Source organism: Falco rusticolus, chromosome 1, assembly GCF_015220075.1.
Source record: "Falco rusticolus isolate bFalRus1 chromosome 1, bFalRus1.pri, whole genome shotgun sequence".
Taxonomy (NCBI): Eukaryota; Metazoa; Chordata; class Aves; order Falconiformes; family Falconidae; genus Falco; species Falco rusticolus.
Window position 1 is genome coordinate 91143452 of NC_051187.1, and position 55844 is coordinate 91199295.

The 55844-nt window shown below is 43.0% G+C and overlaps 2 protein-coding genes and 1 long non-coding RNA gene across 4 annotated transcripts; 2 read left to right on the top strand and 1 right to left on the bottom strand.

Annotated features, from left to right (window-relative positions):
• Nucleotides 1-452: 452 nt before the first annotated feature.
• SAP30 (Sin3A associated protein 30) lies at nucleotides 453-7771 on the top strand. Of its 2 annotated transcripts, none has more exons than XM_037389802.1 (4): nucleotides 453-1115; nucleotides 2514-2636; nucleotides 5309-5407; nucleotides 7440-7771. In XM_037389802.1, exons 1-4 carry the CDS (start codon nucleotides 810-812, stop codon nucleotides 7560-7562), a joined length of 651 nt encoding a protein of 216 aa, XP_037245699.1. In that variant the 5' UTR covers nucleotides 453-809; the 3' UTR covers nucleotides 7563-7771. The 2 variants fall into 2 exon arrangements, with proteins under 2 accessions (XP_037245699.1, XP_037245693.1); XM_037389796.1 differs by lacking the exon at nucleotides 453-1115 and adding an exon at nucleotides 1140-2073.
• Nucleotides 7772-10576: 2805 nt separating this feature from the next.
• SCRG1 (stimulator of chondrogenesis 1) lies at nucleotides 10577-17699 on the bottom strand. The gene is made up of 3 exons (XM_037389813.1): nucleotides 17603-17699; nucleotides 12763-13025; nucleotides 10577-11196 (listed from the first exon to the last, which is right to left on the bottom strand). Exons 2-3 carry the CDS (start codon nucleotides 12996-12998, stop codon nucleotides 11142-11144), a joined length of 291 nt encoding a protein of 96 aa, XP_037245710.1. The 5' UTR covers nucleotides 12999-13025; nucleotides 17603-17699; the 3' UTR covers nucleotides 10577-11141.
• Nucleotides 12934-22446, top strand: LOC119149010. Its single transcript, XR_005104553.1, has 3 exons — nucleotides 12934-13040; nucleotides 15684-21465; nucleotides 22333-22446. It is a non-coding gene; the product is annotated as an uncharacterized LOC119149010 (long non-coding RNA).
• Nucleotides 22447-55844: the final 33398 nt, after the last annotated feature.

A 55844-nucleotide genomic window follows, 5' to 3' on the forward strand; every position in this document is an offset into this window, starting at 1 on the left:
ACCGCCCCGCCACAGCCAGGCCTGGCCGCCGCCGCACGGCCGCCTTTCAAATCCCAACGGCCGCGCCGCCGGGGAGGAGCGACCGGGGGCGGGGGGGAAGCAGGAGGGGGGGGGGGGGGGGGGTGCGTGTGTGTGTGTGTGAGAGAGAGAGAGAGAACGGCGCCTTTTAAAAGTAAGCTGAGCCGCTGCCGCCACTCCCGCACGGCGGGCCCGGCCTCCTGGCGGCGGGGGAAAGGGGAGCGGAGCGAAGCCCGCCGCGGAAAGGAGCAGCCGCCGCCACGGCGGGACGGCATCGCCTCAGCAGCGCAGAGAGGCGCGCCGAGCCCCCCGCCCGCGCTCCCGCCTCCGCGGTGCATCTCGGGAGCTGTAGTTCTCCCGCCGCGCCGGCCGCGGCCGGCGCGGCGGGAGAACTACAGCTCCCGAGATGCACCGCGGCGGGCCAGCCGGCATGCGCGGGCAGGCGGGGCGGGGCGGCGGGCAGGTTGCTGTTGTTACATAGGAAACAGCTGAAGAGTCTCCACATGACAGGGGGGGAAAGAGGAAGTGGGGCGACCCGCGGGGCGCCGCCGCCGCTCCGGTAGCCGCGGGGCTGAGGCTAGCGGACAGCCGGCGGGGAGAGTCGTTCCCGCGACGTGCGGGCTGGCCGCCCTTGAAGGGCGGGTTCGCGCCCCGGTGCCGCCGCTGAGGGGAGGCAGGGAGAGGGGGGGCGCCCCGCCGGGCCGCGGCGTTTCGCCGGGGAAGTTTGGCGCGGGGCGGGATCCCGCCGCCTTCCTCCGGGCTTCCCACCGGCCGCGGAGGTGGCGCCGGCTATGAACGGCTTCGCCCCCGAAGAGGTGACCCAGCGCGGGGCGGACCCCGCCACCGCCGCCGCGGCTGCGGGTAATGCGGGCTCTGCCGTAGAGGTGCCGCCGCCGCCGCCGCCGGGGCTGGCTCCGGCCGCTGCCGCCACGGGCTCGGTGGGCGCCGGGGTTGCGGGCGGCCCCGGGGCCGGGCAGCTGTGCTGCCTGCGGGAGGAGGGGGAGCGGTGCGGCCGCGCCGCCGGCAACGCCAGCTTCAGCAAGCGGATCCAGAAGAGCATCTCGCAGAAGAAGGTGAAGATCGAACTGGACAAAAGCGTAAGTCCGGGGAGGGGAGGGCACACCTGGGACTGCCGCATCCCCCCCCAGGCCCCCGCCGCCGGCGGGGCAGGCAGACAAAAGCGGCCGGCGGGTCCGGCTCCGGCCCCCAGCCCCGCTCCGCGCGGGCCGGTTGCTGCCGTGGGTTACTTGTTTTGGGGGCTTTTATTAAAAGTTCAGGGGTTGTGGGTTGGGGGTTTTTGGCGGTAGGGAAGTGGTGTTTCCCGCTTCCCTCCCCCCTCCCCTTTATCCCGTAGCACGGTGGAGTTTGGCTGGTGGTGCTGGAGCACGGCCTCAAAGTGCGCTCCCTCTGCGGGAAAGGGAGGGGGAACTCCCCTCCCCCCGTCCCTCCGCTTGTTTCAGGGGTCCCCTCCCACCCCGCAAGAACCGGGGGCATCGACTGCATGTGTGGCCCCCCCGCCGCCCGGTGCAGCCGGAGCGGGACGAAGCGTGGCCGGGAGGCGCCGCTCCCCCTCCCCGGCGCGGAGCCTGCATGGCTCCCGGCGCGCTAGTTTGTGCCTGTTCCTGGCGAGGGCAGCGCTCGGCTGCTCCGCCTCGTGTTGCGATGTTGCACGTCTCCCCTTGCCACTCAATCTTCCGCTCGGCAGCCATCAGGCGCCGCGCAGCGCGGCTCGGGCCGGCTGGGCGGGGGGGGGCACGGCACGGCCCCCCCGGCGGAGCTGCAGCCGCCGTTCTGCGGCGTGAAGCGCCCGGGCGGTGCGGAGTGGTGCCTGCCTTCGCCCGGTCCCTGGGAGCGGGGAGCTCCCGGTGCGGGGGGCAAAGCAGCTTAAAATGCGCGGCGGCCGGCCTGGCTGCTCCGTGCCCCCCGGGGGACCCCCGCAGCCCCCGGCCCCCAAACGCGGCTCCGTGCGGGCATTGCCAGGAAAGCACCCAGCTCGGAAATTCGGGGCCGGTGCGCGCCTGGGAGATACCCCAAAGCGTGCAGACCCCTGCAAAGGTAAACTTTTTAAAACACAGACAAAAAAACAGTGCGTTGCTTGACCTCGCCGAGGTAGTGGAAGTGAAAACACGGAGGGAAGGATATTGATGGGAAAGGAGAGCGGGCCTTTTGCCCTCTAAAGAACAAGTGAAAGCTTGTTTTTCGTTTTCCTTCCCGGTGCCCGAGTTGCAATGCGTCGTGGCTGGAGGGAGGGTTGTACTCGTGTGGCTCTGCAGCCTGTTACAGCTGCATCAGTCGATGGCAGCAGCACTTCGGCGTCCTCTGGGCCAAGCCGGTGGCGGTGAGCTGTAGCACAGCATGTTATTCATTTTGAAGAATCCGGTATAAAAACTTTCATGTGACTCTGGTTGCTGAGGGGTTGTCTCTGTACGTGCGTTTATATTGTAAGTCTGGGAGATAGGTGGATTTGATTGAAAGACGCCGTATTACTCTTCTAGGCAAGACATCTGTATATTTGTGACTTCCACAAAAACTTAATTCAGAGTGTGAGAAATAGAAGGAAGAGGAAAGGCAGCGATGATGATGGTGACTCACCGGTGCAAGACATCGACACTCCAGAGGTAGCTAAATAGCAGTGTCTTTTCTAATTGTTGTGTTAACCTTGTTCTTACTGACTACCTAGTCCACACAGGTACTGTTTTCCCACTCTTACAGCTCTTCTTATTTGGGGTGTGTGGAAAAGAGAAGACTCTTAATTAACTCAGTCTTAGTATAACAAAATCTAACTGAATTTTATGGTGTTTTTTCTGTATTAATTGTGCAGAGTGCAATGAACAAAAGTCCTTAGATTATTTTAAGTGTCTGCTGGTTCTCTCAAGAAAACTGCTGTTCTCAGCTTTCTCCATCTTAGTGCTTCCTCTCCAAAGTGGTGCTCTGCCACATACCAGCAACCTCTGTCTTCGGCAGGAGTTGACAACTTGAAGGGAATTGCACACAGGGCTTGGGATATAAATGCTTCAGTGCCTCATCCCTCTGATCCTTTCCTTCTGTGGTAAATGTGTTGCAGATGGCTTTTCCCTTAGTCGCGTTAAACACAAAGTTTAATGCCGGTAGCTCTTTCTTTTTACCTTGTTGGGGGGGAAGAGGCATTTGGGGAGCTGTGCTAGAAAGGAGTGGAGAAAGATGGTGGTTTTGCAACCTGTTAGCTCCACTGCAGACCAGTGAAACCTCACCCATTAAGAAAAGTGAACTACAGCTTTCAACCTTTTTTGTAGTACAGTGGGAAAGACTGCAGTTAAGGCTTGCTTTTCCTATATGTGCTCTGGATTACTTCTGCTGCAGACTGGCTTAGCAGGTGCTCTTCTGTGTGTTAATTTTGAACAGAGGCTGTCATGCCTACCTGGTTCCTTCTAAAAGGGATTTTATTTTTAAAGCATTCTCCAGAAATTGCTCTAAGTGTTAATTTAATGGCATCCTTATGGTCTGCATTTGTAGATATCAGCAGCATAAGTGATGAAACTTTGTACAAGAATCCATGCCTAAAGGCATGTGGCTGCAGTCTGAAGGCTCTGGCTAAGAGGATTTTAGGGGATTGGGAGTAGTTTGATGCTGGGCTGTGTTATTTGTCTCTTAAATATCTGGGATTGCTGCTTTAAAAGTTTTGTCTAAAGCTAATGCTCTGTGTGACTTCAGGTAGCTCTGGCACAGTGGCAATCGCAGCTCTCCTGCAAGCCTGTCTTGTTTTCTCATGCAAGAATTATAAAACATGTCACAAATGATGGATATCTCCAGAACAAGAAAGCAAGCTGCTTTGGTTTTAGGTTTTTTTTAATGGTCCTACTGCAGGAAATAAAACTGCCTGGGAAGTATTTTTGAGGATTTTCAACTGGCAATTTGGACAAGGTCAGTACGTTCATTCCACGTAATTACTGTATGCCTTAGATGCCAGTTGGCCCTTGATCTTTATTTTCAATTGCTATCCAGTTTATTAAGGAAAAAAACTTACCATTTTTCTGAAGACTTGTAAGGCCTTTCCATTTCAGTCTCAGTCATGGCCATCGTTACCTGTTAGAAGTGATTCCTGCAGGAGGGGAAGAGGCTTCTGCAGTGCTGGTAGCTTCTGGGAATTGGTGGAAAGCTGCTGCTGCTCCTCTATGTGATGCTCTGGGGTATGGGTTCCCCACTGTGACTTGGGAAGTGGAATTTGTGCTGTGTAAACTTCAAAATACCAAAGGATACTCATCCTTTATCATGCAAGGCAGCATGACATCAAGTCTGGCCAGGTTACCAAGCATGCAGTAGCACTGCTGTTGTTTGTATTCTGTAATAAGGCTGCTAAATGAGTTTAAAGCAAAAATGAATGCCTTAACCAATTTTTAATGCAGTGAGTTTGGAGAATGCTACTGTAACTGCAACTGATGTAGCAGAATTTCTCATTCGGCCTGCTTTCTCGGCTTGCTTTCCCACTCAGTCATCTGATTAAGCTCTCTTACATTGTCAGGGAGGGTGGGAGGGTAAGCTGTTGCTGGGAGAAGTGGCTGTTGATGAGAGTTCTTGGGATTCAAAACCGACAGAGTACTGGGTTAAGGTTGTGTATTTGTATCCCTAAGAGGACCTTGTGCAATTCTTTCAGCTGTCAGCTCGTGCTGAAAAATAGTTTTGGACAACGGTGCCCGTGCACATAACTCGTGCATTGTGCTTATGTAGCAGGGATGTGTTTGGAGAGCAAGAGCAGCTGTTTTCTTCTCTCACCTCAAGCCAAGAAAACTTTGTGCTGTAGACTTCCCTGATTCTAGTATGTGCTGTCTCATGGTGCAGATGTGCTATATCTTGCATGTGACTTGTGTAAAATTTGATGGCTGAAATTGCAGAGCAGGGGCCTCCTTTTGAAATGTCATCTTCATAGATGTTGTCTCAAAAGTTGTTACTGGGCTTTGTGTTATCATGCTTGAACTGGGGAACAAACAAAAAAACCCAGAACTGAGTAAAGTACAATAATGAGTTCCAAATATTGTCCACAGCTGAAGGGAGGCAGAGCCACGCTTGGGAACAATAAAATGCTCTTAAACTGAACTGGGCTGTTTTCCTTTCTGCTAAAAGGTGCAGGGTAGAGCTTGGTTTTTGTCAAAATGAGATCTGCTGAGCTGACTGTTTACACTTATGTATCTAAGATTCCAAAATGTTTTTGAGAGGTAAACTGTTAATGACTGAATCCTGTTCAGTTACATTAGATTATTTTTCCTCCTCCCCGCCCCCCCCACCACCACCACCCCCCCCCCGCCTTTTCTTCTAGGTTGATTTATATCAGTTACAAGTAAACACACTTCGAAGGTACAAAAGACACTTCAAGCTACAGACCAGACCAGGACTCAACAAAGCACAGCTCGTTGAAGTACGTATGAGTGTTTGTTCCATAATAGAAAATGTGACTTGTTATGGCATGTGGTTTTCTATACAGTGGGATCCTTGCATAAAGAGCATATGTAATCTGGATTTTAGAAGAACAAAAGGGAACTACTTATCTAGCTTCCTTCATTGGCTGCAGCTCCTGAGCCAAGTAAATCAAAAGTAAAAGCTCTTTCCAGAGGAAGAAACTTCCGAAAGGAGTGTGTGCCGCTCAAAAACAGTGTTGGAACAGTAAGATGAACTGGGTGTCGCTGAATACCATAGAATCACAGATTTATGGTCTGTGTATCAGTCACACCTTCACCCCAAGTGTCCTGCTGAAAAGAACTGGAAACTGGGAGGTGGCAGCAAACTTCTGGCAAGGTTCAGACTTCACAGTAACTGGCTGTTTGAAGCAAACATACGTGTTACTATGTATATAAAGTATAGAAAGCTGAAAACCAGGCTTCTATTGATAATTAATTACCAATAAATAACCAAAACCACTGGGATCTGCCATCAGAAAGATAGAACTTTATGAAATATTTCTAAAGGAGCTGAAGCTCTGTGTGAGTACAGCTGTATGTAAGCATCTTGACTGCGTGTGAGTGTAATTTTAAAGGGTTTGTCCTGCGCTGCAAGATCCAGTTAGAGCTTGCTGATGTAACTACATGGAAGAACTCATGATCTTCTCTAAACAGGGAGGTACAGCCACTGATTTTTCACTTCTGTGCAGCGATACACTCAATTGTACTTCCGTGCAGACATTTTGTTGTCCTCTCCCTTAATCTGTGCGGATTAACGGCAAGGTTCTTAAATGTGTGGGAGATCTCAAGGCTGAGAACAGTGCCGCGGCCGCTGCAGTCTTCTGTTTTTTTAATATGTGAGTTGAGGTACAGATAAGCTCTTGAATTAGCAGGACTGTGATTTGAAAAAGCACAAGGAGTTTTTGTCCTCCAAAAATGGTGTTTCTAAGGGTCTGCTTTAGGTACCTCTCACGAGGTATTTGCACTACTTGTTCTTACGCTGCATGGTGTGCATGGGCAAAGCTGCTTTGGTCATTGGCTTGGTTTGACTGACCTGCAGGTATTTGTGAGCCATAGCTGCGGATCTTCTTTAGTTTACAGTACATATGATTCCTTGTAACCTGTCCTAACATAAAATAGACACTCCTCTAGCTGTTACAAGTCCCCTTCAAAGGACTCTTGTCAAACTGTTTCTCTCTGAATTTTTTGGGGAGTTGGTTTTAGAAACCTTCCTAACTTGCTGATGAGGCTAAACATTTATATACTTGTATCCTGTGGTAATTAAATAACCAGTCCCAGGTTTCTCACTTGCCAACTTTAATCTACAAAAAAATCCTGCAAAAAGCCAGAGAATAGACGCAGGCAGGTATAATATTTTGTGTGCTTGCTTTTAAAGCTGGAGTTCATTTTGATGAAGGGGAAGACTTCTAGAATGACAAAAGTGATTTAAGGACTGTTTAGAGATTTTCATATTTTAGTAGTTACAGCATGGTCAGTTTTCATTAATAGCTCTGACTTGAAGAGCTGAATGTTCAGTTATAATTCTTGAAGATTCTTAGGTGTTTCTGTATGTGACTTGATACAGACACACACCACCCTCCCGAGTGCTGAGCAGTAGCCTCTCGTTTACCTGCTTGTTGCTCTGTTTGTATTCTATAGTCATTACTTGCTTTATAGTTGAGCTTTAACTATACAGCTGTAACAATACTCAAAACTGTTTGTTTTGAGAACTTTTTTTTTTGAGGTTGTTCTTGTTTTCTGAAAATTTTCTGAGTTTTTAAGTTTGGAAATTAAGGTACAATCTGCTATATTTAATTCATAGGTCTCAATATTAAAATGGTTCCTGTTTATCTTTTTTATGACTATTAAAGACTCTTGAAAAGAACTAGCTTTTTCTTTTGTAAGCTGCTCTATCAATCTTTTAAACTTCAATGAAGTTGATTTAAATCTGAATCTTCAGTTCTTCTGCATATAAAAGTGGTTATTTAATTTCCTTGCGTTCTTCCTTTTTAGATAATTGGCTGCCATTTTAGGACAATTCCAGTGAATGAAAAGGATACCTTAACATATTTCATCTACTCGGTGAAGAATGATAAGAACAAACCAGATCTAAAGATGGATAGTGGGGTTCACTAGACGGAAAAGGTTGGGACTGAGACTCAGGCTGCAAATCAAAAGACTGAGGTTTTGTGGATATGCAAAAGCTTTCTTTGTAACTTTTTCTCCCCGGAGAGTTTGTCTCTTATTTTTCATAACCTTGCTGATTTGTTTGAAAACAATCTCTTATGAAACAAATTGCCTCAGCAAAAGTATTTTAAATAAATATCACTGATATTGTTGCTCAAGTTGGGTGTGTCTGTAACTTATTTAGTGAGTTACTTGTACCTAATAGTTAAGCTTTGACTAATTATGTAATATTAAAATATTTTTCAATTTAAGTGTGCCAAGGATTTATTTATGAATGTACTTCAAGTTCTCATGATGCAACGCCTTTTAAAAAAAAAAAGCTGTAGCAGACTTGGCACTAGGTTTTTTTCCTAAGGTAAAAGGCTTTAAATGACAGTTCCAGTTGTTAACTGGGCAGAAATGGCTGAATAACACTTTCTTTTTCTCCCCTTTGGAAACAAGAATTGATGGGGGCTTTTCAGATTTGTTTATTCATCTTGTCATTGCTGGGATGTATGCTTCCAAGCACTGAGGCCTTCCTGCTGCTATATTAAAATGGAAAAAAAATGCAGCTCTCAAATTTCAAAGCTATAAGTACAGATGAAAAGACTGCTGCAGCTTACTGTGCTGAGAAATCCTTCCACTCAGTAAGAAATCCTGTAGCTGCTGACTTTTCCATTCATCTATACAGACTGCTGCTAAGATCTTAATTGGAGAAAGATAGAACCTGTGCTGGGTCAATGTGGTGTCTTCTAATAGACATACTGTTTCATTGCATGCATTAGCTCAGGCTTGTTTAAAGAAACCAAACAAACACAAAAAAAAAAACCACCAGAAGTTATGGTAACATATGAGAACAATACCCAGCAATACTTTCGCTTTTAATTGAGTATCGAAGTCTGATGTTGAAGACTGTATTATTAATGACTTCTTGTTTTGTCATGTAACTGTTGTGCTGATCTAAACATGTGGTGTATGGAATATGATTTCTTTCTGCTTTAAGCTGCGCACATAGGTTGAAGAAAAGGCAGAGGGAAGACTGTTTTCATCTTGAAGCTGTGTCCTCCACTGCTTTAACTTGTTTGTTTAGCATTTGATGGAACTATTAACCTTATCAGATGTTTAAAAGCTTTTTCTTCATTTGGGGAAAAATAAGAAAGCAGTATTTCTATGGTCTAATCTGCTCAATGTTAATCTTGTGAGTTTTTCAAAAACTACTACTTTGGGCATCACTGCAACTAAGTTGCTCTTCTTTGGTTTTTTTGACCTGTGACACTTGATAGAACTGAGTGATGATAAACCCTAACCTCAAACTGGCTGCATTCCCAGTAGCTCTCGGTGGCCTGATTTTTCACTTGCATTGTCATGTATTTCCACAATAAACTTATGCGGTGTTGGCCTAAGTTCAAGGCAGTTAGTGATATCTAGCTAGTGGCAGCTAAAATTGGTAATCCTCCAAAGAGGTGTTTTAGTGCCCATTTCACTACAGTGACTGTGGTTTGCTAAATACCCTTTGCACACATTCAGCTTGTTGGTTTCAAAGTACTTGTTGCGTGAACAGCCAGGGAACCTGGTCAGGGATGGGGCATCCGAAGGATAAAGGCTCTTGCTCTGAGTGCGTGGCCAATGTTCTCACCTAGGCCTGGCAGAGAAACAAAAGCAAGTTTTTACGGGAAACTATTATTAAAGTAGTAGCCTATGTGACACTGTCCTTCTGCGTGTGGAAAGTGGCGAAATTTTTGCTCCAGTGGATTATGGATTTTCCAGGAGCTGTGGAAGGAAAGTAACTGAAAAGCATTTTCCAACTTTACTACCCAGATTTGCATCTGCCTTAAATTTTTTTGCTACTGCTGCTTTGGAGAGTGTGAATGCCAGGCATATGCAACATGATTCATGTAGAAACTAGATGGTACAAGCAACAGAAGTTACGTGCCCTTATTATTGCTAGCAGCTTACAGAGGGCTTTGCACAAGAGCAGATACCATATGTTTCCTTAGCAGAGCACTGTCTTTGGATACTTTTGACTGTGGGTTGCCAGATTTATGGGGTGGTTTTTTACCCTTAATTGATGATTTGGTAGAAAGCCCAAATGACTCAGGAATAATTACTATATAAACCAAGCTTAAAAAGCCTGGTGTTAACAGTCAGTAGCCTAAAAAATTACTTGGCAAAAAAAGTACATGCAGATTTACTTGAAACATTTATTATTAGCTATGTATAATAAGTAACCAATGCTTGTTTACTAACAGAGGAAGAAAAACAGTCATTGTGATACTTCATACTGAATGTGAAATAAAACTGGTAAACCGGTGGTAGCAGTTTTCGTGGTATAGCGGTGTTAGATTATTAGATGAACAGTATACTTTCTGAGTGGAAAAGGCTCAATAGTTACATCAGTACTACACACTTTCCATGTGGCTGACTTGACAGCTACAGAGGTTTTTTTATATGTAAGACAATAAGCCTTAAGTTCAAGGGCTTTTGTTAAACTTAACGGCATAAATTTTTGGCTGTTTTTCTCTTGCACTGTGTTTGGTATTGGCAGGTGTTGAGGTGACCATGTATCTACAGTCTGGATTAAGATACCCCTTAAACATAAAGGCAATTACTTCTAACGTTTTGAGATACCTCTTTGTCCTCAGTTTCCTAGCTATTTCCTTACAGGGCTAGCCTAAAAATAAAAAGCCAGCATTTTAACTTAATTATGGGGTACTGTATTTCAAACAAGGCTTGATTAAAAAAAAGCTGCTTAAGTGTGGATTTTTACGTTGCTTTAACAGACCTTGCATCAGTCCCATCCTCTTTAGATGTCTTTTTGAATGAATGAAAAAAAAATCCTATTGTAACTGTTGTAGTATTTTAAATGTTCAAGGTTAAGATTAAGCAATTTCAGGTTTTACAGATTGCATAGTTAATGCAGGTCACCAGTCAGACATAATTAAGACCACAGTGTGCCTTAGTATTATTAATGTGAGTTTTACCTATTTTTTTTTCCCAGTGGAATTTTCAAATGCAAATAGTGAAAGTCTGTCTTTTTTATGTGCATGTTTTTTAAGATACCTCAATAGAACATGAGAGCTTGTCCCTGGTACTTCTGTCTGCAGAAGTGCCAGGGACAAGCAGCTTCAGCTTAAAACATTAGCTGTATGATGGCAGTAAAGTGATAGGAAGCAGCACTGCTCTAGGTTGCTACGACGTGAAGGCTTAGGCTTGGAGTTTCTTCATCCAGGCTAGCTGAGAATGTTGTGCTGAGTGACAGTTAGGCTTTTTGCTGGGGGATGCATATTAGGATGCATTAAGAGCTTGTACAGTAGTCTACACCGTGATGGAAATAGTCAGCTACTAAATTTGAAAGTAGAATTTCTTAAGTATTTGAGATTCCAAAAAGGTATAGAAAGGAAACTTTTTACGGTGTGAAAAGAGGTGTGGTCCTGTGATTAGAAAGGAAGTTTTTGTTGGTGGTGGTGGGTTTGTTTTTCCTCTTGGAAAGCATATACCATGTGATTGTAGAACGATGTCTGTTGTCTTCACTGGCAGACTTGATGTCCATCACTGACTGTTGCAGGGGATCACAAAAGATATCTTTGGTCCAAAGAAAATACCCCTGAAAGATATTATCAGATATTTAAATAATTAGATCATTTGTTCATCAGAGTTTTAACATAACATGCATTTTCAGTTGTGATTTTTTTTTTTTTTTTTTTTAGTTCACAGAGAGATGGGTATATGTAGGATTACTGTGTTTGTGGGATACCCTTCCAGCAATGTAAATGCAGCTGCAGCTCTGGGTGAAGATCCTGCTTTTCTGCCTCAGCTGGCCTGGATTGGAAGTGATGGCAAAACTTCAATTGACTCACCAGTGTGCCAGGACTCCACCCTGGTATTTTAGCTTTGAGAAAGTAAACTTAATAAATACTAATTATTACAAAAATAAAGAACTTTGGCATGTGCACACGCACTGTTCAGTGCAATTTGTCCTGAGAGCAGACCTGCAAAGTAGGTCTTCTGTGCCTTAGGACGGTTGAAGGAAGACCTCCTTATGTATTTTTATCAAAGAGGCTTTATTAGGCTGCTCCAAGCTCAGAGTTTGAAGCTGGAAACCCAAAATGTGCTTCAGGGTGAGGACACCATACCTGGTTTTAGGGAAAGTGAAAGATGAAAAACTTACTTAAACCCTGCTTTCAGTTTGAAAGTGAAGTTTCCAGATTTAGAAGTCATTCCCACTTGGTTCAAATCTAGTGTCCTATGGAAGTGATGCAAAGTTGCCTTTTATTGGATTTTAGAGGACTTGAGAAACTTGGGTGGTAAAAGATGCATATGTAAAAAGCCATTTTTGTTTGCCTATATAATGCATCACATAGTGTCCCTGAAGTATTAGTAAGTTTTGAAGTGTTGATATTTTTAATCTGAATTTCCTGGAAAAAGATGTTGCTGGAAAGCTGAATGACATAATACCTCTTAATACATTTTATTACTTCAAACCAGCGTGGGCTGATGGTGTTTACTAACTCAGTTTTGTTGGGATGTACATTCTTTTTGTAAAACAACAACAGAAACACGTGGTCAGTGAGACCTTCACTGCTCAGCGTTGTCAGCAGTTCCAGTGAGCCAGAGGAGCTGTTGTTCTTCAGCTAAATCTTGTTGTTCCCTTGTGGGCATTTGTTAACCCCTGTTCCCCCAGTTCACCTTCCTACTTTAAACAGCTGCCTCTATGGAATCTGATGTATGTGCATATGGCTTAGAATAGCAATACTGTTCTTCACTATGGAACAGAAATCAAACAGTTTTGTTTATAGTCCTGAAAACATCTTCATTGCTAAGTGTTGTGAATGAGGGTTTTATGTAGTTCTCGTTCTTGTTTTAGATAGAAGAGTCAAAGTTGGGTGATTTAAATGCTAGTCCCCTATAACAGGACATGCAGGTTTACAAAATATGCTAGGCAAGTCCTAGGTGAGCCCCTGAAAAATGAAACCTGAAAACTGGCAGTGTATCAGATAACTGGCTATCTCTTGATATCATTTCAAACCATCTGAAGCGATGAATTTCTTTGTAGTGATAGCTGATTCCAGCAGTGGGAACTGTAAAATGATGGAACTGTAATGGGAATGATGGAACTATAATGGGTGATCATACAGAACTGTACAGGTTTGTGAAATGAGTGTGATCTTACTTTGGGCAGCAGAGCAATTCATTCAAGTTGCAGTAGCAAATCACCTCACAGCCCTTCCCTTCCCAAAAGTGATCTTGCAGACCATCATCAATTTGTCGAAGATTCTCCGTGCCTTCAGGGATGTTGTGACAGCTGTGGTCTTTCAGGGCCCTCTTGTAACAAGAGGGACGCCGGGAAGGCACCGCCAGGGTACCCAGGAGGGTGCTCAGCAGAAGCAGCACCAAGACCATCTTCATTTTTGCGAAGCTTCCAGCAGCAGGGTGCTAAAGAGAAATGAGGTACGTGACACAGGTATAGCTGCCGAACAGATCTCTTTCCCCAATTCGCTTTCTGGCTTGCGTTTTTCTTTTCTTTCCTGTGAACTTTTGGAGGAGCCTGAGTGCTGGAGAGTGTTTTCTCCTAGGAGGTAAATAATATTGCAGCAGAATTGATATTCATTACTTTCTGTACAACCTTGGGAGTTCTTTCATTGGGAATTGAGGCTTCTGTTGCTGGCAATTTTGCTGTTTCTTTGGCCTCTCACCTTGAGAAAATTGCTTTGGGCTGGCCGTCTTCTCTCGGTGGTGTAAGCAAATGTATCAATTGCTACCAAACCAGGGGAAAATGTCCAGGTGTGTTTCTCTACCTTCCTGGCCATTTTGCTTGTCAAAACAAGAGTCACTCACATAAAATGAATAGTCTTTCCCCATCAAAGTTGCGGAAAAACTTTCTGCTGATTGAATCCTCCGTCACAGACCACTCACGAAACTGAAGCATTTTAACAGCAAAGGAGGTCTGGAGCTCTCTGCAGCGCTGCCAAGTGCCGCTGTCCTGGGCTGCAGGTTCCGCAATGATACAGCATTACTGAGAATTTCCTCTTTCTATTTTTTTCTTTTTTAAAATCTTTTTTTGGTACTGAAAGCTGCTTAATTGAGTCTTTGCACAGGAGGTCATTATGGTTTAATTGGCTTATTAAAAGACGGGATAAATTATCCCTTGCAAAGCTGTGTTAGCGACTAGGATTTCCATTGTCTGCGTGAGCTTGTTTAGTGCTGGCTGTGCTATTCTGTGCTGCTTTGCAGAGACTGACCATGGCACACGTTTGGGTCAGACCCTTGAACGTGCATTCACCTTTAAATTAGCATTTGGAACAATGCTTCAGCCTAGACTTTATCAATATTAGGAAAGAGAGTGGGGTTTTACCTTGCCTCGTGAAAGGGGTCTGATATCTTACTGAATTTAAATCGGAATTCTGCTCTGCAAACTAACCTAAAGCAATGGCCAGCTCTGCCCAGCAAGCTCTCCCCAGGTGTTCCTCGCTGTACTTGTGTTAGCCTCAGGCAAAACTTTGCCGCCCTTCATCCTGTTGGCACTTTGGAGTCAGTTATGGGCTGGCCCTGGTCTGTCTGGTGAGGCTGCAGAACAGAGTGCTCCAGAGACTGACGTACGCAAAAATAACTAGGCATGGGGCAGTGTCTGATCAAAGGCTATCAAAGGCCAAGTTAAGGTGGCAGAGCTATTATATAGATAATAGAAAAAAAAGGCGTGCCAGCTATAGAGGTCAATTAATAGAGTCCCACTTGGGTTACTTCATAAAACTCTTGAGATCACCCTTGAAAAACAAACAGTAAGCTATTAAATGTATAGATTTACTGTATTTTGTAATAATTTGTCCTGGGTAATTATATCACCACCATAGCTATCCTGCTGATGTTCCATGTCTTCAGTTAATGAATGACATGCCAGAGACTATAAGAAAACTGGGAATTTGGATTCATATTTGGGGTAAAATGCTATACCTTGATGCTCCCCAATTATATTTTTCCATAAGGTTTTGTGCAAACTTGTTTTTTGAACACCAGTAGCCAAATAAAATATTAAAAAGTGGCCAATATATTAAAGAACATGATTGAAGTGAAAATAAGCTCTTGTGCACATTTTCATTTCTGTTGTAGAAGCAAAATTCATTGAATGATTCCTTTTAGTTTCCATGAACTTGTATGTGAACTTTTGAGTAGGAGACTCCTATAAACTACTAGTAATGGAGCCGTGGGGATCTATTTTTTAATTACCTTAGAGTGCAGTATTGAATAACATACTGTCTTTATTAGTTTTAGACCTCAAAACTACTTCTCAAATAAAGTAAACATTGTTCTGACTTTGCATAATGTTGGTTTTTAGACTTGAGTAAAGAATCTGTATTATTATAATAATGGTTTTATTTTGTAGGGGTATAAACACTGCAGTTATGAGGGTTCTGCTCAGAGAAGTCTAATGCTTAAAGAGAGCAAGTTTGTTTCTACTATACCTTGATAAATGCCAATGTTGAGAAGTACAATTTAACATTCTTCTGTTCAAATAATTGAGCTTAATTATTCAAGTATTTAATGGAAGAAAATTTCTGTGAAAGAGGAATTGGGGGGGGGGGGGTGCCTTTGTTTCTTGTGATTGCATTATTTTGTGAGTTCTTCCCCTGAGGATGAGGCATTCCTAATATCTTGCTCTTCAGTATGTTTTTTATATTCCTAATAAGATGGGAGATCTTTCCCTACCTGGAGTTAAGCTGGAATGCTTCTTGAGCCTGTTGCCAGCTGCCTGCCTGCTCAAAATTTGTAGGAACTCATTCTGTCCTGAAAATGGGCAGATTTTCTATAGACTGTCAGATTGTTGGACTCAAAAATCATGACCTACAATTGAAGGTAACTCGGTACCTGCCTTGGAACATAACAGGATATTGCTGTAGTGCATCAAGAGGGTTTATATGGGTGACTGCCAAAATCATTTTTAGCAAAGTCAATATGCCAGTGAGCTGTGGATAGACAGCTTCACTAACAGGTCAGTTATGCACCTTACCAATGCTCAGCATTGTTATTATGAAGAAATAAATGTTTATTTTGTTATAATTTTATTTCTGCTTACATATTTTCTCTGTTTTTTTGCAGATCATAACCAAAAGGAAACTTTTTATCAAAAGGCCTTTCTTCAGAAGGTTGTTTCTTTCCTGTGAGAGAAAGAGCCCTATTTGCAGATGAAAGATTGCCAAGGGCCTCAAGCGTTTCATCAGCTCCCTGCACAGGATCGATGTGGATAAACTTGGCAGACCTTTCAGATGCAGCATCTCTTTCTGCAACTTCTTTTCCTGCATATGGTTGCACAGATGATGGAATGTCACTGATTGCCTAGGTAAAGAACAGAGCTAGCACGTGCATATTTCAAAATGCCTCATCTGCTTATTTCAAAGACTTTATCTGCTTTTGCATACCACAGAAACAGTCTTTTCTCATAAAACAGATCAGGGAAACATGATGAACAAATCCAGTCACTAAGGTGACTCAAAGTCTCGTTGCCAGCAAATGCCCTCTTATATCTCTTTATTTTATAAAACCTTCTGAAAAGGTAGCAACACCAATTGTGCTAAGCCTGACGAGGTTGCTCTGTTGAGATACATCATTTCATGTTCTAGCAGGAGTAAAGCCACCTAAAAATATTGAAAATGAGCTCCTTCCATTTGCATAAATTCTTGTCGGTTAATTACTTTGGTTGCTTTGACATGGTGTAAGTAAAGTTTGAGACCAAGCGCTGTTGAGAATACGAGTGCTTTGAAATAATTTGGAGTTTTGTGTAAAGGAAAATGGTTTGGGAATATGCATGGTGAGTTAGGAATCGGTGCTATCCCTGCTCGTTCAGCTGGGAGTATGTGAATCACCCTGCCAGGCAATTTGGCACCACATAGCTTTGGATCTGCTAGATGTGGAGGTAGTCAGAAAAGACCAAAGAGGAAACCCCAAGTTTCAGCCTCCTTGGCTGTGAACAAGAGGGTAATATTTCATGAGAAGTGATGTTCTTTAAAGGTCACATGGTATTAGTAGGAGCTCAGGTGTTAGGGGATAGAAACAGGGAAAACTGAGAAATGGCACAATAATGTGTATTTCAGCACCTCTAGAGGTTGGGAAAAGATAAATATTTACAGTTTGGTCTGTCAGCTGTTAGATATACCCTTCAGAGTTAAGCAGGCTGCATTTCCCATTGCCTGGTGTTGAAAATAAGAAACACATTAATTGATACGCTTTTGGTGTACTGTCTTTTCCAATCTGTCCATGTGCTGGGTTAACATGCTGCTTTTACAGTGAAACAAATTTAAGATCTATTTGTTTCTTAACATGCATTGAGCTCAAGAACCAAAAACATCTATTAAAAATAAAATATCTTTTATTATTTATTTGTTTGTCAGGTTTCCATTTCAGAAACTCCTGTAAAATGTTAAGCTATACATTTAATATTTAGGTGTGTTACTGTGTAAAAGGTTTATTAGTGCATTCCTAAGAAATCATTACACAAGAGCTGCATAACTGATAATATTATGAAGAGGGTTTTTCCATTTTAAAAAAATCCTTCAAATCTATTTTGCTTGAACAGTTGGTGCATTGTAAGGACAGCAGCTATTCCACTGAGGATGAATTCAATGAATTACCGCTTTGTAATTACCATAAATACCCTGATTCTTCCCAGAAATTGAGTTCTCACTGAAACCCATTTAGTTTTCTTAAAGACAGCAATTTGTTGTGAACACACCTCTCTCCATAGTCACGAATTTTGCAATTATACTGAGCACTTGAAAGTGATATGTTTAATGACTTCAGATATTAATATGTAGCATCTAACTTCGAAGAGCAAGATAGTAAAAGAATTATCTTTAGCTTGAACATATCCATGCATCTGGCTTGAATACTGTCTCTTACCTACAATTTATCTGTTTTCCCAAATCATCTTCCGCATGTTCCCATATATATTTCCAATTCTCTTCTGTAACTAGCATCAAGCAGAACAAGAGTACAAGGATGATTTCAGGAGCGAGACATACCTTTCTCTTCTGCTTCACCTCCACTTTCTTGGTAGCTGTATCTTTTTTAGATGTACCCAGAGAGAGCTAGAGCTGGCGGGGATGAAAAGAGGGAGGGAGGGAAGGAAGGCTGATGGGAGATGCTGTACAAACAGCCCTTTGTTTGTCCTAACTTCTGCCTGCCACTGACGGGCTCTCTTCTCCAGCGAGGGGCCAGAGGATGGGCTTCAAGAGCTACCTCTTTCAGTCAGTGCCAACCTGGAAAAAAACACAGAACGTATCCTTTCCAGTAGGAAATGATTAGTTCATTCAGGATCCAGTGAGAAGGTGTCTCCTCTGAGAGCAAAGCCACATATCCAGAGTGGGGGAAGAGGAAACACCTCATGGAGTAACAATGGAGTACGAGCAGGCTGGGGGCAGTGGGAAGGAGTGGGCCCCCAGGGTTGCACAGGCAGAACAATGTGGTTGCTGGACAGATGCCTTGTGTTGTGTTGGGTGGAGAAAAGCAGACCTAGCCAACAACCTCATGCAAGACTTTAATTCCTGGCTTTGGGATTCTTTCCGGTTTTTGCAACTGAAATAAAACCCCCCTGTAATTACTCTAACCGGGCTGCTAGTACAGCATACTCAATGCACTGAGTTCCTTGCTGACCAGACATTTAATCAAGAGGTTGATTGAACGGTATTTCAGAGGAAGTTACTTTAGACTACTATAGCTAATCAAATGATCCGGTACCATAAAAACACACAGCAAGGTTCTTAAATGGAATTGAAGTATTATGTATTAACGAGAAAATAGTCTTGAGGGTGAAGCATGTGTCCTCATATTTCTGTTGCAGTTTGGCCCTTGTTCTATTACGGCCATCCTGGATCTATTTTGTGATGTGGGTGAATAGAGATGGATGATTGCCCCTTAGCTGTTGAAGCCATAATTCTTACATTTTCCAGTCTGCCTAGTTTTGATTCTGATCTTGCTTTGTGAGAGTTCAGGGGGTTTTCTGCCTGTTGGGCTGCTTGCGGGACAGAGGTTTGTTAGGAGTGTGAAAAGGTGCCTCTGCTCAGCTGACTCTGTTCACAATTTGATGTCACGGTGCTTATTCAGTTTGATTTATCATATGCCAGAAGCGAACTAGGGCCTCTATAAGAAGTGCATGTCCCATCTGCTGCTGCCTCAGCAAGGAAAGTAGGCAAAGGGCACAGATGCTTTGAAGCAAACCTCTTGAAACTGAGCCTACCTACTCGTGGTGGTCCCATCCAACAGGGTGTTCCCCTTCTCTGCTGGGGATGGGCAGCCAGGACAGCTGAAAGCAGGGTGGATGGTTGTACCTCTGCCTCTAGTTCAGATTAGAAACATCAGGCAGGACATCCTTTGCTACTGTTATGGGCATGGCAATTTAAAAGGGGAGGGAGGAGATAGCTGCAGACAGCACGGGCAGAACAGGATATCCTTGCCTTTTCAGGGTGACAAAATGCCTGGCACTGCCTCTGCTTTTCTGCAGAAATTCTTTTCTGGTGCAGATCCTGGCCACAGCAGTCCATGCCTTAGATGAGATTATCCTAATGCCTCTGGGAGCGTGCAGCGTTCCAGGGCAGCGCTGTGCTGCGGGGGCAGGCTGTGAGCCTGGTGCCCATCTCCAAGGGGAAGCTGTAAGCAGGAATAAAACTCAGAGGAGGGAATGAGAGCATATTGTGCTGGTGCTGTGACTTTGGATGTCTTTTTAGTTAACTGCAAATAAATTTTGGTATGAGTAATTTGAAGTTTTTATCAGAAGATATAATGTAATAAAAGTGTATTAGTAGCATTCCCTTGCTGCCCAAGGGAAGTTCTCTTGTGTTTTCCAGGGAGTAGCTGCGTTTCCAGAACACGTTCAGAGAGCCGTGCTGGAACGTGGACTGATAGTTATGTTTACAAAGTGTGTGAGTGATAGTTTTCTTCAGGAAACGTCCCGCTGCATTTTGAGAAAGGACAGTTCTAACAAAGCTGGTGTTTTGCTGGTGTGATGATTTTAGGGATTTTTCCCCCCCCCCGCCCCTCTCCTTCCATAGCCCCACATATGATGTTTTCAGTCACTGAAAGCATTCAGGAACAGGAGGAAACTTTCTCCTTCATGATGCAGTTTCAGAGTAGAGACTGGGAAGCAGATTGGGATTTAGAGGAAACAAAAGTTTTAGGGAATTTCAGCAGGGAAATGCAACCTAAGAGGAGGCAAGAGAAGGAACAACTCTTCGAGGTGTGCAAAGCGAGGCAGTTTATAGGAAAATGCATTGAAGGGCAGGGCAGCCTGCAAAGGGAGAAAGCAAACTGCAAAGCAGTACTTCAGATCTTACCTCCTTTTCCCTTTCTCCACTGTTCCCCTAACCCGTTGCCCCGAATATCTGTTTCTGTACTGACTCTGTCTCCAGCCCTGGTGACCCTTTCTTTATTTTCAGTTTCCTCCTGCCTTTTTGCTCCGGCACCATGTCCCCAGCGGGCTCAGCAGCCGGTGTCTGGTGCAGGCTGGCAGGGTGCCAGCCATGACAGAGGGGTATTGAAAATCGCAGAGGCTTTTTGTTCCCCACCACGGCATCTGGGAGCTGCAGGAGAACCGTAAGGAAATCCTGCTCTTTCACCCTCCTTCATCGGTGCAGTAATCCCGAGTCATGTTCAACTCCTTATATTTAAATACCCTGTTTTAGATGTATACATATCTGCTCCTCTCTGAAGAGGTATGGCAATATTAGAGGTAAGATGCAAAGTAGAGCTGCTTTGGCTTTGTTTGTTTGTTTGTTTTCATTTTGTTTCCCAGGCTGGAGCTGTTGGAGCCAGCAAGAAGTGATGGCCCATGAGGAGGCAGTGGCAGATGGAGGCAGGAGGGGGTGGTGAAAAGGTAGCAGCAGCAATCCATAGGAGAGAAGTAGTTTTCAAAGGAGAACAGCCCCTGATAGGGTGAGAAGGAGGAAAGAAAAAGCAGCAATGAAATTCAGCCACAAAAGCGTGGCTGCCTCTGACATACAGCACTACTCTAGACTAAATCTGTGTAATGTGCCCTGGGAAAATAATCTTACTTTTTCATTTTATTTTTTGAAATATTCAGTATTCTAAATGTGCTTTGCATTTTGAACGTGAGCCACACAGGTTTAGGTTTTTTCTGTAAACAAAAATCACTTTGCATCTTATTGTATCCTTGATATCAACGCTCAGCTCTTCACAGGGTGACAGTGAGAAATACCGATGCTTCTCCACTCACATTAAATCTTCTTAAAAGATACCACTTAACCTATGAGTCAGCCAGCTCATTAATACACAGAGTTTATATGAAGAGATCTATAAGGAACCTCAGAACCTGATTTTGGCAGATGATGCAGTCTAAAACTTGTACTTGAAGATTATAAAGGAATGTAAGTATTGTACGGATGCATAAAGACCTGGGAGACTTAATGCCAGTGGTAATGACAGCGCCAGCACAGCTAAGGCATTAACTGCTGTCATTATTTGTTACAGGATCACAGTGGGTAGGGTGCCTTGGAGTCAGTCTTCAGCACAATGGATTTTTAAGCAGAGATAAAAATCTTACATGCTCATTTTGCAAATATTCACATGTAAAACGAATATAACTCGCATTGCACTCCTCATGCCATGCCTTCCATCACTCAGCATCTATAATGTCACTCAGAAAAAGTATTTGAAAATGGTTTTTTATGCTTTTAGCTTGTGTAATTTTAATTGTGTGCCCTTTGTTCTGTTGTTGATTGGTTTTAGAAAAATGTCTGTGCTGTTAAACACTCTACAATTGCCTCTGCAGTTCCTGCATCTGATAATTTGCTTTTTACCTTGTACATGCTTTACCCTGGGGGATTCATCTGAGTTTTCTGGAGCACTGTTCATTGCTCTGAAGAAACTGGGGGTACGGTAGTTCTTGCTCATGCCTTTATTGCTGGGTGCTGATTTACTTCCAGTGGCTGTTCTCTGTGGAGTCCCAGAGCCCCTCTGTTTCCCTTCTCTCTCTGATTTTTGGCTTCCTGGTTTAGCTGTTAGTTTTCTCAACTTTTTATGCAGGCTGCAATCTGTGCTTGGTTAAAATTTGCAACACGGAACACTGGGCTAATCAAAGGCATCTTTTAGTGTATTTCCTCAGATCAGCGGTCTATTGGCATGCTCAGGCTCTTGCTGCTTTTCTGTGAAGGCAGAGAGGATACAGATATTCAGAACCTGTTGATGCTATGAACTATAAAGTCCAGACAGGCCAAATGAGTTAATGTTGTAAGCATGTACATATAAAGTCTGGTGTCTCAGGCTGGCAAAGGAATCTGAATGTATTACAGAAAAAACACTCTAAAATGGGAAACTGTTCCCAGTTACCGGCCATCGCAGATACTGGTTGTCTGATACTTAGAAATCCATGTCTGGTCTGATTTGTTTGTTGATTCAGGATGTTATGGGGTTTTGTATGGCATTTTTTTACTGCTTTGCTAGGAATTAGCTATTTATACCTAAAGGCACGTGGCCTTGAGGATGTGGAGCATTCTGCAGCTGCTGAAGTTGGTTGGTGCCAGGAGTGTGATAGAAAACAGAGATACCTTTGTCTCTATCACCTGTGCTTATTTCTCTGTAGTTAAAGGAAAAAAAAATATAATATAAAACAAAAAAACCAAACTTACATTAATTGTAAGGTCTGATTTAGTTTTCCTTAATCACCACCACTAAAAACATTACAGATACTGCACTGACTTTTGAAGTCCTTGATCACACCACTGCCTTTTGCCTGTTACAGGGTAGCTCTGACCCTGCACAAGACTGCTTGCTGGGCATTCAGCCCTGGGGTGCTGCAGAGAGACTGTAAGGCTTGTCCAGCCCTCAGACTTTCACCCCTGCTGCTCATCCATGTGGTCACCAACAATACAGCCAGCAGAGACCTGGAAAGTATCAAGTGTGACTGCATGGGGCAAAAGCATCTTTGCCAACAGGCTGGCCAGCCTGATGAGGAGAGCTTTAAACCAGAAACAACAGGGGAAGGAGAGGGCAACCCCTAACTGAGTGAGGAAGCAGTGGCAACCTCAGGAAGCTTGCAGAAGAAGCAGGAGTGGAGGAAGGAGACCATGCACCTAGTGGCTAGGCTGCCACTCAAAAAGCCTGGAGAAATAGGCTGGCAGGAGCACCATGATGTTCAACAAAAGCAAATGCAAAGTCCTGCACCTGGGGAAGAACGGCCACATGCACTACAACAGGCCGGGGACTAACTGGTTGGAATGCAGCTTTGGAGAGTAGGACATAGGGTCCTGGTAAGCACCAAGTTGGACATGAGCCAGCAGCGGACCTTTGCAGCAAAGAAGGCCAACAGTGTCCTGGTCTGCACTAGGAGAAGTGTTGCCAGCAAGCTGAGGGAGGTGAGCGTTCCCCTCTGCTCTTCTCTGGTGAGACACACCTGGAGCGCTGGACCCAGATCCAGGTGACCTAGAATAAAAGAGCTGTGAACAAACTGGAGGCCACTGAAGGGCCGCAAAGGTGATTTATGGACTGGAACATCTATTGTACAAAGAGGATGGGACAGCTGGGACTCTCCAGCATGGAGAAGGGAAGGCCCACCAGGGATCTTATCTATCTATTTAAAAACACCCAGTGGGGACTGGGTAATGAAGATGGAGCCAGACTCTCCTCAGTGGTGCCCAGTGACAGAGCAAGAGGCAATGGGCACCAGCGGGAACACAGAAGATTCCATTTCAAAACCCAAATAACTTTTTTACCTGTGATGAAGGTCACAGTGCCCACAGAGGCTGTGGAGATCTCCTTAGAGGTATTAAAACCCCAGGTAAAAACAGTCCTGGGCAACTTGCTACAGCTGACCCTGCTTGAGCTGGGGAGCTGGACTAGATGATCCCAAGGTGCCTTCCAGCCTCAACTACTCTGTGACTTCAGCCCCATGCGCAAATGGAAGTCAATTGGCAGCCCAGCATAGGCTCAGAACTGTGATCACCTGTACTGAGTGCATCGTCTCAAATAAGCTCATGTAACGGTGGTTTGACAAAGTAAATCTTTTGTTTGCAGACTTTTTACTGGTCCCTGTCACCCTTTGTCAGGTCACAGCCCAGATGTCCTGTGAGAACAGCAACCTCCCTGCATCACGGCAGGCGACTGTGCATGCTACTATTTGTTTCTGAACTGTCAGGTATGAATAGACAATTCAGTTTCCTTAAGAGCCTCTGGTGAGGGATTTTTGCCAAAAACTTTCTGGAAACTGAAGTACTGCAATAGAAGCTGAATCCCGCTTATCCGCTTAATCACAGTTCATCTGACGCTGGTGTTTTTCCTGCTTTACCTGCCAGAAGTAGTTTAGGCATATAAAAGCTTAAAGGATTACTGCCTTTGAGTGTCACCAGAACCTCTTCATTTGTTGATAGATAACAATGAGGTAATTTTATTGAGAGGAGAAGGATTTGTTTTTCTATTAACTAACACAGAGTAATGGTCACAGTTCTGAAGTACTCGTCCTGTTTTTGCAAAGTTGCCCATCCAGACTCTCTCATCAAAGGAACTGATACCTTCAGCATCTACTACACAGTCCTTTGATAACTTCAAATTAACTTACAAAGGTTTTGTATCTGTAAAGGGTTGTAGCTGCTGAGCAGAATTGCTGCTGTCAGTACCAGGTCTTTGATTCCTACAACTACTGGTAGCAAATATTACCCACCTTAGGGATCATACAAAATGGCTAGTAAATCCACAAGTGTTAATGGAGGTGATGGTGTTCATAGCTGTGTGCTTACATTATTTCATATCTTGTGAGGTGAAGACTTTGGAGACTTGTTAGCGACAGCTATGTATCAACCCCAAATGAAGCCACACACAAGGCATTTAGGTGTTTCACCCAAACACTACTGCTGTTGGCAGATACAGTGCTCTGCATCCCTCTGAAATATATCTAAAAAAAGATCCTTGGCTCTTAGCTGTATTAAAAGGATGGAGATGAAGAGAGGAACATCTCCACAGTCTCATCTGGGCTCTTCCCCGTGCAAAGTGGGACAGCATGTTTTACTGCTGGAAGGGCTGTCTTAAGTATGCTGGAGGCCCTAGCTAAATACTTGCTGGGCTTCTCTACCATAACGAATAAGGAAGGGCTTTACTGACTTACATTTAAATTGAGCCTTTTATTCTGGACTCAAACCAACAAGTCAAAACATCAGTGTCTTATGCCTACAAGCTCCAGGCTCCGGTCATAACTGACACTGAGAAAGTCTGCTGCCTAGACTTTTAGGTAGCAAAACTACAAATCACAGCTGAAACCTTTTTTGAAGGATATTGGACTTGACACTCACCAGAGACAAATAATATGGTCTTATTTGTAGTGTATGTCAGTGCAGCTCATCTTTAATAAGCTTTAACTACAAAAGAAGACCATTTACTGTTGTAGTTTACTATCATCATAACCCAGAAAAAAACCACAAAGGAATGCTATTTGTGGAAACGTGAAATTCAGCTTATCAATATTTACTGCCAGGCAGGAGCTGAGCAGGGATGATTATTCTCTTGCTGAAGTATGCAGCTCACAACAAATACCTTTCATGTTCACCCAGGTCACTACAGTCAAGCACATTACTTTTCTGATGCTATTTGATTTCCTCAGTATTCATAGACCTTAATTAAATTGAAAAACCAAGTCATATACTGATGTCTTTATATGCCTTTTTGGTGACCCTTAAGTCAATAAAGACTTGGGTTCTGTGAGGAACAGTTTTGGTAACCCCTTCAAGGGTACTTAGGTGACTGCTTCATTGTTGCATGTTTCTTGTCATCAAGAACAGTGTGAACAGTTCCCAGAGCTTTTAACTTTGCATTTAAATTGGATATGTCAAGTCTTACAGTAGGTCTCTGATTTTGAAGGTTTGATAAGAATATACATCTTTACAAGGTAACTTTTATGTGGTATCTGATATAAATGTGTATGTATAGGTCCTCAATTTCTTATACAATCTTCCTTGGGTCTGAGACTGAGAACTTAATCTAAAGAATCGTCAAAAATGCTTTCCAGACTGTCCCTGCTTCAACGGAGACTTAAAAGCTTCACATTCAGGGTATCTGGAACTGAATTATCACTTTACAATCTTTGTGCAGACCTTTGATTGTATTAGCAAGACCTGACAGTTGAGTGTGAGGTAAACATTATGCAACTCTTCAACTTGGACCTAGTAGTGTTGAACATGTTTTGACAGTAAATAGCCCAAGAAAAAGGACAATTTTGCATAAAGCAAAAACTATGAAGCAATTTACTGCTGTCTTCAGCAATCTCGGTGCTCATTAAGCTTAAGATATATCCAACACATGGAAAATACAAAAATAGTTTGACCTGGGAATACTATGTATATTTACGTAAATGTTTATATAAAATTATTATTTTATATATATTGCCTTATGCCTGTCACCACCAAATTAATCAGGACATATCTTTCTCCTTTAAAAATATCATCACCATATTTGCAAGATAGCTCTACGGGAGTAAACTATAGAAACTATTCCATCTGGGCTTTTGTTTATATATATCACAACATAAAAGTTTAATTGCTTGTATGATATGCATTTACAGCATAGTTCCCACTAAATGATTAATATTTTGAGGGGGGTGTTGGGTTTATGGTTAATAGTTCAGAAACAATTGGAGGCAAACCTTTCTGTCTGGTAGGGTGACAACCCAAGCGTGAGCATTCTTCACATTTCTTGAGGCATGCTCTTTAAGGAGAGAGCTGGTTAACTGGTTCAAAAGGTTAACCAGTTCCCTGTTTCCTACATATCTTTCTCTGGTTTGTTGTCCTGTAATAGAACTGTCTCCCTGGGATTCACAGCTCAAGTAATAATGATTACTTCGGTTCTAATTACATTTAACCCCTCTTGCAATGCTGTTCCTCACTGTTGAACTTCATTAATTCTGAGTCAGTTTTACCAGATCGCTCTTGTCAGTACCAACGCATTAGCATACACAATTCAGAGACCATTTTAATACCCTGAAATATAAGCTGTCTCAGCACAGTCACTGAAAGAGTTTGTACAGTTTGACAAATCTGTTCTTGAAAATAACCGACGTCCAAAGCAGCAGATTGACTTCTAGGTGGTAAATATTCACCATTTACAAATTCATCATGAGGAGTTCGTGCTTGAAAACTGCATTAAATATCTTGGGTTTGCTTTCTCACCAACTGAATAAACATAGGAAGGCTTACTTTAATCCTAGTCCTCATTCTGCTAGTTCTTCAGGGCTTTTAGTTATCCAATAGGAAAGTAATTCATTGTTAATTGTATACTGTAAAGCTGGATTTCCTGAAAAGTGTGAAGACTCTTGTGGTTTGAATATTCCTGCAGTGTTTACTGTAATGCCCTTTTCTTTGCTTGCCTTCTCTATGGTACACCTTATGTAATTAATCATTTGGTAAGTTCTCCTTTTGGATAAGGATTAATTTCTGCTCTCCTATTACTTCATGATGAGCCTAATTTCATGTGAAAAATAAACCTAAGCATAGCTGATTTGCTGCTTTTTCTTATTTTTTTTTTGCTGTTCCATTTCTATCATTGTCCTATCACAAATAAAGCTCAGAGAACATCACCCCCAAAGCATATAAATTGTAAAAGTACGAATGCTGTTGACAGCACGCCATAGCAGTATACCAAAGGTGGGCTCTGAAGTGGAATAAATCAGTCTTCCAGTGGCCACGACTTATCCCTGACTGGTCACACTTAATCACTAGGTAGGTAACGATTTTTCTAAAAAAATCACTTTGGTAGGTATCGCATATTTGCTTAAGGCTTTTATTCTCCCAGTTTACGCTTTGAAGAGGGTGCATGTCAGTCATAGGTTGTTTTGGCACTGGCTGCTCAGCAGCTGGGATGTCTTAAATTTAAACTCCAAGGCTTGGTTCTGCTCAGGATGACTAATAGAGGAGGGGGACAATGTGTCTCTGGAACCCCTACCAGCTCCCTGGAACACTTGCCCTTGGTCTACCAAGTGGATGGGAAGGGGAGGTAGAAACTGTGTGGAACTTCTTTCCTTGATGGCTTTCCCTAAAAAATGAGATTTTTAACAAAAAAAAAAAATGTGTAGGAAGATTAGTCTGTAAAAGGTAATGCTTTTGCCAGATGGATGGAGAAGGTGTTCCTGCAGAAGATTAAGAGGTGGAAAAAGAGGAGAGCAGAGAAAGACCATACAGTTCAGGAAGATGTGAAGTCTGTGGGTGTATCTATCATGTGAAATTAAAAATATCAGGGGGTTTAAGAGCCTTCGTAGCCCAGTATTTTGGGGGGACAGAAGCCTACACTTTCTTACTTGAAAAGAAATCGAGAGTCTGGCCTTCTCTTTCCTTGAGCTGGGAAGGGAACCATACAGTAGTTCAGTGGTTAGCCAACTTTACCAAGATAAGAGAGGCAATTCCTTTGCAACTTAAAGAGAGTGATCTAAGCAATAGGGTATACTTTTGTGGAGGATAATTAGCAGCTGTTGTGTTTTGTGTAATTACTTTTCTGTTTATGGAAGGGAAAGAGGAGCAAATAACTTGTCTCTGTTACAAGTAAGATGAGCTGACGACTGCAGATCGGACATCTCAGTTGCAGGAGGCCAAGTTGAAGCATGACTGATTCCACCCAGGCTGGTCTTTGTGGCCGGTGTGGGTGAGCCATTGCATGCAACGCAGCATTCCCTTGCCACTGCCTGCATCTTGCCTGGGTGTCTGGAGGGTGTATACTGGACTGGCCCCTAGGGTGAGCGCTGGGAGGAGTGCCAGGCTTCACCTAAAGAGAATTTTGGATGACAATTTTAGATTATAGTAATTAAGCCCTTTTGTAACTTTGGCTCATTACAGCTTACATTTGCAGCTTACGTTCTAATGATCTAACAGTGGCACAAAAGCACCGATTTTTAATTTTTTTTTTAAGTCTTCTAGTTTAATGCATACATTATTAAGTAGCAATCTCTTGAAAAGTAAGGGGGGTGGTTAAAAAGAAAAATGAGACTTTACAATAAAATTCTGTAGAATGCAAAATAATTTGTTACAAAAAATCATTTTTAATTCTAGCAGGCAAATGCTGTATCAGTGTCTCGGGAGTTATAACTTTGAAAGTATCCAAGTTCACATAATGCACAAAAACCTGGTCTTGTCGTGTTGCTCATATGAGAGGCTCTCTAGGAAAAGTTCTTTATATGACTTGCTTGAATGAGAAATGCTTCACAGGAATATGCCCTTGACCTTTTATCAGAGGGACCTGATCCCCAGTTCTCCATATTGTGCGACTGGTGTCCAATCTTGCAACCATTTACTCATGGAAGTACTATTTGCTTATTTTAATTCATCTTTATGGAACCATGTGTGGATGGAGGAAGAGCAGAATTTGTTTGTTGGTGAGACAAGCAGTTTCAGAGCAGGTAAGTGGGAGATCTGGCTAATAATGCATTTTTAAAAATCTTAAAAATAAAAATATAACCTAAATCATTACTTACTTTAGAATTTAATGGCCAGCAGAGTATAACGCAACTGCCACAGGAGAAAATGTAAGTTATCATTTACTGAAGCTGGTACTCAATTTCTTATACACATCATCATCATCACCCTAAAGAGTAATCTGACATACAGATATTAAGTCTGAAGTTTGCATAATTGCATCGCTGCTTCCATCCTTCCTGAACCCCTACTTAAAGGAAGGAAGTTTCAGCAGTACAATCTCTTCAGCAGCGGAGAGAGAGAGAAAACACCCCTAATGCTATTGAATTTGGGAAGGATGCCAGTTCTGCCATTTAAGAACACAAAATTCAAGACTCCTGCCTGATTGCTTATTATGATAGAAAACATTTTAAAAGATTCATGGCCTAGCTGAAGGTCTGAAGATATCTAGCTTACAGAGACTCTGGCAGGCACAGTCTGTGCCTCCGATTTCAATTGTACCCCAGCAGTGTAAATTGGAAAGAGGGGGCATCACAGGAAGCATTGCATAGAAAATATACTTTGTGCTCTATCAGAAAGCAGTGAGGTTTATATAATTAACTTTGGACAGCTTCAGCTGCAAAACGCAGTGGTAAATAGTAAAGTGCAGAACTGGCTTTCCTTATTGACATTTATTAAACAGGCTGTTTGACTTTTTTTCAAAATGAGTTCTCCTTTAAAATTAGTTTTATTGGTCAAAGCCTGACTTGTACACAACTTTTTTACCTGATCGGACAGGTTGGGCATGTCTGTAACTTTGTGCTGGATTTTTGGCTTGCACTGACTGCGCTAATCACACCCCCAAACCTGCCGTTGCCTGGAGAAATTACATTGTGAGGATTGTGAACCTGTCCATAGGGTTAGTTTGCTAGTGTTATGGTCATAGGGCGTATGTATAGTATGAACATACATATCTTTGTAGATAAGATGGCATACTTTATTCTGCCTCCAGCTGGGTGACTACACAGAACATCGGTGCCTCCCTGGTGCTCTGCCCTGAGGCTCCAGAGATGAGCAGCATGTGAGAGCTGGTGCCGGGGTCACATCTCCCACCCGAGGGGGGGGTGACCCTCTGGCTGGCATATCCACACTCCATCTGGTGGACAATCTCTAATAATGGCTTGAATTTCTTTTACAGCCAAAACCTGAGGAAGCTTCAGGGTTAATTTCTTGCTTGTGAGTTTAAGAGCAACCTCTGTCTCTTGGCAAGATGTGAATATATAAATGGCTCCCCTTTGCATCCCACAAAGGAGACAAAATTAAATAATTGGTATCAGATTGAACACCTGTGGCATGTAAAAGACAATTATTCAAATAACTGTATTTGTGTGATCAGGATTCCCTTTCCCTCAGTTTGGAAATTCACCTACAGCAGTACTGCTGCTTCTGAACCACCTACACGGTGGTCTTGAGGGGTGCTTTTCTTGTGCCCACACACACACACACAAGTCCAACTAGAATAACTTTATTGGTAATATCAGTAAAAATATGAAGTAACTTCACTGTGATCAATACAGAGATTTATGGCTACCTAACAGGTAGTGATGTTTGTCCTAGGTGTGTAATGTTCTTCCTAATCCAATTATTTCTGATTTTGTTAAACAAGAAACATTTTCTGAGGGCCCAGCTGATCCGCAGGAGGCCTGAGCAGCTGTTCACTGGGACCTCCACAGGCTGGAGGAACAGGACAGCACCACCCTCAAGAAGTTCAGTAAAGACAAACGCATGGCCCTGTGTCGGGGGCTGGAGTAACGCCACGCACCAGCATCGGCAGGGGGAGGGTGGACCAGTAGCTCCACTGGGCACTGGGCAGTTAAGCAGCAGAGGACATGTGGGTGCTGGCAGATCACACTGGGCACGAGCCAGCACTGTACCCTGGTGCTGCTGAAGTCCTGGCATCTACTGAGCTATGGGAGCAAGAGGTGATTCCCTTCCTAATTCTTACAAGGCTGCATCTGGGGTACTACACCTGCATTTGGGCTCTGCAGTCCAAGGGGGGAGGCAGCAAACTGGGGAGAGGCCAGTGGAGTGCAGGCGGGGGGGGTGGGTGGGAGGGTGGGGGTGTGCAGGGGCAGGTGAAGTGTGAGGGGAGGCTGGGTTTGCTCAGCCTCAGGAGGAGAAGGCTTTGGGGGACCCCCAGAGGTGGGGAGGAGCATGGAGGAGATAGGGCTCTTCCCAGCGGTGTGTGTTAACAAGTGCATGGCGTATTGCAACAGGGGAAACTGCCTGCGTGTGGGGGTGGCTGAGAACTGGAACACACTGGCCAGAGATACTCCAGGATTTCCACCTTAGAGGCTGCTAAAACTTCATAGGAAAAGACACTGAACTACCTGGTCTAGTTCGAAGTAGCCCTGCTTTTGAGCAGGAGGACTGCAGCCTGTGACTTTCAAAAGTCCCTTTCAATAATTTAATGATTCTGTGAAACAGCACATACCTTCATACCAAGTACAGGTATAATGCCTCTAAAATTATAATTGAGCATGGAAACACTGATAAAAGCAAACCAGCCAGGTCACCCTCTTGTGCATCTGAGCACTATTCTGCAGGGGGGAAGCACCACCCGCACTACCCTGTACCAGTGGAGTGATGCACTGACCCACTTTAGCACTGAGCATGCAAAACGTGGCAGTTAGGCTGTTGCAAAGAGAGCGAGCTGTCAGGCTGACCAAAGGGCAGGCCTAGAAATAGTGCCTGTTGGTTGTCCAACATGTCCCATCCATGCTCATGTGCTCTAAAAGCATGATTTCTCCTCCCTCAAAGCACTGCCCTTGCTCTCTTTGGGGTGTTACTGTCAGATTGAGCAGCATTAGCCAATGTTGGCAGCAAGGAGAGCCCCACTCAAAAAACTGATGACTTTGTAGCAGTTAATTAGGAGGGATATATGTTTGTTGTGAGCTACTGAGGAGGCTACTGCTGTCAGGTCCCGGGGTGAGCATCTGCGCAGGCAGGTAGAGCCTGGGCTGCCTGGCTGCCTCGGCCATCTCTCCCCATCCCCATCTAGACAGAGGCATTGCTCTTGGTGAACTCACTCCAGATTCATGCTGAGGTTTGTTGGGTTTGGGTGTTTGAATTTGTTTTGTTGATTTTCGTTTGGTTTTGGTTTTGTGTTGTTGGGGGGGGGGGGGGGGTCAGTAGAAATTTCTGAGACTTTTTCCCCAGCTTAAAAAAAAAAAAAAAAAAAAAAAAAAAAAAGCCACACACTATTGAAACTTGTTATTTGGTGCCACCTGGTGTTTCAATGACCAGCCTGAGGAAGGAACCATGCCTGCAGAGGAACGGGCTCGTATTTTTGGGGTACAGGCAGAAATCATCCCCTGACGGGGTAAACCGCAGCTACAGCTCTGCTGCGTCTTGCGGCTGGGGGGATGCGCACAGAACGAGAGACCTCAGCTACCCGAAAGGGCGTTCTGAGCTGATGCTTCGCCTGGCGAGAGGCGGTGATGTTCACTGAAATTCGTCGAGACAGACGGCAGAGGGCATTAATGAATGCCTTAAGCACTGGGGTTTGCTTCCCAACAAAAATCTGAGTTTCACTGGTAGTCTAAATGTACCCTTTTCCTGCAACCTTTCCCCCCCCTTTTTTATCATGATGATGGCTACCTTTGTCATTAATTCGTGCATACCTTGTCTTCATTTCTACATATTTTCCTATGTGCTTCCTGTATAAAAATAAAGCAAAATATTGCAGACAAACGCGAGTCTACTCTTCCTGAGGTGACAGGAATGTACCGAGCAGAAAAATACTAAAATGTTAGGCATATGGTTGAGCAAGCCTCAGCTTCATGAAAAATAACAAAAAAGCTCAAAGCCACTTTTCCCTCCTTACTGTTCAGTTATGGCAAAAAGAGTCAAGTGAGACGTCCTTTTGATGGGAGTATTGCTGCTTTTACCAGACCCGGTGGACTGCCCTTTTAAAGCCGTAACACTGATCAAAAGAAAATGCTCAGCTACTCTAATACTTTATAGGCATGTTTCACTCTTGTACTATTTAATTTCTGATAGGCAAGTTCAGGACTGGACTAATTTACTCCTGGCATGAAGCCTGGGATGTAACATGCCAAAGAGCAGTATATAATAACTACAATTGGATGGAGGAGTGTAGGTCAGCACACATTTCACACCCCTTCTTTTACTACTGGAGTCATGGGGTAAAATCTACTCCTTTTGCCAACTTTGGTGAAGGTGTAAATGCACATGCACAGTGTAATGGCTTTAAATCTTGGATTCCTACTTGTATGCGCCAGATGGATCTTGTATAAATGTTCCACTTTACAGCATGTTAGCATTTGCTAGTAGTTAACTGGAGGTTATAGCTGCCAGACTTTTCTGTGGCAGTTTCCAGGCTTTAAAAAAAAAAAAAAAAAAAAAAAAAGGCAAAAAGATAAAACAAACACAAACAGACAAAACAGTCGCCCACACAAGTGGGAAAAACAGGATAATAGATACATGTAGTTTTAAGAATTGCATGTACCTGTATATATATAAATGTAATGAACCACGTTTGATTTGTCTTGTCCTGATTTGAACTACACGAGGTACATGATTTTTAGGTTTTGAAGAAAAACTATCTCCATTTCTCAAGAATGATTTAAAAAGTCTTATAAATGTTAGTGTATTGTACACAGGATTAGGGTTGTCTTAGAAAATGTATATATGGATGTATATGTTTGTGTATTTTTCTTAAAAACAAGCCTGGAAACTAGATAGGTTCCAAATTAATTTAATCCTAGTTTAATTTTATGATATAGGCCAGAAGTATTTTTCAGCTTATGCACTACCATACATGAAATGCATTTATACTCTCTGCATTTGCTAAACACTTTTGTCTTTTCTAACTGGAAGTATAATTCTTACAGACTGTATCTCTAAGACATGACAATATGCATTTCAGCAGGCTGTGAATTCTTGCCTCGAGTTCAAATTTGCTCCTCGATATACCTGAGGCATACATTAATGGGCTAGCAAAATATATTTTAGAGTGCCTATTTTTCATATTCCTCCTTTTCCCTTTCCTTTTACTTTGGAATTAAAATTGTAATTGCTGGAAAAAAAAGAAAAAAGGACATTAAAAAATGCAGAAGAAAAATTCACCAGTTTTATGGTGCACATAATTTAAAACCTACAATATTGGCTGAGCAGATTGTTAGGAACAGGGCAAACCCAAGTCTTTCTTAGCTGGCTTCTTTCTCCGGCTTTCATTCAGCTGCCTCTTCCCTGCTCCCTCTCCCAGCTTTCTTGTATGCCAACCAACAAGCACATTTTTGTCCCCATAAAAAATACACGTTGACACTTCAGTTCCAGCATTATCTTTACAGGTGTATAATAAGAGGTACATGATGCTGCTCCAGTGACTTACAGGAGGATTTCATCATAATCCCAGAGAAGGACAAGGGGTGCTAGTGGTGCTGCTGTGAGCCCCACCAGGTATGAGGGACATCTTCATCCCTCACCCTCTCCCCTGAGCATGTCAGAAGCAGAAAGGGTTGGTGTAATCTGACGGCAACCCTGAATGGCCAGCACCTCGGGAGACATGGAGAGGAGCATCCAGCCTTGTTTGATGCACCCCTGATGGTCAGTGGCTGCAAAATTCCTCCTGCCTTGGGGGAGGACAATGTCGATAACACTGAAGGTGTTGGAAGCCACACACCTGGGTTCCCATGCCACAGAGAATGACACGCGTGCCCGGTTTATGTGCTGTGAGTAGTCCCACTGAAATCACTTGTTTCAAATTAAGCAGTACTCAGCTGCTTTGGAGGATTAGGCTAGCACGCCTGTGCCTGTTCCCTGGTAAACCTGGGCAGTACCACTGGAAGATAACGGGTTCTCAAGAGGCAATGCGAGTTTGTAGCGTGACGATTTTGTACCTCTACCAGGGCAAGCTTAAAGTCTTTTGCTGCGAGGGAAAATTTACAGTGTTTTTTTCCTTAAGTTCCTCCTGTATGTGAAGAAGAAAACCATAGCCAAATATCACAACTGCATCTATTGCCTTTTTCTGCAAGACCTTGCCACATCAGATATGGCCTCATGCAGTACATATCATTGATAACGTCACGTTTTTAAAAATTTAGTGAAAAATGCCTGGAAATTTAATAGTTGTACTTCCCACTGTGGAAAGAGCATTTGCAGAAAAATGAATTGTTACCAATAGCTCTAATTGCCACTTTGATCATTAAACTTTGCCTTGGGTCAGCCATTCACCCTGCCAGAAGATTATTAAGTACAGATTAAGAGGCCATTGCTAGCATTAGCTATGGGCTCATAAGGCATTGCTGTTCGAGAATACTGTGTGTTTTATTTGAGCAAGCTTCAGCAGCAGAGTGTTTTTCTCAAAACTTGCATTAGCAACCAACTTTTAGTGGGAACGAAGGCTGTAATTGGATTATTCGCTTCCTGCTGGATGCAGAGGATATAGGCTTCTGCTTGTCTCGCACTGCTGTGGAGTCCCTCCCTGCTCCCTTGAATAGCCGAGGTATTGTTGTACGGCCGTGGTCCAGGGGCCGTGTCCTTTTGTGCTGCAAGGGCTCGCATTCCCTCATGCTCTCCGCCGCCTTCTCCGTACTGGAATACTCGGTGGAACATTTTGATCGTTGGAAGCATTCGCTTCTGAGCTCACTGTACATTTTAGTTCTGCGCTGTTGGCCAGGATTGATAGATGCAGGAGAAGAGAACTTTAAAAGGCTTTTGGATGTGGTTTGCTAAAAGCTTATTTACTGTATGAGTGGTAAAAAAAGGAAACATGCATATTGTGCTGGGCCATGCTCAGTTTCCAGGCATATCTTACCGATCAAAAAAAAAATAAAAAAATCTTTCCTGCCAGTTGAATTTATGGCCAAGATAGCCAGATTACTAGAAACACTTCTGTGTTTAATCTTTTCATGTTTTGAGCGGGAGAAGGTAGGGCAAGGAAAATGGAGTGGAATTGCTTTTTATTTTGTGGAGATTGTAAATTCTGTTATGGAAAATGTAATAAAGAAGCAGCTTAAACAAAAAGAATGGTTGTGTGAAATCGCAAAATTTCCATTGGGTGAAAACAAATCCTAACTTTATGTACATTTCCCCGGAGAGATGTAATGTGAATGCTTACAGCTGTTTTTAGTTTCTTATTCCCTGATTAGGTTTAAATTAAAGGAAGGATGTCATATTGAATTATGAAGAATTACTTATTCTGCGTATTTTGGTTTATACATACCTTCTATCACAGTCTCACTGTGGCATTTGCAAGGACGCATTGAACATGTGCATGCAAATAATATTAAAAGTAAACTGGCTGCAGCGTAGTGGTTCTGACAGAAAAATGCATATAGCTCCCATGTTTCCCTCCCTGGTACCTTCACTGGGAACAGGAAACCACCCTGCCATACCTAACCTTCCTCTGCAAGACAGGTCAGTTGCTGCCTGGGAAAGAGGGGTGGTTGGTTGTCTTTGGGAACCCCTCCCCCTCAACAGGACCCTCTGCTCCAAGGGGTCTTGCAGAGGGACCAGCAGCTCAGAGCATCTCCACCAACCCAGGTCAGAGAGGACAAGATTCGCAATACAGCCAGTGTGCCCAAGCCTGAGCGATACCTGGAGCAAGCTGAGCAGGTGGGGAGGAGGGGAGGGGTGAAGGAAATGCTGCAACCGGCCGTGCCATTCCCAAATGCAGACTCTTTAATATCTGCTTTCAGCAAGCATCCAGACAATCCAGCAGCCCAGAGGTTTGAAATTCACTCTCTGGGGAGATATATGTCTCTCTTCCGAAGGGAAGTGCTTTCTTGCAGTATTGTGTGACTTACCTAAGCAGCCACAGCTATGCGGCATAGCTCAAGCTGTGGGTAGATTTGGTCCCACCACAGATGAAAAAATTAGAAAAGCTCAGTTTGAACAATTAGCACACTAACAGTTTTGCAAATCAGTTTTAAAGTATTGCATGGGACTCTTTAATTGTTATTTTTCTTGCAAATTATCAGCTCTACAAGAGTTGCAAGACATAAAGAATTCATTAATGAAAACTACCCTGGTAAATATATATATATACACACACACAGATACATATTTAAAATAGACTAAGAAAAAAAGAATAGAATTAGTGGGTTGGATAGAAAAAGTGCTGATTTGAGTAAGGGGTTTACAGAGCTGTGTTGTGTAGTGCAGCATACCATTTGGGGTTGGAAACAAAGGGGAAGAGATTTTCCAGGAGCTCAGTTGTATTTTGCACAAGTGAGCAGCCTGCTCACACAGCCTCTGTGGTGTGAGTTGCAGTAAGGTAATCTGGAGCTGCAAAGAAGGTGCTGCCTCATGCAGCTGGAAATCATGCTCCTCTTAGATATGCAAAGAGCTGAACATCTAATCCACATCTTTGTGCTTCTGCAATCATGTCTCCTCTTTTTCCTTCTCCATAAGAGGTTGTTTATACCATGCTATGTTTTTGAGTGGAGGACGAGGAGCCTGCTGCTGACCTGCAGGGTAAGTGCATTAAAAAGAAAGGATGATACTTGGGGAAGTGTAGGTCTCAAAGCTGGCAGGCAAGGGAAAAAGGAGATGGAGATGGGGGTGTGAGAAGCACTTTTGCCATGGACAAAACCCCAGGGAGCAGCACCTCTCAGGTGGGCTTGCCTTGGCCTCCACTGGGCGTCCCCAGACGCTCTGCCCCCTGATCCCAAAGAGCAGTAAGCCCCCCTCCTATGAAGACAGGACATTTGGGCCAAGCCTGCTGGAGGGGAGGGGGAGAGTGGCTCTGGAAACACAGACAGCGGCAGAGTTGGCAGGAGGGGGATGCTGCAGCCCCCCCTGGGGCATCCTGGCAGCTGAGGTCTCCACCATGCCTTGGAGCCTGGGGAGGAAGAGAAGGGCATGGAGCGGGACTTGCGGGGAGAGAGCTGCTACTTGTAATGCCAAGTCCTACTTCAGGTTTGACCCATGCCACCAGGCACACAGAAACTGCAGCCTACACAATCTTTGCAGGAGCCGGCAGCTACTTCCCAGTCCTCATCCTCTGGGAACTGAATATATCTTGTTATGTAAATTACCTTGCCTTATCAATGTCTTATTCATCAGCTCTTTCTTATCTGTTAGTCTTTAAGGTCTTCGGGATGTTTGTAGTCCCCAGCAACAGCTTTATATAGTAGTAGTAATAAAAATAAAAATAAAAATAAAAATAAAAATAAAAATAAAAATAAAAATAAAAATAAAAATAAAAATAAAAATAAAAATAAAAATAAAACTGGTGTTCTTTTTATCCTGAGGATTCAGAGGCAGTGACCATCATTCTCGGAGAAAGGGTGACCAGCAGTTCACACACTTGCCCAGAAAGTTCTGGATTCATCTTGCTCTATTGCTGTACATACCTCATCTGACACTGGTGGGGAATATTTCTGTACCAGTTTCCCATCTGTAACATGGAAGCAAAAGAGACATCTGCTTCACAAAAGTACACTGTAAAATTAAATACCTTACTGTTTTGAAGCACTTTAATGCAATATGAACAGGAGCCATAAAAGTACCTCAGGCTGAGAGAGAGAGTCTTTTATTACACACATTTTGGAAAAAAGCCCCTGCAGAAGAGACAATGGATACTTCATCAGTTTCTTTACCTTCCTTTTTAAATCAGCTATGAGACATATAAACTTGTAACTTGAATACGTTGATGCTTTTTTTTCCCTTTTCTTTCATTCTATGTGCGTATCTATAGCTTATTGCAGCTTCTGTGTCTCCTTTCAGCCACGATACCTTTTTCCTATCAATCTGTGGTGTTTTGCTGAGCAAATAAAATATCCTGAACAATACCACTTTTTAGTCAGTCATGCCACTGATTTATTTCAGCTTTGGAAAACTCTTTTCAGGTTCCCAACATGCATATTGTGACCGATGTCACGTTTTGTCTGCACACAGCAAAGGCAACTGTATTAAAGTCACTGGTACCAAAGCAGCTCCCAGTCTTTGAGCCCAGTGAGTAGGTCTCTGGCCTTTCTCATTCTCAGGCTTTATGGAAAAGATGGCAACAGGCAGGAATGGCTAAAATGTACAGGTAGTTGCTCTACACAGACACATGCACACACAGAGTTTTAAATGTTTCCTCTGCTTTGGAAAGCTGGGATTTTTTTTTCCTGCATGTTCTTGACTGTGATAGTGACCAAGAAGGTTGTTTCTCCTGCCTGTAGGTCCCTGCAGTCCCTGGTTTCAAAAAGAGAAAACAGAAACAAATTTTCCAGTACCAACTACTCAATTACACCCTTGCCGTCAGGCGAGGTGTTCCATGAAGTGGGTTGGTGTGTTTTGGACATGTCACTGAGTGATGCATTTAATCAAGAACACCTTGTACTTGCGAGGGCTGTGCTTTTCCTTTTTCTTTTTTTTAATTCTTTTTTCTTTCTTCTGTATTTTTTCTTCTTTCTGCTGTCTTTTTTCTTTTTCCATCCCTCTCACCCCTCTTTTGCTTTTTTTCCCTCTCTCTCTTTCTTTCCTTAATAGCTGAATCTATTAACAAGTAAATCCCCTCCTTCAGTTACTTTAATATGCTTTCATACCATGTTTGCTCCACTTTATTTCTCAGCTTTGTTATTTCCACTCCACAGTAAAATCTATCACCTTTGAATGAGTTATTTGCTTTTCTGGACTGCAGCAAATACCACCCACTCTGTTAAGGTCAGGCTCCAGCTCCTTGACTTCGCTATTGTTCCGTCCCTTCCTTACCCACTCTGTCATTGCAGTACGACAGCTCCAGCTGGGAGGGCAGGGAAATCACTCCCTCAAGAGCAGTTTATCATGGCAATAAATGTTATGTGTTTTACTAGGATGCCATCAAAGTTCACCATCGTGCTGAAGCCGAAACAATTGTTTCTTTTATTCATCTATTATACATGCCGTATTGGGTAGGTGTCTATATCCTGCAGAGATCAGCATCCTGAAGGTGCAAGATGTTACTTCTACTTTCTGCTGTGTTGTAAAAATTATAGAATTTGCAGAGAGAAACATCACAATATTTTTAATTAATTACTGCTTCTCAGTCTTCTTCCTGTTCTCCCTACTGCCTGGGTTTTAATTACTTTGCTCACATAGGCATCTCCAAAGTAATGTCAATTAAATGGTATACGTGGCCTTTACATTTCTTTCTGGTTGTTTTCTTCTTTTTATGGTACTGCCTGTGCATAGCTCTGTTGACTTCAAAGCATCAGAGATTTTTGTGACTGCAACTGGTACTCAGCAGAATCCAGCCAGCCAACTGAGTTGGTCTGTCATTCATGAAGTTAGATATTTTAATTTGGTTTTTTCAGATACTAGAGAGAAGAGAAACCTTTCTGCTTGCATGCCCTCCCCCATCTTCCTATTCAGTATTGATCTTTCCTCAGCCAAGAGAGCTTAATAAAGACTGAGAATACACTTTACTACATTAATTTCATCCAGCAGAATTGCTTGTAGCAGTATGAAAACAAGTTGCTGAATGTGTGACAGGGTAATTCACTGAGCACTAAAGGAAATTGCTTAAAACAAAAAAGAAATTTGTTATACTCTAAGCTCTCGGTGACATGTGAGAGCTCCCAGTGTTCTAGTGGGAAAAATGGTCAGCAGTCTTGCACTGACATATGTTAGGTATCTATCTCAATTGCCTGAAATGCAGATCTGGATTGACAGAAACGATCTGGGACTTTAGGTTAAATTCCCAACAACATTTTCAGTCAAGAACATGCAGGAAAAATCTGAAAAGTCATAATATTTCATTTCAACATTTTTCTACAGAAAACCCTTTAATTCCTTTTTTTTTTTTTTTCCCCCAGAACACTGTATTTCTAAATCTGGCTCAGCTCTGTAAAGGGAAGAGACAGCAACACCTAAACCCAGCGTTTGGAGCATCCCCTCCTCTTCATCCCTCTCTGGCAGAAGGGGCTGGCAGCTCACCTCATGTCGCAGCAGTTCCCTACAATGATCAGTGTAGAGACAGTGCTGTGGCCCCCGGTGACAACGTATGTCACCAGGAAATAGAGGCTCAAAGTCAACCAAGCTAAACCAGAACCACCATTCTTGAAATCACCTTTGGGGTGGACCGAGGACCTTCACTGTAAAGGCAGACCAGAGGTTCGGTGGTAGGACGCCGTTCCTCTGCCCTCAGTTTTAGGCTAGGTACCCTTGAGAAGACTTAGCATTCACTGCCAGGATCATAATTTTGGGACCCCTGTATGATTTATTTCATTTAATGTTATGCAGGAATGCCAGCTGCAGACAAATGGGACAAAGTTTTGCTTTGACTAATGCATGTTATGATGTATATTGAGTCTGCAAGAGGAAGAAAGGAAGATAGATCACTGGTGGATAGCACTCAGCTTCAAGGAAGTAGATGTAAGTACAAAAATAGAGGATCATTAAATGAGATGATACAGCAGGACTGTTGCTATTGATGTCAACAGCTGTTTTCTTTCTCGTGGTATGATCAGTGTTCACTTATTGGCGTGCAACTGAACTGGATTAAAAGGTTTTGATCAGAAGGCAGAGAAGGACATATTTTCCTGCTGCATATTTTCCTGTTCTTCAGGGGGGGTTCTGATGGAGGTGGATATTTGGCCACAAATATTACAAAAAGTTAGTGTCCTTGCCTCTGTGGGCTTTCAAGAAAGAATGCCAACTGGGGGTTAGGAAGGCTACTCAAGTGCTTGGGCCTGGAAGCAGCATTTTCTAGCTGTGTCCCTATTAGGATGTAGTGGAGCCTCTCCACCACCTCGGCCGTTGAGCACTGGCGTGTAGTTCAGTAACCATGTCAGGATTTGGAGTTGTTTTCTGATGTGCAGTTTTGTGGTCTGCAGTTAGAGCAATAACAAGAGTTGAATGAGGCTTTTCAGGTGAGACAACATTTGTGTGGCACTGACTTTGGTGATTTCATGGTTTCCATGGGTTTGCTCAACTTCAGTCAGCACAGGTTCTGCCCTCCACTGGACTCCTCAGCTAGGGTTTCAGAGCTAGAAGCAGCAGATGCAGAAAACGTGGCACTCTTCCCACCTGGCTACCACCTCTTTATTTTCAAGTCTAAATGCTGCCTCCACATCAGGATATGCACTCATTTCAGGGCCCCCAGGAGCTGACATACTGCCAGCCACCCAAGGTGAAGGGCTTTCTTCCGTCTGCACCCATTGCCCACGGTTCTAAAATGTTTTGGGGCATTGTTAAGGTGTTATCCCTAATTTTTATCTCTTGGCTTACCTTTGGTTCTGACTGACCAGCTGAGAAAAAGGTAATGATATAGACTGAAGCTGCTGGCAAAGGAATGATTGCTTTTAAATATTGTTAAAGGTTCCTCAGGGCTTTGAGTGGCTACACAGTCAGTGCTGTTTTGTGTGAACTAAAAAGATGTAAACAAAGCCTGGATTTATTTATTGTAGCCAGGCTGAGACTGAAGTCAAAGAGATGGCCTGTTACCCATCTCAGCCAGCTACAAAATGGGAGATTATTTAAATTCAGCATATCAGCAAAGCTTTGCCTTAAAGGCATAAATGGTTGGGGGACAGTTCTAATGCTTTCTAAGGTCATAAAGAATTATTTGACTTACATTTTGGTTCAGATGGTCAGGTCCCAGAGACCAATAGCTGAACGGTCTTGGGAATATGCAGGTGCTCTTCCAGTCACCTGACTTCTGTTTAATTTGGTTTAAAGTGTTGCCTCTGGTCAAGGGAGTGACTATAACTTCCTGTGTTGAAAAGGCTTTTCACATCCCTTCCCAGTGTAACCAGAGCTGTTCAATAAAATTGTGGTCTTCCTGCCATTACCTTTTAGAGCTGTGTTACATCACATCCAACATAGCCTACTATTTTGACCCCCAGCTAAAAAAAAAAAAAATTATTATTTTTATATATATATATATATATATATAAAGCCTTATCAAGCCTATAGTCCCTTTACATGACTGTGCTATCTGCAACTCAAACCTCTGACGACTCAATATGAGCATGTTTGGTTAAAAACAGTGGGGTTCAAATGATAGATGGAATGGCTACATCATATCTTGGGAAAACATTTAAAAGGGTGTTTGGTTTCTGTGAGCACACTTGGGATTTGATGTAATAGTGCTTGCAAGAGTTGATATAGAGGAAATTATTGCTTCTCAATAAAATTCTCCATTTTTATTGGCTCACATACAGAGAATGGCAGCCAGCTGATAAAATACTCGGTGGAATTTTCTTTCCATCTAGCCATGTACTCTACAGCAATGAAGTGATTCTTTTTTTAAAGTGGGCAAATTATGATTGTTTGAAAGCATTTCGTGTTTATCATAATACTCTTTAGGTGGGAGTCTACATATTTTGCACTTTAACTGAAAGTTTGTCTTTTAAACCTTCTGGTTGTGGCAGTAAATAATCATAAAAAGAATCACATAAATCTCTTATCGCTGTCAGATATTTACAGGCAAAGAAAGATGTATATTCTGCAAAAGTATTTTTAACTTTTCACATGTGATTTGGATTCCTTATAAAATTTCTAGTTAAGGAGATATATATATATGTACACACACATATATACATGATACAGCTTTGTAAGACAGAAACTGTAAACAACATTTGCAAAATATTACCTCATCAAGGGCATGAAAATCTAGAAAACAGATCAGCCCTACTATCTTCCCTAAAATAAACACAGACTTCCTCAGAAACTCTGCAGCATTATTTGCATTAACTAATAACAATTCCTTAACTTTCCAGAATGGAAAATCTTCAATTTCCTACTCATTTAGTTTCTGGAAAGTATAAAACATTTCATCACATTAAACTGGGTTTTCTTTGTTCGCAAGGGGGAATTTGATTCCTAAGCATGAGGGCCAAAAGAGAACCTAGCTGGTGGGCTTTTAGGTGCCTGCTTTCTGGAACAGATGCCAGGTTATCTGTCTTCCCAGGCTATACACAGGGAAAGCCAGGCTGACCCAGGAGCGAAGCCCCTGTGACCAAAATTGCACAGAGCTACTCTGCTCTGCAGCACATACAGGGCACCAAGTATCTTAAATCTGGTCCCCTCCGCAAGGCTACAAGGGAGGCTCCTCTTTGCATGGTATCCACAGGTGGCTCAAGGGACATCTCCAACGTGAAGGGTAAAGAGCCTGTTTTCCACCCAACGCACCAAAGAGCACTCTCCTGGTGGGTAGCTGTGAAAGCACTGAAGAGCACTATCATGGCTGTTTTCACTGCTGCTTGTGAGGAACCAGAGCCTGGCAATGGGGCGGGGTGTGTTTGGGGGGACCTCCTGCAGTACCTTGTCTGGGCACTCCGGGTAGGGACGCTAGTTTCTCTGTCTGGTTAACAGGTGAGCTGAGATCTTCTGCAATCTCAGCAGATGTGACTGCCAGGGAATTGTTAAAATAGAAATTAAAAAAAGTAAAGAGCCAGATAAACTTGATGCTGCAGGGCTCAGCAGAGTAAAGGTTGCAGAATCACAGTTTTGGACTCAAGCAGCAATGTGTCACCTGAACTCTGCTCTGCCTGCTTTTTCCTGACCTGGTATCTTTTCTTCAGTGATATTCTGGCTAGAACTTGGCAGAGGTTGGGATCAGCTTTGTAAAAACCTGCTTACCTTTGGCAAAGCAAAGCAGTTGAGCGCTGTCCTAAGTAAGGTGCAGAGGTGCAAGTGGAGGTGCTAATGTATTATACCTACTCTGTGGGCAAGCGGCCGCTGAGAAGGGGATCTAACGGTGGGGACTGAGGTGTCTCAGCCCATTTATTGGCCTAGCCCTCTCCAACATTCGTGCGCTTGTGATACTCTACGTTTCTGTCACTAGGAATTTACAAACCACCTTAGCTTTCTCATCACTATACAGTTTGGGGTGTTAGTCACAGGATGATCCCCCTGGAAAACGGCTCACTTCCACTGACTAGCTGCAGGGTGAGGGGGGAGAACCAAGCAAAGATGATGGCAGTCATTTTCATATCAGTTATCAGGTCAGACGATGACTGGTCTCTCCGCGTAGCCACGGAAGAGGCAGATCCTCTGACTGCTCCTGCAGAGGCTCTCAGAGACTACATCAGCGAGGGAGAGCCTTAGTCATGGAGAACCATTTCCTTTGATGTGCAACATCCTCCGCAGGGAAGCTGCCGCTGCGGACAGGTCTCAGCCCCCAGGCATGTCAGCCCAGTTTCCAGCTGGCTGATGGGATTCACTTGACTCACCCCCTGAAGTGTGTCCACATAACCCCTGTTGGCCACCACACTGTATATATAAATCAGATGTCACCTGAAGGACAGGAATTCCTCATCTTTGTTGTCGAATGTGTGTGAGCCGTGAAGAACCTGCAAAGTTCATTATAGCACTCCCCAATGCTTGTCAGCTTTCCAGAAGGTTTACACTGTTAGCTGGAAATGTCTCCTTGTTCATTTCCTGGAATTATCCAGGCCTGAAGTGTCTTCGTTTGAATTGTCAAACAGATTGTTGTCACTAGAGACGGCTGACATGGGGAATAACGCTGTGCAAGAACCAAGTGATACAGCATTTTTGCAAAACATTTTACAAATCTGTATGAAAGCCAGCCTTTTATTTCTAATTAAATTAACATCATACCATGCTGAAACTTTTATGCACTAATTTAAGAGTTACAGCTAAATGATGTTATGAACTCATTATGTCAATATACAGCAGCATTGACCCAGACTTGTCTCCCAGTCCTCCAAATCTTATCCATTCCACACTTGGTTTACCACAAAAATGGCCTGGATTACTATAAGCTTAAAACAAGAGGACACGCTTTAACATAGCTTCTGTGCTTCAAATGTGCAATGACAGTCTAGTTAACAAGAAGCAGATTCAAGCATGCTCCAGACACGCTGGCAATTAGGCATACATTAATCCTCCATTCTGCCAGAGCACAGAGTGAAAGGAGATATCCCTTCTCCGGAGTGTGGAGAGGACCAGTTATAGATCTTAGGAAGTATCCAAATGGAAATAGTAGGTTTTGAGTAAATAAATTATAATAATCAAATTCATTTCTGTGCTGCCCACTGCTGGGAGTCACTTCCTAATGTGAAGGTGTAGAGAAGATGGGGTCGTCTTCTCAGGTATGCACAGCAGAAGGATGAGAGGCAACAGGCACAAACTGGAAAACAGGAAGTCCCAATCAGCATGAGGAGTCGACACTGGAGCAGATTTCCAGACAGGCTGTGCAATCCCCATCTTCGGAGATATTGAAAACCTGACCAGACAAGGTGTTGACTACCTGCTCTAATTGCTTTCTTTGAGTAGGAGGATGCTCTAGGTGACTACCTGAGGTCCCTTCCAACCTACACGTTTCTCAGATTCCATGTGTGCAAGAGCAGTGTGTCCTGCAGTGCTAGCGCAGTGGGAAGCTGGTTGCATCACCAATGAAGAAAGGGAGGAAGCAACTTTGCATTGGATGGAGCTTTCTGGCATATACTTGAGAAATCTGCTTGAGAGCAAAGGGAGATGGGTAGTTGGGTGTTGGCTCATGCACAAAACTGGTGTCTTTGTGAGCTTTTTTTTTTTCCATTTTTAAATATTTTTATTAATGCACTTGTTCTTCCTACTTCCCTTAGTAAGAACTAAACTAGAGGAAAATATACATTTCTATGCATGTAGTCACAGGGACAAACAATGTCAAATATGGTTGGCATGAAGATCTAGCTGCAGCAAGATAGCAACTAACTCTATAGTGAAATGATACAGGAAACTGAAACATGGCGAGAAGGCAAGAAGTTGCAAGGGAGATGAACGAACAGAAGAGACTGCCATAGGTGGTAAAGACTCAGTGGTGCCTGTTACCTCCTTTGTATTTCTACAGCGTTTGCTAGAGCAGAGCTCAAGAGCCAAGGGCACAGAGTCATTGAGCAATAGTGTGGTGGTTACTCCTAATGCCAGCAAATTGGCAGGGAAGTCCAGATAGTGGAACTATGCGATGTGGTGCTTTAGAGCAATCATCAGTATTTTAGCGATTGCATTCAGAATGAGTTCTAAAAGATGATTTGTGACTGCCCATATGGGTTGTACATCTCATGTTACTCTTAGTGGAGGGAGCCATAGTTTGAGGCATTGGTGAGGTACTTCTGTGGTTTGGTTGATGACTGTCATTTCTTCGGTAGATTTGGGGTAACATCACTGGCTTCAAGCAAGCCTCCTTATAACAGCACTTTTGACAACACAAAAATGGACATTTAAAAATTATTATAGTCCTAATAACATAAAGAGTATTGCTTTTTTTTTTTCAGATTCACATTCACTAGTGTATAGAGATGTCATTTATGTCCTAGACACATTAATTTCTGATTTTTTTCCTTTAACTCTCTTAATTGGAAGAAAGTATGTTGCTGATGATTTATGAACTCTTCAGAAGTGCCAGGGATCATTTTAAATGTACACAGCTGCTCTGCAGTAGTTTAACTTGGCAGATAGTATTAAACCATTGAATTGTGTCATTTATTTGTGTATGCACACAATAAGTTCCTTGTGCAGGTTCTTCAGAAATAGTCTCAATGTTGATTCGGAAATGTGGCCTAAAAATAACCCAGCTCCATGATTTATTGTTTTGGTGCTTGTCTCCAAACAGTACATCTAAAATGAAGAATGGGATACCATGTATACCCCAGATAAGGCAACGGAATGGAAACCATCCGTAAAGAGGAGCTGTAGACCAAGGTCTAAAATGGAAAAGTTCCCAGAGTGAGCAAACAAGATACATGATGGGAATCGACCTGTGTTGCTGGTATTTGCAAATGCTACAAGTTCTTTCATTGCTTAGGCAAGGGAGTATATGATGTTGTGTAATGAGAAAGAGCAGCAGTCGTGACAGCAGTATCACTGGTTGTAATGCAGTATAAATCAGGGCAATTTATTCTGTCATTCCATTCAGGACATCATAAAAGTAACGCCTGTTGTCTGGAAAAAATCTAAACTCAGAATAATATAATGCATTTCGCATACACCCTATTGAACGTATAAAATCCTACAGCAACAGAAAATAAAGCACTTAGAAATCTAGTCTTTTTATACTGAAGGGTGACATCTGCAAATATATTCTACAATCAATACTATGTGATTATATTTATGTCTTAAACAATTCTAGGGAAAAAAAGCAGTATAGATTCTATTATAGCTCTAAAAAATAACTTTTTAGGCCATGATACTAATCCCTTTGATCCACACCACTTAATGTATTGGAAAGCAAAAGAACTTCCCTTATTTCTCCTTTGGCTGAAAAATGGACTAAAAATAGCCTTCAGGGAATTGTAGATTCAGTTACATCCTCAACAAGAGGACGTAACTGGCAGTGTTTAAAGACTGATTGATAGGCATCATCTCTTGATGATCATAGCAGAGCTTTTTAGGCTGCTGATTGCAAGCACAGACATGCTGGAAAGCAAAATTTATGCCGGTCAGGCTTTCTGCTGTGCTTAGACTCCTCTTTTCTTTCCTTCCCCTCAAACCAGATTGCAGCAGTCTGACATGGAAATCAAGAGCAATGGCCAAACAAACCTGAGCCAAACACCAATATCAGACCCATAAGTTTCAAACATTTTTCTTTGGTAAAGAGAGAGCTGAGGTGAATCAAAGAGATTGAAAGAGAGAGAAAAAAAATTAAACTCAGAGTCAGTTTACTTTAATCCTCTAGAAAATGCTGAAACTTTAGCACACTGGAAGCTTTAGCAGCCATAGGGACCTTCGAAGGTAGGTAGCATCATTTATTCATGCTGAGTCAGTTCTTCCATCCATCACTGCCACAACTCTTCCATGTGTTCTGGGCAGGTACACCATGGAGAATGTGTTGCTATCAGGAGGTCATGAAATTTCTCTTACCTTGTTATGAAGGGCTGTGAAGCATGGCTTTACTTCCTATCCAGGATCAGTGCTGGCAATAGCTGATGGAAGTGAAACATCAGTGGGATTTCCCTTTTTACTCCTTGCCTTCTGAGAAACTTGGTGCTACAACTGTGAGGCAGCTGTGGAGCCATTCAGCTGCCTCATCCAAAATGGCAGCGCAAGGGAGCTCAGACCACCAAGGTGCAAAAACTGGAGCACCTCGAGTCTTCTGCTGTTGCGGCACTCTCCAAACTGTCAAGCTGCAACAAGGTCTTTTACCACCTCATACCAGCATACTCTTCATATAGTCCCCCTTGCTGCCTTCTCATCTCACCTCACCCAGGACGTGTGTTCTCTCTCCTCTTGCTTCTTCCTCAGCTACTCTCTCTTTATTGGCTCTCAACCACTTAACCAGCCACAGCTGCACCTTATCTACATCAGCCAACCCACCGCCCCTGAAGCCAGCCCACAGCTGTATATTATCAATGCTAATTAACCCAGCTTCACTCCTCTACAATTCCCCCTTTTTTAACATTTCATACCTTATGTTTTTAACAATCATTACAACCTTTTTAGAAATAAATTTTTCATACAGTCCTCTATAATTCCTCTATGAATTCCCCCCCCCCTTTTTTTTTCTTTTTAAGACTTCATACCTCATTTTTACCACCCATCACAAACTTTTTACAAATAAACTTTTCATACAGTTTGGAAAACTTGTCCCCGAATTCCTTCTTCACTTTTATCTTGGGCTTTTCATCTTCTGCAAGTTGTTCACCTTTCTTCTTATCTGCTTTCTTAGCATCTGGGATTTTGTTTTCTTCAGAGGGGGGTTGTGATGGACTTATAGTGGCTTGTCCTTTCGCCTCTTGAGTCACACTGGACAGTAACCTGAGTGAGCTTGCAGCAGCAGCAGATCTAGAATACAGCGCCAACACATCATTCTGTCTCCTGAAAAACTTCTTAACATCTTTGTGGTCACCCATTTCTTCTTCAACTGGAGACACCTTCAACAAGCACATAAACACTGGCAAGAATACCACCAGGCCGAGCAGCAACAGCGAGAGCCGCCCGCAGCACCGCACGGCTCCCACACCTCCCCCCAGCACAGCCATCACTGCTGTCTGGCCAGACCCGCTCCGGACCCGCCGCTGCTGCAGGCTGCTGCCATGTCTGGCCGTGTACTCTACCACTATCACCCGTTACCCTCAGTCTCTTAACTCCACGGCAGTCAGGCTTCCTTCTCTTTGATCCCAACGGCTCACCTTTACCAGTGTCCGATCCGGATCCCCAGGCTCTTGCCACCTATCTCAGTGTGATCTGGATATCACAGGCCATCCCCACCTGTCTCCGTTACGCTAGGTCACTGCCATTACTGTTTCAAACATCCCCCGACACAGCCATCACCGCTCATTACACTCAGTCTCATAATCTGAAGGGCCTCGTATGGGGCACCAATTGTTGCAGCACTCTCCAAACTATCAAGCTGCAACAAAGTTTTTTACCACCTCATACCAGCATACTCTTCATGCTAGTCCCTCTGCTGCACTCTCCTCCTCTCATCCAGGGCATGCATTCCCTCTCCCCTTGCTTCTTCCTCTCTGCTCTCTCTTCAGTGGCTCTCAACCACTTAACGGAACCAGCCACAGCTGCACCTTATCCACATCGGCCAACCCACCGTCCCTGAAGCCAGCCCACAGTTGTATATTATCAATGCTAATTAACCCAGCTTCATGCCTCTACATTCTGCTTTAAAGAAACTGGGCTAGTATGCTACTACTCAGAGAGTTAAAGCAGAAAGTATTTATCAGCAATCTGAGCAAAGAACTTGTTGGACAGCGTTGTCTTCCTGTCCTACACAACCCCAGACCTAAATGTGGAAAAATAAGAAGGCTCAGATGCTGACACAGGATACATGTTGCATGCACTGTGGCAAGTAGGTTGCACATTTAGGAGGTGGTGGGTAATATGCTGGAGAGATCACTCAGGCTGTCCAATTTAACCTCTATTTTTATATGGGACTTCTTGGTCCCATTCACCATTTCCACTACTGTGGTACAAATCACAAACCTGATCTATGCTGTTTCTCTAACTTCTACTTGGCCATTGCAGTAACAGTTTTGGGGTTTTTTTGAAGCATACATTGCGCTTTGGAGAATAGAAGAGGTTTTTGCTTAAGTCAAAAGGGAGGGAAATAAGTATCAATGTGAGTAAGAGAACATATAACGATCGCCTTGGCAGATTGCTTTTCTGTTTTAAAGCATGTACTTTTTAGTTGGATAATCATAACACAGGACATTTTATTCAATGCTCTTGTTTTTTGGTAATGAATACATTTTTACATTGACATTATCCTCAATGATTTAATTTTAATGTTGAAGCATAAAGGGAATTGTTGTAAGTGTCCTCTGCGCATCACTTTGCTGCTGTACAGGCCCAGCACAGTGAGCAGAGCAATGATCAGTTTACCGAGGCTTCAGCTATAGCCCCATTTCTTCCATTAGCTGAAGAAATCTTTATAACTGATATAGAACATAGTATTTTTTAAGTAAACTTACTACTAGGCCAACAGTGCAGATACTCCATGGGTGACATCTGTCTCTTCATCAGTAAATGTCATGTACCGCAGACTCAGGAACCAGTCAACAAACAAGTCCCAGGAACTGCCTTTAAACCTGAACAGGACTAGGGTTTCTGTTTCTGGGATGCCAGGTTTACAGCATCCGCAGTAACGACACACAGATAACTTGCTCTTAACCAAATAATGGCCTTATTTAGAAGTAATTTTTTTATATTCTAGGAATAAAAAAAGCAAGTAGATTGAATTTGTTATTTTAGTCTTTTAACTGTGTTTTATAGTATATGTGATAAAAAGAGGAGGAAGAAATAGAAATGGGTTTGGTAGGTCCTACAGAACCTCAGGAGGCATCTGTCTGACGCTATTGCACACTGTGTGTAGCTGTATTGTACAGACAGGAGTCAGCCACCGCGGTTTTGTGTCCAAACACCAGGTCACAACTAACAGGTGTCTGGAAGGCACTTGGCCGCACTAGGAGAGGAATAAGTATGAGGAGAGCAACCTACCACGCTGAATCTGCTTTGAGGGTGGAGCACTTATCTGGGATGTTTTAGGACTGCTTCAGACAGCAGAGGGTAAACACACAAGGGCAAGGGGCCTGACTGCACACCCAAGCAGCATGGCATGGACCTTAGTGCATGGAGTGAAATGGGGACCATGTACAGTCCTGCTCCCCCATTCACCTCCATATCCTCGTATTGTTGCCTCTCCCTCCAGCCCAGGAGCCATAGCACACCCCACAGTATGGACTGGCCTGTGGTATGGATGAGGTATAGCTATACCACAGCCTAGAAAGTGCTGCAAAAGTCAATCCTGCAAGAGAGCTTGGTCTTGAGTAACCATTCTTAAAATAAATTATTTGGAGAAGAGCTAGTGATCTCTCTCCTTCAGTCTTTAAAGACAAATGTCAGTGTTATTCCCTTTGCCAAAGATGTATTCTACTTTCATTGCAGTGCTAATGTACGTTACCAGGGATAAGAAGGCTTAAAACATCTGGGTTTTTTTTCATCTCCCTTATGGAGGACCTTATAAAGGCCCACATAAGACACAGGGTGCAGCCTTACTCTTCATAGATGGCTCCATTTCTTCAGTTTGAACAGCTTGAATACCTTCTGGTGTGTTTGAAACACAAAGCCAGATTTTGCTGCTCTGACTTGCTTCTAACTGTGAATGAGAAAGACTGTCTTGCTGGTACTGAAGAGGGGCATGCTTTTGACTGTGATTCCAAACCTTGTCAAATACTTGGCTTTGATTTCAACACCTTTCTCCGATCTGAATGACTTGGATTAAGGGAAATGTATGTCTTAACATCCTAAAATATTTTGAAAAATCTCCCTCTTTGGCCTTTCAAAGAAAAAAAAATCTTTGAAGGCAAACCAGCACAACAAAAATGTTAATTCTTCTGCAGAAGTGAGAAAAACCAAATATTTGTAGCTCAGGAGGGTGTTAATGTTCTAATTCATGCCAGAGCAGATCTCTACAATTTTTCATTAGGAAGAATCTGAGGGTCCCAGGGGCAAATAGCAAGATCCTGACCTCAGGAGACTTTGGAAAATGTAGTTATTACCACAGAGGCTCTGCCATGCCTCCCCAGAGATGCCCAACACAGGTCCATGGAGGCAGGCACTCGAATCCTGCCTATCAGCTGGGGGTGTGATCTGGAAAGTGATGGATAAAACCTGTAGGCCAAGTATCAGCTTAGAAAAGGCCATATCCTCAGATGTTAGGACTAGAAAAAAACTATATAAATGTTGGTAGACTTAAAATCAAGTATTTTTGAGAAGGAAAGAAAACAGTGCAGTTGTAATCACTGCTGAGTAGAACTTTACTTGCTTGACCACTAGAAAAAGCCTTGCCCTCTAATGGCTGGTTCACCAAGTAGTTTTGAATAAAGGTGTGCAGTGTTTTTATGATGGAAACATAAAACCAGGCAAAACCCCATCTAGCTTCAGGTTTTTTTAATGAGCTTGAAATTCAGATTAAGGTTTACTGAAGACTGCCGATCACTGGAGAGAAACTTGTGGTTCATGTTTGAAACATAATTCTCTGCTTGCCAAAATTCAAATGCATGGCAGATATAAACTAAGTATCATTTAAAAAAAAAGCACCTGCCACTGCTATTCAAACAGAAAACTTGAAATGCTGTGGGATATATTTTTCTAGGACAGATACCTAAATTTTGCATGTGAGAGGACACAAAATTTTTATGGAATTGTAGTAACTAGAGACAAACTAAATGACTCCCCTCCAAAAGTCCTCCCCCAGGTGTGTTCAAAAGGTCAGGTTAGAAGTTTCTCGGCTTTGCATGGTCTAAATTAGTCCTGAGAAAGTACCTACATTAATCAAAATAAATGAAAATTTTCCTTTAGTTGAGTGGTAAGAGGCTTGTGGTTTGGGAGCAGAAGGTTGTGATTACTGCTCATCAGGCTATATGCAGACAAAATCTGCTCTTTTACACTAGTGTAAATCAGCAATAATTTGGCTAGGTATCGGGATGTATATCGCAATGCATTGGAAGTCAGAAACTGATCTACCTCAAAAACCAGTCTTGGAAATTAACTTCTACTGATCCTTTTAACATCAGTATTACTGTTGCAATTCTTCTGTTAACTAATTCAGGCATCCATTTGGTAGGCACGCTGGGCAAACAAATGCCAATCCATCCAGGGTGCTGGAGGGCAGAGGGGTTACTCTAACCCTTAAGTGCCAGGTTTGGACACTTGCATGCACTTGCCCAGCTCTGGAAGAGCAACCTCTGAAAGTCCTGCTGTCCCTTCTCCTACTGCAGTCCTTTCCTGTTCCTATGCCTGTGAAACAATCCTCTTAGACCTGCTTCCCAGAATGGTAGGATGATTCAGGCAGTAAGGCTCCAGCAGGAAAGCATCAGCTGATTCCTATGATGCCAGCTCCAGGCTCCAGCACTGCAGCCCCAAAGCCATGGAAACCTTGATGGATTGGAGCTTCATCACACAGCTGCTACCGCATGGTCCAGAGACGCAGGTGATGAGTTACCACCTAATGAGTTGGATAGTAGTCTAATGTTGCCTTAACATCATAATTTTGTTTATCGGTATTGCGTTAAAGTCAATCAATAACTATTTTTAAAATTAAAGCTCTTTTTAACACTTGATGCTCTGTGGGTTTAGACACGTGTTTGTTCCCTGTCAGGGCATAGGTGTAAACTGCCAAACTACATTTTTGGGAAAGAAAGTCTTTGAAGAGCTGCTGCGCTGGGATCAGTGGTGCAGTAATCAAGATGGGAGGTGACATACCTGCACTGGAACCTCTTCGTTTTGAAAACACAGGCCTTCAGCCAGGGGGGACTTTGTTATAGCTTGCCAAAGCTTGAGACTTGTTATCACCAGAAAAGTGTGCAGGTACTCATTTCAGTGTAAAGGTCAGAACTTCCCTCTTGAACCCTCCTTTTGCTTTTCCTCAGGTACTCCCTGCAGGATGTGCGGGTGGAGGGACTCCATCGACCAGCCAGCTGTTCCCAGCAGGCAGTAAGAGCCAGCTAACACCTCTGCAGGGACTGAGAGATGCTTCCCCAAAGAAGACTGAGAGTACGTGCTCACCTACAGAACTTCAGCCGTAATATCATTCTGCTGGAGCTGTTGTTGTGCATTAGCGGTATCTAAACCAGGGACAGCAAAATCAGATTTGGGCTAATGTTGTTAGCTCATTTGTTTGTTTGTTTATTGTGCCTTGAGTACCATATGTGTGAGCCAGAAAAGTGGAGTGTGTTCTGCAGGGAGACATGTATGCAGGACTGGCATAACTATTGAATATGGCCTTTTAACAACAATCAAAAAGTTGTATGTAAAAAAGAAGTTTAATGAATACAACATAACTTCTTTCTTAAATATTGCAATAAAATATGTTGATTTAGCTATAGACAAATCATATGTAATTTATTAAATTTACATATGCACATATATATAAATTAAGACAAGATATTCAACAAAATTTAAACTTCCCCTTTTCTATGTTTTTGCCCTTTTAGACCCCAAGAACTCAGACATTCCTTTCCCTTTATTTCTGTGAAAGCTTATAAAAATTGAGGTCAATAATCCAACAATCCTGGATTTAAATTCCTGCTTAAGCAGATTAATTCTTTATTCTTAAAATAACAAAAAAATAACTGAGATGTAAGAATTGCAAATAGTGGCAGTATTATTCAAACATTGGTGGTTGGTCTTTTCCCAAGAGCCTTGTGATACTGAATGCTTCTCAATAGGACTCCTGTAACCTGCTCATTTGTTTTGCTTTGAGCCATAGATTTGCAGTGCTTTTTTATCCTAAGTTAGATTTGCAGGGATCACTGATGTGAGCACGAGATGCAGGTCACTTCCTAGGCTGCCCTGGGAGTTGTATGCGATGATTACCTGCTGGTGAACAGAATTAAAAATTAAGAATATTCTCTTCCTCTAGTATCTTATAGTTGCAGGTATTGAATTTTTACTGTGGGTGATAAGGTTGTTACAGAGGAGAAGGAAAGAGTTTTGCAGG

Excerpts from the sequence above, each read along its gene's own strand:
- SAP30 (XM_037389796.1), top strand. The coding sequence starts at position 1,609 with ATGGCTCCCGGCGCGCTAGTTTGTGCCTGTTCCTGGCGAGGGCAGCGC. Across the intron at positions 2,074-2,513 it reads GCGTGCAGACCCCTGCAAAG|GCAAGACATCTGTATATTTG; the intron begins GTAAACTTTTTA and ends TTACTCTTCTAG. Across the intron at positions 5,408-7,439 it reads ACAAAGCACAGCTCGTTGAA|ATAATTGGCTGCCATTTTAG; the intron begins GTACGTATGAGT and ends CTTCCTTTTTAG.
- SCRG1 (XM_037389813.1), bottom strand. The coding sequence starts at position 12,998 with ATGAAGATGGTCTTGGTGCTGCTTCTGCTGAGCACCCTCCTGGGTACC. Across the intron at positions 11,197-12,762 it reads GAATTGCTCTGCTGCCCAAA|GGGTATTTTCTTTGGACCAA; the intron begins GTAAGATCACAC and ends AATATCTTTCAG.